This window comes from Haematobia irritans, chromosome 3, assembly GCF_050003625.1.
Source record: "Haematobia irritans isolate KBUSLIRL chromosome 3, ASM5000362v1, whole genome shotgun sequence".
Taxonomy (NCBI): Eukaryota; Metazoa; Arthropoda; class Insecta; order Diptera; family Muscidae; genus Haematobia; species Haematobia irritans.
The window spans coordinates 63985288-64057376 of record NC_134399.1 but is presented as its reverse complement, the minus strand read 5'-3'; the positions used below and the strand labels follow the sequence as shown (position 1 = coordinate 64057376).

Genomic DNA, 72089 nt, shown 5'->3' with positions numbered 1-72089 from the left:
TTCCGTTTGTAACATATCGAAATACTGGTCTCCTACCCAATAAATTATATATATTCTGGGTTGTAGTGAAATTCTGAGTTCATTCAGCGATGTCCGTCTGTAGAAATCACACTAACTTCCGAACGAAACAAGCTATCGACTTGAAATTTGGTATAGGTAGTTGTACTTGATGTAGGTCGGATGTTATTGCAAATGAGCCATATCGGACCACGAAACACAATGTTAGTAAATAAATATGATTTATCGGTCGATACATGACATTTGTGAAAATTTTAACAAGAAAAATTAACAAGGATATGGGCTAGATATCACCAAGAGAGGTAGTTGTTTGTGGGCTTTTAAACAATATATGGAGCAACATTAACACAAGCCGGAGCTCTATATAAATCTTAACCGATAGCTTCTGTGGTTCTATGAGTGTAAATCGGGGAAACATATATGTGGGAGTTATATCTAGATCGATTTAAACCAAATTTGAAAAAAAAATATTGACCTAATATGGAAGATTATGCAACGTAAATTTTAGGACAAGAAATTTACTAAATGTTAAGGACAAAATTATTTAAAATAATGACATTTTTATTAAAAGAGAGTTGTCTTGTAGGTCTTTGAAGTAAGGCAAATTTTCCTTAAAATAAAGAAAAAAATTTTGATTTAAAGACATCGTCTTTAACTCAACTGATATATTGAATTTTTAAATTTAAGATAAAAACGCTTCAAACATAGGCAAAGACTTATTTTAAGGGTTTGCATCTTAGGTTTAAAGTTTTTTTTTAGCATTAAGAAAACAGTTCTTACTTTGAAGTACCTGGCATAATTCGGATTTTGAAACTGGAATTTGTTTGTACATGAATACCTGTATTAATATATCGCAAATGTATCCAATTTTAATTTTATCGATCCTAGATTTAAGGCCAAGGAGGTCCGTAAAAATGTATTTATTTTAAAGGAGCCGCATCTTTGGCTCGGAATCAATACCAAAAACTTAAGCCTTTCACTACCGATGTCCTCCTAGAAGGAAATTCGAAAACGACACCAAACTCTATTTCCCCACTTAGTTTCGATTTATTTCTCGAAGCTAAAGAAAAGACTTTAATCTAAGTAAGCTATAAATATTTTCCATATTGGTGAGCACTAAAATGCATTTTTATAAACTTCTTTAACAATCAACACAAAATACGGAATTTTAAGTCCATTTTTCTACTGTATGTCTCTAGTAAATGGAATTCATATTCAAACTATAGTTGATATTTTCTCGGGGTCTTTTTTGTATTTTTTCTAATACTTCAAAAGATATTATAGATCAAATAGCGCTTATTTTCGTCAGGCCATTAAGTTACAATTCAAGAATCAAGTTTTCAGAACAAACTCATATAGCTCTTGAAGTAATTGAGGTAGGTCCTCAAAATTACAATTTTTGTTCTATATTATGTTAATACAAATAAACAAAAAGAAGAAAAATTAAAGCTTTTAACTATAGGTTTATTTCGGTAGTGAAAGGGTTAATGGAAAGGTCGAAATCATTGGATCCAAGTAAACTTTTTTTTTGAGTGTAGTTATAATTCTATAATGTGAATTCTACTCTCTGTGCAAAGTCCCACGTAAATCGGAGTAAATCATTGGTCTCTGTTGCCAAATGAGTGTAAATCGCGCAAAAGATATATATGGGAGCTTTATCTTGGCTGATATTTTGCAAGCTTTCTGAGACACCAAATATTTGGATGTACGGAATATAAAGAAGATCTGTTGATAAACACGCCAATTATGACAAGATCGGTCATAACTATATATGACAACTATATCTAAATTTTAACCGATTGTTTCCAAAATTCAATAGCGATTTTCTATGTACGAAATAAGACATTATGATAAATTTGAGGACAGTCGGACTTAAACTGCGAGTTATACTTTGTACACAAAAATATATAAATTGACAGACAGACGGACATCACTAAATCGACTCAGAATTTAATTCTATCCAAAATCCAAAGATTCCCACAAATTTACACGAAATGAGGAAACTACAAACAAAACAAAATTTAATGTTGTAGAAAGTCTTATTAGAAGTATATCCAAAAAGTATTAAAAGTGTCCAAAAAGGAAAGAAAGAATTGAGTTTCGTTGGGTATTTTAACTCAAAAGTACAAATTATGAATTCGGTTTTGCACGCTACTTAATACCTTGAGAAAATTATTTTTAATTTTCAATAATTTGTGCAAATAATCTATGTACATGGAACACTGTGCATTCATAAAGGTGGAATTCACAAATAATTGACAAATGACTTTTGGCACGATTTTCTTTCTTAAGCCGACATGCTTGAAAATAGTCTAAAAGATTTCTGGTTTGTTTACTAGGTTAGAAGGTTAAGTGGATGCAGAGCAACAGAAGAGTGCGTAGATGATATATGAAGTCAATTAATTTTATGGAATATTCTTCGAATATTGTTATCAATAACATGCATCATTATAATGTGGTAACTAAGCACATGCAATTTTCAAACAAGCAGAATTATTCAATAAAATGAAATGTGAAACCCGTGGCCGGTTTCCCATTTTCCGATTAGTACATGGCCAGAGGGGAAACCACCGATTAGTAAAAGCTTTGTATGGGGTCAACTGTTGAGATGGTAAATAAACATGAAGCCAGAAATGAACCGTGATTGATTGGATCTAAATAGATCTAAATAAAACAAGGCCGAATCTTATGTACCCTCCACCATGGATTGCGTAGAAACTTCTACGAAAGACTGTCATCCACAATCGAATTACTTGGGTTGTGGTATCTTAAATCGTTTTCTAAATTGTGAGTTAGTCCATACGTGCTATATATTAGACAAAAAAGTTATGTATAGTTAAGTCTACAAATAATTACGAATCGATATGGACTTTTTGCACGGTACGTAGAGAGCCAGAATTGAAATATAGGGGTCACTTATATGGGGGCTATATAAAATTATGAACTTGATATGGACAAATTTTTGTGTGATTGGAAATCGATTTATCTGAGGGATATATATAACTATAGACCGATATGGACCTAGTTAGGCATGATTGTTAACGCCCATATACTAGCACAATGTACCAAATTTCAACTCACTCGGATGAAATTTGCTCCTCCAAGAGGCTGCAAAACCAAATCTCGGGATCGGTTTATATGGGGCTATATATGATTATGGACTGATATGGACCACTTTTGTCATGGTTGTTAAATATCATATACGATCACCACGTACCAAATTTCAAGCAGATCGGATGACTTTTGCTTCTCCAAAAGGCAACCGAATGGGAAGAATTTTGCTCTTCCAAGGGGCTCTGGAGGTAAAATATGGGGATCGGTTTATATGGGGTCTATATTATGGACCGATACCGACCAATGGGAGTTTGAGGCCATATATTAACACCACGTACCAAATTTCAACTGAATCAGATGAATTTTGGTCTTCCAAGAGGCTCCGGAGTTCAAATCTGGTAATCGGTTTATATGGGGGCTATATATAATTATGGACCGATGTGGACCAATTTTTGCATGGTTGTTAGAGACCAAATACTAACACCATGTACCAAATTTCAGCCGGATCGGATGAAATTTGCTTCTCTTTGAGGCCTCGCAAGCCAAATCGGGGGATCGGTTTATATGGGGGCTATATATAATTATGGACCGATGTGGACCAATTTTTGCATGGTTGTTAGAGACCATATACTAATACCATGTACCAAATTTCAGCCGGATCGGATGAAATTTGCTTCTCTTAGAGGCCTCGCAAGCCAAATTTGGGGGTCCGTTTTTATGAGGGCTATACGTAAAAGTGGACCGATATGGTCCATTTGCAATACCATCCGACCTACATCAATAACAACTACTTGTGCCAAGTTTCAAGTCAATAGCTTGTTTCGTTCGGAAGTTAGCGTGATTTCAACAGACGGACGGACGGATATGCTCAGATCGACTCAGAATTTCACCACGACCCAGAATATATATACTTTATGGGGTCTTAGAGCAATATTTCGATGTGTTACAAACGGAATGACAAAGTTAATATACCCCCCCCCCCCCAATCCTATGGTGGAGGGTATAAAAATGTAAGCAAATTGGATGGAAATTGCAGCATTCAAGTCATTAAAGGAGCCACCGTGGTGCAATGGTTAGCATACCCGCCTTGCACACACAAGGTCGTGGGTTCGATTCCTGCTTCGACCGAACACCAAAAAGTTTTTCAGCGGTGGATTATCCCACCTCAGTAATGCTGGTGACATTTCTGAGGGTTTCAAAGCTTCTCTAAATGGTTTCACTGCAATGTGGAACGCCGTTCGGACTCGGCTATAAAAAAGAGGTCCCTTGTCATTGAGCTTAACGTGGAATCGGGCAGCACTCAGTGATAAGAGAGAAGTTCACCAATGTGGTATCACAATGGACTGAATAGTCTAAGTGAGCCAGATACATCGGGCTGCCACCTAACCTAACCTAACCTAACCTAACCTAACCTAACCTAACCTAACCTAAAGTCATTAAAACAGTCAAAGAGATCAGTCTTTATGGGGGCTATATCCAAGGTTAGGTTAGGTTATGGAGGATGATGAAAAGAGGATGAAAAGGGCTGGCTGCCACTTAGACCATGTTGATCCATTGTGTTTCTTCATAATTGTTCTTCTTCGTCCCCATCAATCATTTGTGCTTGCAGGCGAGTTCCAAAGAATGGTTGACTAGGTCTTCCATCCCGAAGCCTTGATGAAGGCAAGTATATCCTTCATGTTGCAGTTGAGTACATCCGTTATATCCTGAAAGAAAAAGGAGCCCAGTATCTTCTTTCTTATAAAGGATAATGCTGGGTCGCCATAAAGTCCGTCCAAATATCTCGCCCAACTGAAGCAACGAGTTCCGTGTGTCTGCTTACCGCGTTTTCGAGCGAGTCCAGGCTCTTCAGTCTCATGTGTATAATCTGTGCTGTTCTTCTGATATGCAGATCCTGCGGGGTGACTCCCATCAGTACCTCTAGTGCTGCTATGGCCGTTGTTCTCATTGCACCAGTCATGCATATAAGGTCCGTACTGTTTATTGCGTCAAACTTCTGTATGTGATTCTGATGGTTCGTAATCGTCCACCAGACGTGGCATCCATAGGTAGCCACAGGTCTCACAACTGACGTGAACAGCCAGTGAAAGAGGGAGGACTTCATTCCCCAACGTCCCCCATCCAACCTTTGACATGCATACAGTGCCTCGTAGGTCTTCTTCAGTCTAACTGCCGTATTTTCCAGCAAGTTTAGTCTGGAGTCTACGACAACTCCTAAGTACTTACCCGATTTTGAAATACTCAATCTCGTCCCTTGAAATTGTGGGTCCTTATAACTGGTCGTTTTCCTCCCCCTAGAGAAGAGCACTAGCTCCATTTTCCTTGGGTTAACACCCAATCCGCACCGCCTTTCCCAGTCGGATAAAATTTGTAGGGCCTCACTCATTATATCATTATATATATTTGCCTGATGCCATTATGACAATTTCATCCGCATACGCCACTATGCCACTATTTCATCCGCATACGCCACTCCCTTTATTGTGCAGAACAGTCAGAATCTCATCTACTACGAGTAGCCAGAGTAAAGGCGATATAACCCCACCCTGAGGAAGTCCCCTTGTCGTAGTTGCGTTCCTTGTAGCATTCGTCAATTTCGATTCTATATTCCTGTGCATTAACATTCCCTCGGTCCAGTCTTTTATATATTCACCTATACCAATTCCCCTCAATGCAAGTAGTATCACTTCAATCTTCGTATTATTACGTATAAGCTTTTTCAATGTCAAGAAAAGCCGCCAGTGTTTGTTCCCTATATGCTACCAAACATTGACCGATATCTACCAAATTTAGCATATCTCTTTATGGACCTCTAAATTTCCAGTCCGAGGCAAATACGATACGAATTGCGGCTTTTGTGCTCTCAAGAAGTCAAATCTGTAGATCGGACTAAATGGGGGCTAGCCGTGGGTTATGGACCTAAAACATATAGATTTCCAATTTCAAACAAATCGTATAAAAATTTCGGTTTCAATGCCCCGCGAAAAGTCAAATCAGTGGATCGGTTTATATGGGGTCTATATCGAAACCTGAACTGATATAGCCCATTTTCGAACAAACAAAAGACAAAAGACGACCTAGATCGTCTAAGAATTTCCATTCCATTCAGTTTCATAATAGTACAGTGCTCGACATAAATTCAAAATATGTTTATTTACGGCAGAAGCTTAAATTGTTATAATAAAAATTGGTTTTGAATATAAAAGCTTGACTTATTCGGCACATATTCACTCAAAGAAAAATTGAATCTATGTGACACTAAAGCCAATTTATACTGTTTCAGTTCACGAAATGTTTAAGTTTTGAAAAATTTTCCTTGACTTTAATAATTTTTTGCGTTAAAGTAACTAAAAAAGGGGGCAAAATTATACACAAATAAAGCATACACACGCAAAAAAATAATTCTTTCCTCCCAAACGAAATTTTAGACAAACAAAGTTCGTTTCTTATTTGCTTTTCGCTGTAAGGAAGTGTATTTGGAAGAAAAGTATATACTTTTTGTGATAAACATTTATTCTTTTCCAGGGTGTAACAACAATTTCATAAAGACTAACTAAAAAAAAATTCTTGCTAATTGCATTTTCCCTCACATCTTTCTCACATCCACGAGTTTTTTTTTTGTTCTTAACACCTTTTCCTGTAATACCAACAATGTAGAAGAAATTATACGATTTTATAAATTTTTAAAATTTTTTTTACCTTTCGCCTGGACGGAGAATCGAACCGCGGACCATGCACTTTGTAAGCCAACACACTAACCACTGAGCTATGTACCTGTTATGGTCATCAATAGATAATTATCCATATAAGTTATATTTATATAGCATAGCTTGCGGCGCCCACGAACCGAATAAACAAAGTTTATTTAACAGAAACAAACATTTAGTTTGGCACCGTGGAGCAGTGGTTGCTACGTCTGACTCTCATGCCAAGGGTCGTGGGTTCGATCCCTGCTTTGACCAATGTTTTTTTTTTTGTTTTGTTTTTTTTTTTTTACATATGTTCGGAAGATTTCGAAAAAATTTTCAACATTACATTGTTTAAAATTTTCGAAGCAATTCAAAAAACTCTAACAAAAGAAAAACGTTTTCGGTACACGTTTTCCAAACGTTTTTTTTCTTTGCGTGCAGATTAACAAAATTCGTGTGTCCCACAAAATAGTTCAGAATTTTACCAATTATGTGCTCATCTTAAACTTCGTATGCCACTAAAGACATTTTTGCAATTTTGAACTCCAATCTTTTCCTACGAACGAAATTTTCTTTAACAAGTGAAAAAAAATTAATAATTATGTCTAATAAATTTTCTTGAATTTGTCAAAAAATATTTACTTATTTTTGTAAAATCGGCGCGACATCTGCGTTTATAATATAGTTTACTTAAAATTTTCTAAAATTAACCTAACTTTTCTAAAACGAATCAAAGTTTTGTTTCCAAGTGACTTCACTTTTTTCTGAGTGTTATTATGTCCATCGAATATTATGAAGCCAATCATACATCTCGAAACGGAAAGACGTATACTGATCCACCGAATAAATACTGCATGGCGCCGCCTGAACTTGAAATGATCACAAGATCAGTCAATAATTCGAAGACTCGACTTCCCAGCAAAAAAAAGCGTCGCCAAAAAAGTAATGAAAATGTTCTTTTTGGATCCGGAAGTGGTGCAAAATTGACGCAGAAGCGATGAATTTAACATGGGCTTGTCATAGGACGGAAGTCCTCCATTTCAACTGCCGGTGCACTGAATTTGCATCACTTCTTTACTTCAATGTTTTGGATGTAGATTAAAAATATATTTTTATATTTTGTCTTTTATATTTAGTCAAATAAATAATTTTTGTAATTTTTTATAATTTTTAATGGATTCTAACGATTGTCTGAAACGTTTGAACTCAAATATTTTTCAAAAATTCACAATTTTTTCATATTGGATTTATTATTTTTTTCGATAACATTTAAATAACTTGTACCATTTTATGAATTCTTAAACTGTTTTTAACCAATTTGAAACAAAAAAAGTTAAAATTACCCATTAAAAATATGAAAAAAAGCATGTTGTAAAAAAATTAATAAAAAGAACTTCCTGTGTAGTTAAAATAAAGAACAGCTTGTGCCTTTGGAAGAACTTCCAAATTTTTTTACTGGGATTATCATTACTGACATATCGATTTATCATTATTGACGGACTCGATTTACCATTACACACAGAAAAAATGTAAAGTACATTATGGGAAAAATTAACTATCTCGTGCGAAAATTGAATTAAATTGTATTCCAAATTAAATTAAATTAACGAAAATTTTTCGACATTTTTAGATTTTTAATTATGCATCTTTCTCTAAAAGAAAAAAATTAACTTAAAATATAGAAAAAAATCGTAGGCGCCAGATCATTCCCATTTTACCTACGCTGTAGTTCATTATTACCATTTTTGAGAAGTGTACGAAAAACTTCTTCTGTTTTAGTTAGAATTTAACTAATTTGTATGTCATTGAAATTTTATTGCCATTTAGTTCATACAATTTTTGAGACATACTTGGAATATAGAAAAAATTGTTGGGCTAGGGAAAATTTCTTACAAAATTTTATAAATAAACTAAAAAAAAATTTTTGTAAATATTAGATCATTTTAGCATCACAACAGTTTTTTTTCTGTGCAGATTCGGTTTACGATCGTTGATAAAGAAGTTTAGCCGTAATAATATGATCACTTCCTAGAGCAAACTAGTATTGGCAACCTGGAACATTTACATAATGTCCGAGAAAATACCATGGTTGCGACTAACATGTTACATGTTTATTGTCCAAGATGATCGTATTCCTTATCTAGGTGTATGGTGTAGCAGTATTCCAGCTGTTAGCCCATTGTAATGAGATATCAGTTGAACCCAATATAGGCTATTTTATTTGAAATCCTCTGCAACATCAATTTTGATATTATTCACAAGAAAAGACATATTTCTCGTGCTGTCATTTATGTTTCTAATTGGCCTTTTAAACTCGCTGTTTTATATATAGTAAATCACACGTTGAAGTGTTAAAATTTTGCATAATAGTTGGTATTCACACCAAACGTGGCGTTTTATTATTATTTTATTCTATAGTGAATTCATGAATAATTTATATTGTTACCAATGCAAACATGTATTTAACAATATAGATATTTGGTTTATTATCATAGGGCTTAATAACTTAGAGGCAAGGAAATTTGTATGCAATCTTTGAAAACTAAGCAAATCTGTGATGTGTTTTTTGTACCTTATACCTACCATTTTGTTTTTAGAGTATTACAACAAACAAGTATTAAATCGACCCCTAGAGCTTTTTACATAGCAGTTACGTCATCTCTTCATGATTATCCTTAACAATATATGTCCATCCGTCCATCTATACACATATTCACGCATAAAAGAATATTTCCAACCAAATGAAATGTTGAATGGACCCGCGGACCATATATTTTGTAAGCAAAGACACTATCCACTGTCCCATGTAGCTCTTATTGTCATTACTATACAATTATCGCTATAGCCATTAACGCACAAGCAGCACATACCGTCAAGCAATTATAACAGGTTGGCTGATAAGTCCCCGCTCTAACAAAGAAAAACACATTTTTTTTTTTGTCAAAATTCGTTTTTATACCCTCCATCATAGGATGGGGGTATATTAACTTTGTCATTCCGTTTGTAACACATCGAAATATTGCTCTAAGACCCCATAAAGTATATATATTCTGGGTCGTGGTGAAATTCTGAGTCGATCTAAGCATGTCCGTCCGTCCGTCCGTCTGTTGAAATCACGCTAACTTCCGAACGAAACAAGCTATCGACTTGAAACTTGGCACAAGTAGTTGTTATCGATGTAGGTCGGATGGTATTGAGAATGGGCCATATCGGTCCACTTTTACGTATAGCCCCCATATAAAGGGACCCTCAGATTTGGCTTGTGGAGCTTCTAACAGAAGCATATTTCATCCGATCCGGCTGAAATTTGGTATATGGTGTTGGTATATGGTCTCTAACAACCATGCAAAAATTGGTCCACATCGGTCCATAATTATATATAGCCCCCATATAAACCGATCCCCAGATTTGGCTTGCATAGCCTAAAAGAGAAGCAAATTTCATCCGATCCGGCTGAAATTTGGTACATGGTGTTGGTATATGGTCTCTAACAACCATGCAAAAATTGGTCCATACCGGTCCATAATTATATATAGCCCCCATATAAACCGATCCCCAGATTTGGCTTGCGGAGCCTCAAAGAGAAGCAAATTTCATCCGATCCGGCTGAAATTTGGTACATGATGTTGGTATATGGTCTCTAACAACCATGCAAAAATTGGTCCACATCGGTCCATAATTATATATAGACCCCATATAAACCGATCTCCAGATTTGGTTTGCGAAGCCTCAAAGAGAAGCAAATTGCATCCGATCCGGCGGAAATTTGGTACATGGTTTTGGTATATGGACTCTAACAACCGTGCAAAAATTGGTTCACATCGGTCCATAATTATATATAGCGCCCATATAAACCGATCCCCAGATTTGGGTTGCGGAGCCTCAAAGAGAAGCAAATTTCATCCGATCCGCCTGAAATTTGGTACATGATATTGGTATATGGTCTCTAACAACCATGCAAAAATTGGTCCACATCGGTTCATAATTATGTATAGCCCCCATATAAACCGATCCCCAGATTTGGCTTGCGAAGTCTCCAAGAGAAGCAAATTTCATCCAATCCGGTTGTAATTTGGAACATGGTGTTAGTATATGATCTTTAACAACCGTGCCAGAATTGGTCCATATCGGTCCATAATTATATATAGCCCCCATATAAAACGTTCTCCAGATTTGACCTCCGGAGCCTCTTGGAGGAGCAAAATTCATCCGATCCGGTTCAAATTAGGAACGTGGTGTTAGTATATGGTCTCTAACAACCATACCAAAATTGGTCCAATCACACAAAAATTGGTCCATATCGGTTCATAATCATGGTTGCCACTAGAGCCAAAAATAATCTACCAAAATTTTATTTCTATAGAAAATTTTGTCAAAATTTTATTTCTAGATAAAATTTTGTTAAATTTTTATTAAAATTTTCATCATTGTCAAAATTTTATTTCTATAGAAAATTTTGTCAAAATTTTATTTCTATAGAAAATTTTGTTCAAATTTTATTCGGTTCATAATCATGGTTGCCACTCGAGCCAAAAATAATTTACCAAGATTTTATTTCTATAGAAAATTTTGTCAAAAGTTTATTTCTATAGAAAATTTTGTTTAAATTTTATTTCCGTAGAAATTTTTGTCAAAATTTTCTTTCTATAGCAAATTTTGTCAAAATTTTTATTTCTATAGAAAATTTTGTGAAAATTTTATTTCTATAGAAAATTTTGTTAAAATTTTATTTCTGTAGAAAATTTTGTCAAAATTTTATGTCTACTTTGTCAAAGTGAATTATAACGTATTGGATCGATCTTTTTTGATTTAATATATACCACGTATGGACTTACATACAATTTAGAAGATGGTGTTAGGAAGTTTTAAGATACCTTGTCATCGGCAAGCGTTACCGCAACTTAAGTAATTCGATTCTGGATGGCAGTGTTTAGAAGAAGTTTCTACGCAATCCATGAAGGAGGGTACATAAGCTTCGGCCTGGCCGAACTTACGGCCGTATATACTTGTTATTATTCAACATAGTTCCCTTCAAGAGCGATACAACGATTATAACGACCTTCCAATTTTTTGATACCATTTTGGTAGTACTCCTTCGGTTTTGCCTCAAAATAGGCCTAAGTTTCGGCCATCACCTCTTCATTGCAGCCAAATTTTTTCCCTGCGAGCATCCTTTTGAGGTCTGAGAACAAGAAAAAGGCCAGATCTGGAGAATACGGTGGGTGGGGAAGCATGAATTTTTGCCATCGTTTCAAACGCTCCAATAACGCCATATAGTGACTATTATATGATGGTTGATGGTTTTTCCCTTCTCAAGATAATCGATAAAAATTATTCCATGCGCATCCCAAAAAAACAGAGGCCATTACTTTGCCATGGAAACAACAATGCCAGGAACCAACAAATAACAAGATATTACATATACGGGCAAGCCGAATCTTATGTATCCTTCACCATGATTGCGGAGACAGTTCTACTAAAGACTGTAATTCTTAGATTGTGGTAACACTTGCCGATGGTATCTTAAAACTCCAAAACATTGTCATCTGAATTGTAGATTACTCCATATGGAGTCTACGTTAGACAAAAGAAGAGATGTTAAATTCCTGTATAAGCAAATTCAGTTAATTAAGGACCGATACACGCAAAGAAAAAAAACGCTTGGGAAACGTGTACCGAAAACGTTTTTCTTTTGTTAGAGCTTTTTGAATTTCTTCGAAAATTTTAAATTTTTATCACCAAAAAAATTCATTTGTTACAAAATTGTTATTTTTTCAATAACCAACAATACAGTCCATTTCATTTATATCAAGCACTATTCTTTTCGGACTTTAAGTCATCAATAATACAATGTGTATTACAGTTTCTTAGTCAAAATTTAAATATTTAATTGATTATTTACAAATATTTTTATAGAAGATTTTTGTTAATAGTTTTCCTTCATATACACGCAAAAAAATAATTCTTTCCTCCCAAACGAAATTTTAGACAAACAAAGTTCGTTTCTCATTTGCTTTTCGCTGTAAGGAAGTGTATTTGGGAGAAAAGTATCTACTTTTTGTGATAAACGTTTATTTTTTCCAGGATGTAAAAACAATTTCATAAGGACAAACTCAAAAAAAAAATTCATTTCCCTCTAATTGCATTTTCCCTCACATCTTTCTCACATCCACGATGTTTTTTAGTTCTTAACACCTTTTCCTGTAATACCAACAATGTAGAAGAAATTATACGATTTTACAAATTTTAAAATTTTTTTTTTACCTTTCGCCTGGACGGAGAATCGAACCGCGGACCATGCACTTTGTAAGCCAACACACTAACCACTGAGCTATGTACCTGTTATGGTCATCAATAGATAAATATCCATATAAGTTATATTTATATAGCATAGCTTGCGGCGCCCACGAACAGAATAAACAAAGTTTATTTAACAGAAACAAACATTTAGTTTGGCACCGTGGTGCAGTGGTTGCTACGTCCGACTGGCATGCCAAGGGTCGTGGGTTCGATCCCTGCTTCGACCAAAGTTTTTTTTTTTTTTACATATATTCCAGATATGTTCGGAAGATTCCGAAAAAATGTTCAACATTACATTGTAGTATATTAAATTTTGAACTGTAAAATGTGTCTTATTAAAGACCTAAAGTCAGAAAAGAACAGTGTTTGATATAAACGAAATGGACCGTGTTGTTGTTTCAAAAATAACTTTTTTTATTGAAAAAATAAAAATTTTGTAACAAACGAATTTTTTTGGTGATAAAAGTTTAAAATTTTCGAAGCAATTCAAAAAACTCGAACAAAAGAAAAACGTTTTCGGTACACGTTTTCCAAACGTTTTTTTTCTTTGCGTGTAAATCAACCATTTTTGCATCAAATTTTTTACTTAAGAAATATATACTTTAGATATAAGGCTGAGCCAAATCTGTGCAATTTTTTAGTTCATAAGTTGAAATGTATTTCTTTTCTATTAAATAAAGTGTTATAGTAAAAATTTAATATAGTAGTAGTAATGTTGAACACCTTTTCGGGAACTTCCGAACATATCTGGAATATATGTAAAAAAAAAACAAAAAAAAACTTTTTGGTGTTCGGTCGAAGCAGGGATGGAACCCAGGACCCTTGGTATGCAAGGTGGACGTAGCAACCATTGCTACACGGTGCCCAACTAAACGTATATTTCTGTTAAATAAAGTTTGTTTAATCGACTCGTGTGCGCCGCAAGCTATGCTATATAAATATAACTTATATGGATAATTGTCTATTGATGACATTATTGATTTTTTGTTTTTTTTTTTTTTTTTTGAGTTAGTCTTTATGAAATTGTTTTTAAATCGTGGAAAAGAATAAACGTTTGTCACAAAAAGTATATACTTTTCTTCCAAATAAACTTCCTTAAAGCAAAAAGCAAATGAGAAACGAACTTTGTTTGTCTAAAATTTCGTTTGGGAGGAAAGAAATATTTTTTTGCGTGCATGAATTAATTTTGGATGTTGGTTTATATGGGGGTTTTATATACTTATAAATTTCAGCCGGATCGGATGAAATTTGCTTCTCTTAGAGCAATCGCAAGCCAAATTTGGGGGTCTGTTTATATGGGGGCTATACGTAAAAGTGGACCGATATGGACCAATTTTTTCACGGTTGTTAGAGACCATATACCAACGGCATGTAGCAAATTTCAGCCGGATCGGATGAAATTTGCTTCTCGTAGAGCGATCGCAAACCAAATTTGGGAGTCCGTTTATATGGGGGCTATACGTAAAAGTGGACCGATATGGACCAATTTTTGCATGGTTTTTAGAGACCATATAATAACACCATGTACCAAATTTCAGCCGGATCGGATGAAATTTGCTTCTCTTAGAGCAATAGCAAGCCAAATTTGGGGGTCTGTTTATATGGGGGCTATACGTAAAAGTGGACCGATATGGCCCATTTGCAATACCATCCGACCTACAGCAATAACAACTACTTGTGCCAAGTTTCAAGTCGATAGCTTGTTTCGTTCGGAAGTTAGCGTGATTTCAACAGACGGACATGCTCAGATTGACTCAGAATTTCACCACGACCCAGAATATATATACTTTATGAGGTCTTAGATCAATACTTCGATATGTTACAAACGGAATGACAAAGTTAATATACCCCCCATCCTATGGTGGATGGTATAATTACTTGATTAAATTAATTTTTTAATAAAATCAAATTTCACAAAAAATTACTTCAATTAAGTTTTTATTTGAATAAATTATTTTGTAATAGGTGTCGGCAATTCTTGTTATCAATTCAATGATTGAAGAAATTGCAATTAAAAATTAATTGGACCAAATAATTTCTCGATTAAAACCAAAAAAGTAATTTTGTTTGTGTGAGAATGAAGGTTCCATATCAAAAGCTAAAGTTTTGTATTAATGGTAGAGGATAAAAAAGCGTTCGCCCGGGCGATCTCTCGTCATCCCGCTTATGTTGTCTTTACTTCTCCTACAACATGAAAACTCCCACGCTTTTATTCATTTATGTGTACTCATTTCAACCATTAAAACCATAAATTTTAGTCATAAAACCTCAAATTATAATAAAAAAATATAATGACATAGGATTATCACAACTTCCTAGATTCCAACAAATACAAATAATGGAATTAGCTTCATATAAGCAAATAGGCCTAAGCCAATCCATTAAATAGATATCAGAGGCAATAAAACATCAACAAACTAAAAATAACCCACGCCTAACATATATTCAAAATAAAATCAACCCTGCCTGATTGGCAACTAAGCCGGAATTCGTCACTGGTTGATCAACCTAGTTTCATAAATTATAGCTGAAAGATATATTAAATAAAATTTGACCATTAATTAACGCGTTCCAATTTGTATGCAGGCCCTATTTGATATAGACACAAAGTTTAAATTTAAATTATTTATTACTACCAAAATTTGTTTTGTATTTGTTTTCGTTTTCGTCGAGACATGAGGGCACCTATTTGATGGCGGTTTTGCATTCGTAAAACATTGGTTGGACCACAACATTTGCGGAAGATAACATCAAAGAGGTGTTATTTGTCATGTATGGATGTATGTTTCAATGTACTCATCTTGGATGAAACATAGCAGACGAAGCTAATAATGATAATAATTTATGTATATTTAATAACCACATATACATACAAAACGTATACACTTAAGTGGGCTCATAAATCTCAGTATCGTAGGGTACACACAAAAAAACGCATTTATTTTATGAATGACGCTCACAGAAATGTTCAATGATAAAATTCATAAATTGTATGAACAAATTTCATAAATTTAACATATGTTGGTTTTGAATGCATGTATTATATTCGCGAATTAATTTGTAGTGCATGGAATTTTTATGTTTTTAGAAAATTACCTTTACTTTCATAATTTTACGCCAAAACTTGAAAAAGTCCGACATGAACTTCATACGGCACATTTTCACAATTTTGAACTCAATTTTTACCTTAAAATTACGAAATTATTGTTAACAAGCGAAAGAAAATTAATTATGTCTAATAAATTTTCTTGAAATTGTCGATAAATATATACTTATTTTTGTGAAATCGGCGCTTGTAAAGTTTTGTTAAAATTTTCTACAGCTAACTCACGGTTTTGTGTAGCACGTCTAAGAATATATGTAGACGACATTGTTTAGATTAAGCTTTAAAAATTATTTAAGAAGATGATTTTTTTTTTTTTTTTTTTTTTTATTTTCATTTTATTACGACTGAGTTTGACTCATCTAGTAATTTCTTGATAGCTTAATACAACAACTTATCACTAGAAAATGTAGCCTAGCTAAGTTGATTTATAGGAAAATAGTTCAATAACTACACGGTTGAGAAAGACTGTTTTTCATATGTTTGGCTATAAACATTATATGTTTGGAACACAAATTTTTAAACACAATATTATTGAGTGCAAGCATATAATGTTCATAAACTAGCATAACATGTTTGGGACATATATGTTAATATGTTAGAACATATTATGTTTGGGACATAAAATGTTTTTAAATATAATATGCTTGGATGCAAACATATATTAATTTAGAAATAGCCTATAAACATATATGTGTTTAGTAGCTTGGAGCGCTATTTAACAGGGAGCGATATTGAATTAAGTTGGTGGTTGTTGCTTGTTATTACAAAATTAACATTTTATTTTTCCTTGGGCAATTGATCAGCTACTTCTTTGATCCTTACAAACTGTGTGGTCCGCTGCTCGAATCCCCGTCCGGCAAAAGGTAAAATTAAAATAAAAAAAATCATACAATTGAATAATTTCTTCTACAATGTTTGTATTACAGAAAAAGGTGCTAAGAACTAAAAAATCTCGTGGAAGTGAGAAAGATGTGGGGGAATATACAATTGGGCAGAAACAAAATTTTGAGCATTCAGGTCGAAAACCTATGTTGTTAGCACCTATATTACCTAATTCATTATGATTGTAAATATATAAATAAATAAATAAAATTTTGAGCACAATATTGTTTGGGAGAATTTTTTTTAAGCATATAATATTTTTGGGTGCAAAATGCTTCCAAACATATTATATGTTCACATAATAACATATTGTTTTTTGGAAAACAACATTATTGAATTTGGATGCAAAAATACAAAATGTTTGGAAATTGACTACCCAAACATATATTGTTTAGACCAATATGCTTTCAAACATATTATATATTGGAAGAGATCAAACATATAAATGTTTGGGCAATAGCCAAAAATGTATATGCTTGAAGCAAAATATGTTTGGGAGTATATGTTACAGAAGCGATTTTTTGTGAGCGTGTACATCCTAGTTTCTGGTCTCATTATAGAGATGGAGTTAAATCCATCGGTACTGTCCTTCGCAGCCTTCTTGTGGATCGGTAGTTCCGGACAATGTTATTTAAGTCTTGGTTGACATGATCTTGTAATTTCTTTGCATGTTTCAGTGAGTTGAGGGTTATTTCTTCCTCAACAGTTCTAACCCCCAAGTCTCGGTGCAAGTCAGCGTTCCGTATGTACCAAGGAGCATTAGCAATGGTACGCAGTATTTGGTTTTGGGTTTTTTGAATCTTTACCAGTTCTTGTTTGGCAGTGCAGCCCCAAAGCTGGATACCGTAAGTCCATATTGGTTTAATTATTTGATTATATAGGAGCAGTTTGTTTTTGATGGATATTCTATTGTCTACTAGCATCCAGTACATTTCGGAGTATTTTATTTTCATTTCCTGATTCTTTTTCTTAACATGTTCCTTCCATTTGATTTTAGTGTCAAGAGTCATCCCCAAGTACTTCGCAGTGTTTGCGTAAGGTATTATTGAACCATTTAAATACAGTGGAACATAGGCAGTTTTTTTATTTGAAAAGTAAATATGTACAGACTTACTTTCATTTAAGTGCATTCTCCATATATTGACCCAGTTAGAAATGCTTGAAAGAACTATTTGCAGTTTATTCGTGGCTTCTGTTTCAGAACTAGCAGTAGTAATTATGGCAGTATCATCGGCGAAGGTAGCAATAGTCGCATCGGGTGTGTTAGGTATATCTCTAGTATACAGTAAATACAGTATTGGTCCAAGTACACTACCTTGAGGTACTCCAGCCCTAATTGGTTTCAGTTCCGAGTACACAGAAAAAAAGGTGTCTTGTTAATTTTAGGACCAGTTTAACTTCCACATAGTTCAAAAAATTTACTGTAATATAGTTCATTTTTCGTAACCACTGTGAAAATTAACTTAGCTAAAGGAAAACTTATAAAACTTCAGTAAATGTTTTTTAGTTCACTAACTACGAAATGGGACGGATTTTTCCTTAAATAAATTTCCAATACAATAGTTAATGCATCGTTGATTGTATTATAAAAAAACATAGGCAATATAAAAATCTTACTACGAAATGTGGACAATTTACTAAGAAAAATGTTTGTATGGAAAAAAATTTTTGTAGTAAAAATTAACTTAACCACAGTACCGATTCGTATGGCGGCTTCCTACAGCTTATTTCGGTTTTTACTATAAGTTGGAGTATATTTCCTCACATTGAAAATTTTAGATAAAGTAGAATAAAAAGTAGTTAATTTAATCCTTGACGGGTGTATATAATTTTTTATGGATTCCTCGTAAATTTTGAATATATTTTACCTAATCCTATAGATAGAATACCAACTAATCAATAAACGTGATACTGGAAATTGAAGTGAGAAGAAATTATGAAATTATTGCATCATCTTTTTTTTGTTTGTGTTTGTTATTGCGATGATGTTATGGAATGTGTGTTGTTGGTATCTTTTGTGGTGATAGTTGTTTTGTTGAAATAGCGAGATCAGAAAGGGATCATGTGTGTGTGGAGTTGTTTTTCTTTACGTATGTGTCCTTTATGACTATTTGTGTCTTTGAGTTTTATTGGTGCATTCAGTTCTGTTGATGCATTTATGAAGCGCACACGTGGTAAGCTTGCGTGCGGTATTTGTGTTTATTAATAAAAATACATTTATTTCGTAACATTTTAGAAACTGATAAGTGAATGGTGTGATGTAAGAGAAAACAAAAACACTTTATATTGATAAAAAAAAATAAATAACTCTAAAATAAATCACATATTAAGAAACTGTATATTTCTATTAATAATTTAAAATTAGTGCGGTTTTAAATTGGTTTACATAAAAATATTCATAATGAGTGGTAATAAAATGATCTATATTTACTCTACATCTGGATCACAGTACAATTTTTTGATTCTATATTTTTATGTTATAGCGAGTCCTTAAGGTGTGTACTAAGTTCGAGTTTAGGTGCTAAAATCAGAAATAAATCAGTAAGAAAAGTATAAAATTATACGCCTTCGATGCAAATTTAAATATAACTTGATGGAGAATAGCTCGAAACAAGTTTTTTATTAAGTTTATATTCTTTAAATGGATTACACGATTAAGAAAAGAAAATCGTTTTTAAGCTTATGTAGAACGCTTTTTTTTTAATTTAATATGATGAATCGTTTTCAAGTTATTCCTATATATATAGCGGAAGTGCCTTAATTTTGAACATAACCGTATATCTCAAAAAGTCGAGCTCTTAAAAAAACAAGTGTAAATTTGGATTCAGCGACCTCAAATTACTAAAAATTTGATATAAATTTTAAATGAACACAAAAACGGTTCAATTTTGTTCCCATGTATTTCTAAAGAAAACTAATCATGAAAAATTGGGATTTTAGCCACTAAACTCGAACTTAATATCCACCATAAATACTAAATGCTATATTGACAAGTGGAAATTATATCTAATTTTATAATATTTTTATTTCATTTATATTGAGAAGGATCTCAAAAATGTCCCATTTGTGCATGGATATGATTCCACTAATGTAGTAATTGGATGATTTTTTTTCAATGTGGTAAGTTTTTCGTCCATTTGTAATAAAGCCAAAATTTCTATTTATTAAAAATAATTTTCATTTGCAGGATGACAGCAAATCTAATGGTATTTTTTGGAATCTTCTTACTGTTTAATGCTAACTAAGCTGATATCCCTATTTGCTCTAAGAAAATTCTCTTGTAAGTTAAAGATCAAAATACCATAGAATTTGATATTTTTATATTTTATATACCTTTTTAACTTCAGAGGCTTATGACGCAAATCCACACAACAAAAACTAGCGAAATCGGTGAAATTGGACAAAAATGAAATGAAAATAGCAACTTATGGCATATATCTTTCATATGGATAAAAAATGCAAATTGATATTAATTAGTTTCATTCTACTAACATAGAATATTACTCTTTTGAAGAAGCAATTACTAACTACCGAAAAGTAACAGCATACAGCGTACGAATAAAAACATTTCTTTTATTGTATATCATAAGCCATAGTTTTATGTAATATAATAATAATTTTTTGAAATAAAATACTGGTAGTTATGAAAAATTGTCTTATATTGTACGAAAAATTTCTTAGTTGTATACAGGCTTGTTGTACCTTTAATTCCTAAATTTATTTACTTCTTTGAAAATTATACTGATAAATAGTTTATTTGAAACCAATTTCTAAATATAGGATTCCCAAAAACTTGTTCATTTTTCCGGATAGCAGGAATATTTTGAATGAGTGTAAGTACATTCTTCCCACAGCGAAGTATGAATGAACTAAAATACGATGCAATACATAAACTTATTTATAAGAAAATCATGAACTTATCTAGATGAAAAAAATCTTTGGCGCCAAATCATGGTCATTCTTACTATGGGTTAGTTCATTTTTCGTAAACAATAGTAAACTTTTTTTTCGGTGTACTTATTCTCTATTCGTACCCTGAAATGTCTATTGTCCAAGTACGATACCAGGATTTCGTAAAATTGTTTTGGCAGATCATTGTAGATTTTAGTTAAAAGGCCTTCATGCCATACTTTGTCAAATGCTTGTCCTACGTCTAGGAATACAGCAGAGCAAACTTGTTTGTTTTCAAATGCTCTTTCTGCACAGTCGACAATTCGATGAACTTGTTGTACTGTGGAGTGCTTGTTACGGAAACCGAATTGGTGATCCGGAATCAGTAACCTTCGATTCAACAATGGTTGCAGTCTTTTTAAAAAAAGTTTCTCAAATATCTGTGACATAGTAGGTAGCAGTGATATCGGTCTGTATGATGTTACTTCATGATCGGGCTTACCAGGCTTCTGTATTACTATAATTTCCGCAACCTTCCATTCTAAGGGAACATGCCTTAGACGAAAGCAAGCGTTAATTATATAAAGTAATTTTTTCGTTGCTATAGGGGGAAGCTTTTTAAAAATTTTACCAGTTAACAAGTCATACCCAGGTGCTTTTTTAGCACTAAGATCATTCGAAATAATATATTGCAGTTCTTTCAGCGAAGCAGGTTTGATTGCAAGATAATCTACTTTCTCAATTTTACTAATTTGTACATTGACAAATTTACTTTCAAGTGGTGGGCGAAAGATATATATATATATATATATATATATATATATATATATATATATATATATATATATATATATATATATATATATATATATAGATATATATATATATATATATATATATATATATATATATATATATATATATATATATATATATATATATATATATATATATATATATATATATATATATATATATATATATATATATATATATATATATATATATATATATACAATGTTTCAAGTCGATAACTTGTTTCGTTTGGAATTAACGGGATTTGTACAACGGACGGACGGACATCGCTAGATCGACTCAGAATTTCACCACGTCACATGATATATATACTTTATGGGGTCTGAGACCCTATCGTCGATTGCATAAAAATAGTCCACCGAACATTTGAACACAGGCATTTAACATTTTATCTGATAGCAAAATTAGATCCCGAAGTTTTAGAAATATAAGAATGAGGCACTACTTTAAAATAAAAACAATACTTTTAATTTTTTTCAATACTAACAGCTTAGTTTGTCAAATTTATTCCCATGACATTCTAAATACATGTACATGATACTTATATTTAATAATAACCTTTTAATAGTTAAAAAAAAAAAAAAAACAAAAATCAGTTAATTGCTGAAAGTAACAGTACAACTAATAAATATTATTGCATGTGAACACAATAGACCTATTAATAAAAAAATAATATAATCGCAATTAAACGTACGGTGTCATGTTTGCTGTCACTATTAAATGGTTTGTTTACAAACGTGCACTAATAGTAATGGCGCCTCATATAAAGTCCGCCACCGATTTCAATCGTTAGACTCTGCTCTAACAAAGATCGTTTCTAGAAATCGAGGACACAGAAAATTTCTTAGCCCGTTTCAGACTTATTATATCATTCCGAAGAACATTAGAAGATTTAATTTTTTATGCAAACACTGAAATTCCATAGAAGAAACATTTATAAAATTTATTAAAAATGATTTAAAAGTTGATCCTCTTGTTTCTACGCCAATTTCGGCTGTGCTTTCGCTGACGTTGACGTGTGAAGCGTGTGTATTTAAAACAGATATTCATATTATCAATGTTGCTGACACTCCCAAAATACGGAAAAAAGTGAATGTCTTGGGGAGTGCATTTTAGTTAAGTTTATATTTGTTGGTCGCATATTTAAATATATTTATGCTTGATTTATATTCATAAATATTGGCTGAAGACGACTAAACTATATATACATATGGGTGTAACGAAAATAGATTAAAACTATTTCTCGTGCGTAAGAGTAAAAGTCAACTTTTCGAACTTTTGGCTTTTATTAAATTTGTAGAGTTTTCGACATTTTCAAAATTTTTTTATAACCTTCACCACTACTGTGATGCAGGGTATAATAAGTTTGTGCATTTGCATGTAACGCCACGAAGGACCAGTTTGAGATTCATCGTTTAGTATACCGATCGTCTTAGAATTAAGTTCTGAGTCGATTTAGCGGTGGCCGTCTGTTTGTTCATTGTTTTTTGTAAAATTTGGCATAGGGTCTTACTTCGTCTCAAAGACAATCGCTATTGATTACACCCTAAACCACGTAGTGGTCAGGGTATAATAAGTTTGATCTGCCAAAAAATATGCCTACCAGAAATATTGATTTTAGACCCCATAAAATATATACCGATCGACTCAGAATCACCTCCTGAGTCGATCTAGCGCTTGGTGTACGTCCGTCCGTCTGTCCATGTATTTGTTGTTCACAGGATTCCGGTCGCAGTTATTAGCCGATTTTGATGAAGTTTAGTACAGGGAGTTTTTTTGGGCACAAGGACGAACGCTATTGAATTTGGAATAAATCGGATCAAATTTATATGTAGCTCCCATATATATGTATCTCCCGATTTCGAAAAATGGGGTCACGTTGCGCTTATTTTCAAACGGATCGTCACCAAATTTGGCAAAAGGTAATCGTTTTAATCGCCCTTCAAGTCTGCAAACTTTCATCCAAATCGGTTCAGATTTAGATATAGCTCTCATATATATCGCCCGTATCGCCCGATTTTCCCAAATTTAACCACAAAACCCTTATTTATCAACCGACCTTACTCAAAATTGGCTAAATATAATCTTCTATATCACCAACAATATGTGCACAAAATCATCGAAATCGGTTCAGATTTAGCTATAGCTCCCATATATATGTACCGCCCGATTTAGACAAATTATGTCATAAAATCCTTATTTATCAACCGATCGTACTCAAAGTTGGCTAAATGTAATCTTCTATAGCACTAACTATATGTGCAGAAAATCATCGAAATCGGTTCAGATCTTTCTATAGCTCCAATATCTATGTACCGCCCGATTTTCCCAAATTTGGACATAAAACCCTTATTTATCAACCGATCTTACTCAGAGTTGGCCAAATGTAATCTTCCATAGTACTAACTATATGTGCAACAAATCATCGAAATCGGTTCAGATTGAGATATAGCTCCCATATATATGTATAGCCCGATTTTCCCAAATTTGGCCATAGAACCCTTATTTATTATTCGACTTTACTCAAAGTTGGCTAGATCCAGTCCTCTATAGTACTAACGGTATGTGCAAAATTTCATCGAAATCGGTTCAGATTGAGTTATAGCTCCCATATATATGTATAGCCCGATTTTCCCAAATTTGGCCATAGAACCCTTATTTATTATCCGACCTTACTCATAGTACTAACGGTATGTGCAAAATTTCATCGAAATCGGTTAAGATGTAGATATAGCTCCCATATATGTATCGCCCGATTTTGAAATATTTTGCCCCTAATAACCTTATGTTTGACCATAGAGGCCTCATTTCTTAACTGATCTTGCTCAAATTTTGCACAAGGTAAACTTTTGTGGTATTAATCAAACCCCCCAAAATATTATGCAAATTGGTTCAGATTTACATATAGCTTCCATATATATGCATCGCTCGATTTTCCCAAATTTGACCATAATACTTTTATTTATTAACCAATGTTACTCAAATTTCAAATTTTGATGTACTAGCTGATCGTATTTATACGTACTTGTAGCTCTTACATAAGAATATTGCTCAATTTTTACAAATTTGGATTTATTACCCACACTAATTAAGTGATTTTCTCTTTTCTAATAATGTGCTCAATATTAGTGGCATACTAACTCCGTGGGTGCAATATCAACTACTGCCAGTGTTGCTAGAAGTAGGGGAATTTCCCTATATGTAGGTTTTTTCTAATAGTTAGCGCCTTGTAGGGACGTAGGGCCACAATGTAGGGATATTTTCACTCAACACAATTTGTAATAATTTTTACATTTTGGTGGCTCTAGAGGAGGGAATTAGAAGCCGGCAAAGCTTGATCTTTAACAAAATGTGGTAACAACAGTTAAATTTTTTTCAAAATATTATTTCTATAAAAAATGTTTTCAAAATGTTATTTCTATGGAATTTTTTTCTCAAAATATTACTTCTAAAGAATTTATTATCACAATTTTATTTCTATAGAAAAATTTCTCAAAAAAAATTTTTATAGAAACTTTTTCTATGAGCTATAGTCAGATTGAAACAAAGTCCCTTAATTTTCTTCAATATGCCACCGCGGTTTATCTCCCAGAGCTATATCAATGTTACCCCACAATGGTACCCCGCCCGACTTTCTACATTACTTACTTGTTTTGTTTTAGATTTAGATATAGTTCTCATATATAGTTACCACCGATATGGTCATAATTGGTGTGTTTATCTCACGATTTCGTACATCCGAGTATTTTGGAAGATTCGGAAAACGTGCAAAATATGATCGGAATCGGTTAAATTTAGATATAGCTCCCATCCATATATATATATATATATATATATATATATATATATATATATATATATATATATATATATATATATATATATATATATATATATATATATATATATATATATATATATATATATATATATATATAGATGGACTTAGATGTCCCCAGAAGCCAGAGTTTTACCCCAATTTGCTTAAAATTTTGCACAAGAAGAACATTTAGTACTATAGTCAAGTGCGCCAAATTTTATTGAAATCGGTTCAGATGTAGATATAGCTCCCATATATATCTATCGCCCGATATGGACTAATACGGTCCCAGAAGCCAGAGTTTTATCCCAATTTGGTTGAAATTTTGCACTAGGAGTACAATTAGTAGTGTAGTCAAGTGTGCCAAATTTTATTGAAATCGGTTCAGATTTGGATATAGCTCCCATATATAGCTTTCGGCCGATTTACACACATATGACCACAGAGGCCAATTTTTTGCTCCGATTTAGTTGAAATTTTGCACAGGGAGTAGAATTTGCATTGTAGCTATGCGTGCCAAATTGGGTTAAAATCGGTTCAGATTTAGATATAGATATATATGTTTTTCCTATTTCGACAAAAATGGTCAAAATACCAACATTTTCCTTGTAAAATCGCACTGCTTAGTCGATAAGTTGTAAAAATTACTCTAATTTCCCTAAACTTCTAATACATATATTTCGAGCGATAAATCATAAACAAACTTTTGCGAAGTTTCCTTAAAATTGCTTCAGATTTAAATGTTTCCCATATTTTTATACCCTTCACCACTACTGTGGTACAGGGTATAATAAGTTTGTACATTTGTATGTAACGCCAAGAAGGAAAAGTCTGAGACCCATCTTTTAGTATACCGATCGTCTTAGAATCAAATTCTGAGTCGATTGAGCGATGTCCGTCTGTCTGTCTGTCCGTCTGTTGATGGATTTTTGTGTGCAAAGTACAGCTCGCAGTTTTAGTCCGATTGTCCTAAAATTTGGTATAGGGTCCTGTTTCGGCTCAAAGACGATCCCTATTGATTTTGGAAAAAATCGGTTTAGATTTAGATATAGCTGCCATATATATTTTTCACCGATCTGGTCATAATTGGCGTGTATATCAACCGATCTTCCTCAAATTCCGAACATCCGAATATTTTATGAGTCTCGAAAAACTTGCAAAATATCATCCAAATCGGTTCAGATTTAGATATAGCTCCCATATATAGCTTTCGCCCGATTTACACTCATTTGTCCACAGAGGCCAATTTTTTGCTCCGATTTAGTTGAAATTTTGCACAGGGAGTAGAATTAGCATTACAGCTATGCGTGTCAAATTTGGTGGAAATCGGTTCAGATTTAGATATAGCTCCCATATATAGCTTTAGCCCGATTTACACTCATATGACCACAGAGGCCAATCTTTTTCTCCGATTTAATTGAAATTTTACACAGGGAGTAGAATTAGCATTGTAGCTATGCGTGCCAAATTTGGTTGAAATCGGTTCAGATTTAGATATAGCTCCCATATATAGCTTTCGTCCGATTTACACTCAAATGATCACAGAGGCCAATTTTTTGCTCCGAGTTAGTTTAAATTTTGCACAGGGAGTAGAATTAGCATTGTTGCTATGCGAGCCAAATTTGGTTGAAATCGGTTCAGACTTAGATATATCTCCCATGTATAGCTTCCGCCCGATTTACACACATATGACCACAGAGGCTAATTTTTTGCTCCGATTTAGTTGAAATTTTGCACAGGGAGTAGAATTAGCATTGTAGCTATGCGTGCCAAATTTGGTTGAAATCGGTTCAGATTTAGATATAGCTCCCATATATAGCTTTCGCCCGATTTACACTCATATGACCACAGAGGCTAATTTTTTGCTCCGATTTAGTTGACATTTTGCACAGGGAGTAGAATTAGCATTGTTGCTATGCGTGCCATATCAGGTTGAAATCGGCTCAGATTTAGATATAGCTCCCATATATATATTTTTCTGATTTCGACAAAAATGGTCAAAATACCAACATTTTCCTTGTAAAATTGCCATTGCTTAGTCAAAAAGTTGTAAAAATTACTTTAATTTTCCTAAACTTCTAATACATATATATCGGGCGATAAATCATAAATAAACTTTTGCGAAGTTTCCTTAAAATTGCTTCAGATTTAAATGTTTCCCATATTTTTTTACTAACATTGTGTTCCACCCTACACCGAAAGAATTTTCTTCGTAAAAAGAACGAAAAATTTCGTTAAAAGTACGAAATTTGTCATTGTTTTACAACCAAAGAAACTTTTCATTAAAAGTACGAAATATTTCGTACTTTTTACGAAGAAAAATTCTTCCAAAATTTTCGTAGTTTGTAAGAAAAAAATTCGTACTTTTTATGAAGAATCTTCGTACTTTTTATGAAAAATCTTCGTACTGTTTATGAAACAATTTCGTTCTTTTTATGAAAGTGTTTCGTACTTTTTATGAAAAATTTTCGTAGTTTTTATGAAAAATTTTCGTACTTTTTATGAAAAAATTTCGTACTTCTTTCTGAAAAATGTTCGAACTTTTAGAAAAAAAAATTATAGTCGAAAGTGCATTTGGTTGTAGTTGCAAGTGTGAAAAATGACATCACTACTTTACATCTTAAGTTTTTGAATAATTTTTAGTTTTATTGCTTCACTTTTATTCATAGCGCCCTATCACCCAAATGAGAAGTAGCATAGACTTGCATAAAAAATAGAATAAAGGAATACACTCAAGCACATTATAAAACAATTTAATGCCGCGAACGGAAATTTTACAACTTCAATGAAACTTCTTCGTTATTTCAAAGAAAATGTTTCGTACTTTTTATGAAGAAATTTTAACGCAGAATGTTTCGTAAAATATTCGTAAAAACTTCTTCACAAAATTCATGAAATGTGAAGAAAGTTTCGTTAAAAGTACGAACTTTTTACGAAGAAAAGTTAATGTAGAATGTTTCGTAGGAGTTTCGTATATTCGTAAAATGTTCTTCGTAAAATTTACGAAAATGAATGAAAATTTCGTTATTTTAATGAAGAATTCAGGAAGAATAGTTAATGAAGAATTCTTCGTAAAATTAACGAAGAGAATTCTTTCGGTGTAGTGCATTAGCCAACTTAAATTTTGAGTCTATAGATTTTGTAGAAGTCTATCAAATTCTGTCCAGATCGAGTGATATTTAAATGTATGTATTTGGGACAAACCTTTATATATAGCCCCAACACATTTGACGGATGTGATATGGTATCGAAAATTTAGATCTACAAAGTGGTGCAGGGTATAATATAGTCGGCCCCGCCCGACTTTAGACTTTCCTTACTTGTTTTACTTACATTGTGTTCCACCCTAGTGCATTAGCCGACTTAAATTTTGAGTCTATAGATTTTGTAGAAGTCTATCAAATTCTTCCAGATCGAGTGATATTTAAATGTATGTAGACTTTCCTTACTTGTTTTGAAGACGTTTAGTGGGGAAAAAATGCATTTAGCTTTTAGCTTTTTTTCTGGGTTTTTTCATGACCCTTTTAGCTATTTTTGGCTATTTTTATTTTCAACATATTTCTATTGAAATATGGATAAAACGGCGTTTTTATCTAAGCCTTGCTGCAAGAATAAGGTTTTCCACATATTTCAAAGCTCAGTTGAAACATTAATAATGATTCCAGCCATTATGCGGACATTTTTGCAGCAAATACAACTTGTTGTAAAGTTTTTTCCTCATATTCATAAAAGCTATCGTAAAATTGAAATCTACTATTACCATACAAATTTGTTATATAAACTGTCAGTAAATTATTAGGAATATTAGCATTTGACTCGTTTATCCTTTTTATGTTATTATAATATTCTAAAGTAATTACGATATTACTAAATGAAAGTAGTAGATGTGAATTGCTTTGTGCACTGAAAAAATATTGTCGTGAGGCCAAAGATTTCATCTCCTTAAAATACGAACGCGCATTTTGGTTCTAATAGCATTTGTGAATTTCTCTTATATATATACTGTTTTCCTTGTCCAAAAGCCGATAAAGTCGTTTTGTCCTTATAGTTAAGTGATTCAACTTAAAAATTTGTATCTTTTCATGAAAGAATGCTAAGGTCAATTCTAAAACATTCTAAAATTAATGAAGTACAATGTTGAAAAAGACGGTTTTTCATATGTTTGGCCATAAACATTATATGTTTGAAACACAAATTTTTAAACACAATATTTTTGAGTGCAAGCATATAATGTTCATAAACTAGCATAACATGTTTGGGACATATATGTTAATATGTTAGAACATATTATGTTTGGGACATAAAATGTTTGTAAATATAATATGCTTGAATGCAAACATATATTAATTTAGAAATAGCCTATAAACATATATGTGTTTAGTAGCTTGGAGCGCTATTTAACAGGGGGCGATATTGAATTAAGTTGGTGGTTGTTGCTTGTTATTACAAAATTAACATTTTATTTTTCCTTGGGCAATTGATCAGCTACTTCTTTGATCCTTACAAACTATGTGGTCCGCTGTTCGAATCCCCGTCCGGCAAAAGGTAAAATTAAAATAAAAAAATTATAAAATTGAATAATTTCTTCTACAATGTTTGTATTACAGAAAAAGGTGCTAAGAACTAAAAAATCTCGTGGAAGTGAGAAAGATGTCGGGGAATATACAATTGGGCAGAAACAAAATTTTGAGCATTCAGGTCGAAAACCTATGTTGTTAGCACCTATATTACCTGTTTATTTTCATAATTCATTATGATTGTAAATATATAAATAAATAAATAAAATTTTGAGCACAATATTGTTTGGGAGAATTTTTTTTAAGCATATAATATTTTTGGGTGCAATATGCTTCCAAACATATTATATGTTCACATAATAACATATTGTTTTTTAGAAGACAACATTATTGAATTTGGATGCAAAAATACAAAATGTTTGGAACTTAGACTACCCAAACATATATTGTTTAGACCAATATGCTTTCAAACATATTATATATTGGAAGAGATCAAACATATAAATGTTTGGGCAATACCCAAAAATGTATATGCTTGAAGCAAAATATGTTTGGGAGTATATGATACAGAAGCGATTTTTTGTGAGGGTGTAGTCTTTAAACGTGAGGAGTTTTTGTATCTTGACCACAAACCAAAATAGCGTTCAAAAATAGAAGATGTTTTTCAACACTTTATTTTAAAAACGTATACATACAATAATTTCTACTTGAAGTCGAGTCTGAATATGGATATATAAGTTGGCACGTTTTTAAAGCACTTTGATAGCTCATGAAGAAAAGGAAAATGTTTTTACTGGAAAGTGTAAACTGTAGGTATTTTCTACAATTTAAATAAAAGTAATGTATTTTCTACAATTTAAATAAAAGTAATTTCTCACAATTTCAAAACCAAACTAAAATTTTATTAAAAAAAAAATGACAAATCGTTTTTTTACCAAATCCAAAGCATGCTTACATAATTAAATATTTTAAAATAACAAGTAAATAAAATAGAGGCGTTGGAAAGGTAGCTCCCACAAAACGAAAGACTTCCAGTAAAAATTTGTGATAGTAATCAAAATGTATCGATTAAGCAAACATAACTAATATGTCTTAGATATTGTTACAGTCTCACAGAAGTGGAATTAAAATGAAAATAATATGAATTTTAAGTGAAGTAAAGCCTTTAAGTTTGTCAAATTTCAATCAAACAAGTAACGAAAGTCTAAAGTCGGGCGGGGCCGACTATATTATACCCTGCACCACTTTGTAGATCTAAATTTTCGATACCATATCACATCCGTCAAATGTGTTGGGGGCTATATATAAAGGTTTGTCCCAAATACATACATTTAAATATCACTCGATCTGGAAGAATTTGATAGACTTCTACAAAATCTATAGACTCAAAATTTAAGTCGGCTAATGCACTAGGGTGGAACACAATGTTAGTAAAAAATTATACCCTGTACCACAGTAGTGGTGAAGGGTATAAATATGGGAAACGTTTAAATCTGAAGCAATTTTAAGGAAACTTCGAAAAAGTTTATTTATGGTTTATCGCTCGATATATATGTATTAGAAGTTTAGGAAAATTAGAGTCATTTTTACAACTTTTCTACTAAGCAGTGGCGATTTTACAAGGAAAATGTTGGTATTTTGACCATTTTTGTCGAAATCAGAAAAACATATATGGGAGCTATATCTAAATCTGAACCGATTTCAATCAAATTTGGCACGCATAGCTACAATGCTAATTCTACTCCCTGTACAAAATTTCAACTAAATCGGAGTTAAAAATTGGCCTCTGTGGTCATATGAGTGTAAATCGGGCGAAAGCTTTATATGGGAGATATATCCAAATCTGAACCGATTTCAAACAAATTTGGCACGCATAGTTACAACGCTAATTCTACTCCCTATGCAAAATTTCAACTAAATCGGAGCAAAAAATTGGCCTCTGTGGGCAAATGAGTGTAAATCGGCTGAAAGCTATATATGGGAGCTATATCTAAATCTGAACCGATTTTGCTGATATTTTGCAAGTTTTTCGAGACTCATAAAATATTCGAATGTACGGAATTTAAGGAAGATCGGTTGATATACACGCCAATTATGACCAGATCGGTGAAAAATATATATGGCAGCTATATCTAAATCTGAACCGATTTTTTCCAAAATCAATAGGGATCGTCTTTGAGCCGAAACAGGACCCTATACCAAATTTTAGGACAATCGGACTAAAACTGCGAGCTGTACTTTGCACACAAAAATACATCAACAGACAGACACACAGACAGACAGACAGACGGACAGACAGACGGACAGACATACAGACAGACAGACGGACATCGCTAAATCGACTCAGAATTTAATTCTAAGCCGATCCGTATATTAAAAGGTTGGTCTATGATTACTCTTTCTTGGCGTTACATACAAATGCACAAACTTATTATACCCTGTACCACAGTAGTGGTGAAGGGTATAAAAATGTGACTTTTGATATAAAAAAATAGATTTTTTAAGCTATTTTTTTATATATTTTTTTTAGCTTTTTTAGCTATTTTTTGATAAATCTAGCGGTTTTTGGTGAAACAATTCTGGCAACGCTGAATGGGGGGTATATTAACTTTGTCATTCCTTCTGTAACACATCGAAATATTACTCTAAGACCCCATAAAGTGTATATATATTCTGGGTCGTGGTGAAATTCTGAGTCGATCTAGCCATGTCCGTCCGTCTATTGAAATCACGCTAACTTCTGAACGAAATAAGCTATCGACTTGAAACTTGGCACAAGTAGTTGTTATTGATGTATATCGGTATTGCTAAAAGGCCATATCGGACCAATTCTACGTATGGCCCCTATATAAAGTGATCTCCAGATTTGGCTTGCGTGACCTCTTAGAGAAGCAAATTTCATCCGATGCAGTTGAAGTTTTATATTTTGTGATAGTATATGGACACTAACAATCACGCAAATATTCCATATCGGTCCATAATTATATATAGCCCTCATATAAACCTATCCCGGGAATTGACCGCCGGAGCCTCTTGGAGGAGCAAATTTCATCCGATTCAGTTGAAATTTTGTAGGTTGAGAGTCTGAAGACAGGTTGGTCTGTAGATAAAAATCCCCTACTTCATTTTTCGATATTGTAATCGGAGACGGGGACATTCCATTTCTCAAATAAAAGAGCTGAATCTAAACTTCTCTGATTTACTTGAAATTTAAAGAAAACGTAAGAGAAGGCGATGACATTAATATACGAGTAGTGTACAATGTTTTTTCGATACTAGGTACTTGATTTTTTGACACGGGGGATGCTCCTTCTTTTCAGGCTTTAACAACTTAAATTTACATTTATTGACATAGAATAGAAATGGTGCTTCATTTTTCGGTATATGTTCGCAAAGGTATCTACCCCATTCCCGACGTATTAAAAAATGTTGTCAGGAAGAAGAAAAAGTAACTCATTTTTTGTACCCCTATCTTTAACCCTAGACAGCTTATCTGCGTCTGAGAGACGTAGGCGTTTTTGTTTTGGTTTTCCGATCTCCCTCATTTAAATGAGCACCGACAAAACAGTCCTTCAATCTTAAATAATGGATTCGTCTAAATTTATGCGCAATGGTAACCGTTTCGGGACATCTGAACGTTACCCATCAAAAACCATTGGGGTCTACGTAGAAACTCATTCAACAAAAAAATCTTGGCGGCAGATACAGGAGGAAAAGAAGTTTTCGATTATTTTCCCATACACCCTGGCGCACAGCCAGCGCAAAATAGATTCGGAAGATAACTCGAAAGATACATTGCGATTTGAAGGGAACAACAAAATCGGATTAGTCTTACAAAAATGTGTATATCTTAAATGTATTTTTTATGCCTTTATATTATTAAACAATAAATTATTAAAAATAAATAGATTTTTTTGCATAATTTTGCATGCTATTCGTGGTTTAAATAGGGTACCGATAGCAATATTATAGGTTGCCCTGATAATTCAAAAGGCAGTTACTTCAGACAAATAGTTGGCTGTGATAACAAACAAATACAATTATATTGGTTGTGATTGCCAATTCTACTGTCAATTGGTTGAGGCAACAAATTCTATCGGTTAGATTCCGGTAGTAGATGGAACCAAATAAATTGGTGGGCAAAAAAATTGGTTGTCACAACAAATTTGTTTTCTGTGTGTAGGTTGCAAATTTTGTTTATTCGTTTTTTTCTGACTTTTGATTCATGTGCAATTAAAATCCTTTAAAAATGTATTAACTACAACTTAAACTTTCAAATTCAGACTCAATTTCAAGTAGAAATTATGCAATGTTTCATGTACAAATCGTCATTAAAATAAAGAGTTGAAAAATATCTCCTATTTTTAAACGCTTTTTTTGCTTTGTTGACAAGATGCCAAAAGACAACAAATTTAAAGACAATTTCATTAATTTTGAAGAATTTTTCACAATTATTAAAGACAATTTGACTGTAGTCAAAAAATTTTCTGTCATTTTAAGATACCCATTTTTAATTTGAATCACTTAATTATAAGGAAAAAACATCTTTATAGAAAAGTTTATTGTAATTTTGACTAGAAAAAAAAAACTTGATATCAGAGAAATTCGTCTTCTATGCTAAGCAAAAAACGTATTCGTATTTTATGGACATGAAATCTTTGGCCTCACGACAATAGGCCAAAGAGGCTCAATAATTCAAATCTGAGGATAGATTTATATGGGAGTTATGTATAATTATGATCCAATTTTTGCATAATTATCATAAAGCATATATTAATATCACGTATTAAATCTAAAAGTCTAATGAGACCGAATCAGAGGCTTCGGAAATTAAATTTGGTTATCGGTTTATATGAGGGCTACACATAATTATGTAACTATGGACCAAGTTTTGCATGATCGATAGGCTCCAGAAGGCAAATCTGAGACTGGCAACACAATCCGGTGTACACCATCAATAGTAAATAATTGTCCCAAGTTGTAAGCCGATACTTTCGTTCGTATCTCAGACACAGAGAATGAAGCCGCCGAGTCGCGCCGCCGATTTCAGTCGCCGCCGACCATTTTTTGCCAGTCGACGCCGCCGCCGAATATGTCGACTCATCTCGACTCAAATTTAGCCGCCAATTAATCAAAAATATCAATTTATATCAGAAAAATTTCTATATAATTGTCTTATATTTACCAAAATTTTGAACGCAACCAATCATTTTTAAGCTGCTATAATAATTTTGGAAAAATTTAGCTCAGAAAATTTGAACGAAAAGTAAATTTGTTTGTAATATTGGTTGTACAACTAATCTCATTACCATTCGAAAAAGTACAAATTGATTTTATAATGGATAATTGTCCGCAGCCGAATGGACAAATTTATATCGACTTAGCCGTCAAGCCGCCGCCGCCGGAGGCAAAAATTTAGTGTCAGCCGCCGCCGACAAAAATGGATCGGCTTCATTCTCTGCTCAGACAATGTTAGTTTACCCCTCCTTTGGTAAAGGTTATAAAAACAACAAACATTTTTATACCCTCCACCATAGGATGGGGGGTATATTAACTTTGTCATTCCGTTTGTAACACATCGAAATATTGCTCTAAGACCCCATAAAGTATATATATTCTGGGTCGTGGTGAAATTCTGAGTCGATCTGAGCATGTCCGTCCGTCCGTCTGTTGAAACAAGCTATCGACTTGAAACAAGCTATCGACTTGAAACTTGGCACAAGTAGTTGTTATTGATGTAGGTCGGATGGTATTGCAAATGGGCCATATCGGTCCACTTTTACGTACACTGAAAAAAATATTGTCGTGAGGTCAAAGATTTCATTTCTTTAAAATACGAATGCAAATTTTGCTTAGCATAGAAGACGCATTTCTCTAGTATAAAGTTTTTTTCCTTGACCAAAGGCCGATAAACTTTTCAATGAAGTCGTATTGTCCTTATAATTAAGTGATTTGATTTAAAAATGGATATCATAACATGAAAACATGGGCTAAGGTCAACTTGACTTTAATAATTTAGAAAAAATCTTTAAATTTAATGAAATTGACTTTAAATTTGTTGTCTTTTTGCATCTTGACTACAAAGCAAAAAATCGTTCAAATATAGGACATGTTTTTCAACACTTTATTTTAAAGACGTTTTTTACTTGAAGCACAGCATAATTTCTACTAGAAGTCGAGTCTTAATTTGGAAAATAAAGTCGTCTTTAACTTGTTTTTAAAGGACTTTGATAGCATATGAAGGAAAAAAGCTGAAAAAGCGAAAAATAAAAATTTGCTTCCTATAAGCAAGTATACAAAACCCGATTTTAAAAGAGAATTGTGTCTTAAAAGTATCCTTACTTGTATTCTCCGCTTCTTTGGCTCGGAATCAATAGCAAATTTTTTAAAGTAAAGACAAAATGTTTGGAACCGGGTATGCTTTTTTTCAGTGTATAGCCCCCATATAAACGGACCACCAAATTTGGCTTGCGATTGCTCTAAGAGAAGCAAATTTCATCCGATCCAGCTGAACTTTTGTACATGGTGTTAGTATATGGTTTCTAACAACCATGCAGAAATTGGTCCATATCGGTCCATAATTACATATAGCCCCCATATAAACCGATCCCCTGTTTTGGCTTGCGGAGCCTCTAAGAAAACCAAATTTCATCCGATCCGGCTGAAATTTGGTACATGGTGCTAGTATATGGTCTCTAACAACCATGCAAAAATTGGTCCACATCGGTCCATAATTATATATAGCCCCCATATAAACCGATCCCCCGATTTGGCTTGCGGAGCCTCTAAGAGAAGCAAAATTCATCCGAGCCGGCTGAAATTTGGTACATGGTGTTGGTATATGTTCTATAATGACCATGCAAAAATTGGTCCACATCGGCCCATAATTATATATAGCCCCCATATAAACCGATCCCCCGATTTGGCTTGCGGAGCCTCTAAGAAAACCAAATTTCATCCGATCCGGCTGAAATTTGGTACATGGTGCTAGTATATGGTCTCTAACAACCATGCAAAAATTGGTCCACATCGGTCCATAATTATATATAGCCCCATATAAACCGATCCCCCGATTTGGCTTGCGGAGCCTCTAAGAAAACCAAATTTCATCCGATCCGGCTGAAATTTGGTACATGGTGCTAGTATATGGTCTCTAACAACCATGCAAAAATTGGTCCACATCGGTCCATAATTATATATAGCCCCCATATAAACCGATCCCCCGATTTGGCTTGCGGAGCCTCTAAGAGAAGCAAAATTCATCCGAGCCGGCTGAAATTTGGTACATGGTGTTGGTATATGTTCTATAATGACCATGCAAAAATTGGTCCACATCGGCCCATAATTATATATAGCCCCCATATAAACCGATCCCCAGATTTGACCTCAGGAGCCTCTTAGAGGAGCAAAAGTCATCCGATCCGATTGAAATTTGGTACGTTGTGTTAGTATATTGTCTCTAACAACCATGCCAAAATTGGTCCATATCGGTCCATAATTATATATAGCCCCCATATAAGCCGATGTCCAGATTTGACCTCCGGAGCCTCTTAAAGGAGCAAAATTCATCCGATCCGGTTGAAATTTGGTACGTGGTTTTAGTATATGGTCTCTAACAACCATGCAAGAATAGGTCCATATCGGTCCATAATTATACATACCCGATCATCAATCACACAAAAATTGGTCCATATCGGTTCATAGTCATGGTTGTCACTCGAGCCAAAAATAATCTACAAAAATTTTATTTTTATAGAAAACATTGTCAAAATGTTATTTCTATAGAAAATTTTGTCAAAATTTTATTTCTATAGAAAATTTTTTCCAAATTTTATTTCTATAGAAAATTTTGTCAAAATTTTATTTCTATAGAAAATTTTTTCCAAATTTTATTTCTATAGAAAATTTTTTCCAAATTTTACTTCTATAGAAAATGTTGTCAAAATTTTATTTCTATAGAAACTTTAAACTTAATTATATACGTATTTAATCGGCCTTTTTAGTTTAATATATACCACGTATGGACTATGTGGTATATATTACGGTGTTAGGAAGTTTTAAGGTACCTTGCCATCGGCAAGTGTTACCGCAACCCAAGTAATTCGATTGTGGATGACAGTCTTCAGTAGAAGTTTCTACGGAATTCATGGTGGAGGGTACATAAGCTTCGGCCTGGCCGAACTTACGGCCGTATATACTTGTTTTCATTAAACTTAAGACACGAATATTGCATCCCTCCGTTTAAACACGCTTCGCACATAGGCTAAGACTTATATTTTTGGAATTAATAAAATTTTTTTTCTCTGAAGTATTTTTTATAACTTGAATTTTTAAACTGGCATTTCTTTATACGCGAATAGTTTTATTGATACATCACAAAAAAGAATGAAAAGTCGATAAATGAGATCTGTATCATAATCTTTATTTTAAGGAAGCCGTATCTTTGGCTCGACATCAATACGAAAATCCTTAAAGGTGGGTCAAAATAATAAATTGACCCGCGGTTAACTCTTGAGTAATTATTGTGAAACGCGAATAATTTTTTTTTAATTTTTTATGAACTAGCTGGGCCCATCATTCGAATAATAGATTGATAGTTTATTGTTTTTTATACCCTCCACCATAGGATGGGGGTATATTAACTTTGTCATTCCGTTTGTAACACATCGAAATATTGCTCTAAGACCCCATAAAGTATATATATTCTGGGTCGTGGTGAAATTCTGAGTCGATCTAAGCATGTCCGTCCGTCCGTCCGTCTGTCCGTCTGTCCGGCTGTCCGTCCGTCTGTGGAAATCACGCTAACTTCCGAACGAAACAAGCTATCGACTTGAAACTTGGCACAAGTAGTTGTTATTGATGTAGGTCGGATGGTATTGAAAATGGGCCATATCGGACCACGTTTACGTATAGCCCCCATATAAACCGATCCCCAAATTTGGCTTGGGGAGCCTCCCGGAGCAGCAAAATTCATCCGATCCGGTTGAAATTTGGTACGTGGTCTTAGTATACGGTCTCTAACAACCATGCAAAAATTGGTCCATATCGGTCCATAATTATATATAGCCCCCATATAAACCGATCCCCAGATTTGACCTCCGGAGCCTCTTGGAGGGACAAAATTCATCCGATCCGATTGATATTTGGTACCTGATGTTAGTATATGGTCTCTAACAACCATGCAAAAATTGGTCCATATCGGTCCATAATTATATATAGCCCCCATATAAACCGATCCCCAGATTTGACCTCCGGAGACTTTTGGAGGGGCAAAATTCATCCGATCGGGTCGAAATTTGGTACCTGATGTTAGTATACGGCCCCTAACAACCATGCAAAAATTGGTCGATATCGGTCCATAATTATATATAGCTCCCATATAAACCGATCCCCAGATTTGACCACCGGAGCCTCTTGGAGGAGCAAAATTCATCCGATCCGGTTGAAATTTAGTACGTGGTCTTAGTATACGGTTTTTAACAACCATTCAAAAATTGGTCCATATCGGTCCATAATTATATATAGCCCCCATATAAACCGATCCCCAGATTTGAACTCCGGAGCCTCTTGGAAGAGCAAAATTCATCCGATCCAGTTGAAATTTGGTACATGGTGTTAGTATATGGTCTCTAACAACCATGCAAAAATTGGTCCATATCGGTCCATAATTATATATAGTTCCCATATAAACCGTCCCCAGATTTGACGTCCGGAACCTCTTGGAGGAGCAAAAGTCATCCGATACGGTTGAAATTTGGTACATTTTATCAATATATGGCCTCTAACAGCCATGTAAAAATTGGTCCATATCGGTCTTTAGTTATATATAGCCGATGACTTATTACACAAAAATTGGTCCATATCGCCAAAAATAATCTACCAAAACTTTATTTCCATAGAAAATTTTGTCAAATTTTATTACTATAGAAAGTTTTGTCAAAATTTCATTTCTATAGAAAGTTTTGTCAAAAGTTTATTTCTATACAAATGTTTGTCAAAATTTTATTTCCATAGAAAATTTTGTCAAAATTTTATTTCTATAGAAAATTTTGTAATCTACCTAAACTTTATTTCCATAGAAAATTTTGTCAAATTGTATTACTATAGAAAGTTTTGTTAAAATTTCATTTCTATAGAAAGTTTTGTCAAAAGTTTATTTCTATAGAAATGTTTGTCAAAATTTTATTTCTATAGAAAATTTTGTAAAAAATTTATTTCTGTAGAAAATTTTGTCAACATTTTATTTCTATACAAAATTTTGTCAAAATTTTATTTCTATACAATATTTTGTCAACATTTTATTTCTATAGAAATTTTTGTCAAAATTGTATTGCTATAGAAAATTTTGTCAACATTTTACTTCCATAGAAAATTTTGTCAACATTTTATTTCTATAGAAAATTTTGTCAAGTTTTTATTTCTATAGAAAATTTTGTCAAATTTTTATTTCTATAGAAAATTTTGTCAAAATTTTATTTCTATAGAACATTTTGTCAAGGTTTCATTTCTATAGAAAATTTTGTCAAAATTTTATTTCTATAGAAAATTTTGTCAAACTAGATTATATACGTATTTAATCGGCCTTTTTTTTCGTTTAATATATACCCCGTATGGGCTAACTTACAATTTAGAAGACAGTGTTAAAAAGTTTTACGATACCTTGCCATCGGCAAGTGTTATCGCAACCCAAGTAATTCCATTGTGGATGACAGCCTTTAGTAGAAGTTCCTACGCAATCCATGGTGGAGGGTACATAAGATTCGGCCTGGCCGAACTTACGGCCGTATATACTTGTTTTCTTTGGTATGATTTTATGATATATATTATGACAATAAAAATATAATTATAAATAATGTATTTCAATAAAGAAACAATAGAATAAATGAATTAGATATTTCAAATTAGAATTACACGCGTTACAGATAGTTTGATTTAATTGATATAAACGACAATTACAAATTTAGAAAAGTACCATCACGTGTCACCATGTTACTTTTCGGTGGACGAAAAACAAAAATCATATAAATAGTGGGAATATCGGATATTTTAAACATAGAGTGATTAACCGGTGATTGTAGAAAAATGTTATCCGTTTGGGAGTATTCGCAACTTACCATTATCTTCCTATATTTAATAACAATAGTGGTGGCAATAGGAGATACTTACGAATTTGTCTATTACAGTGAGGATATGTTTGAAGACTGCCCAGGAGAGAAAGGGATGCATGACCTATACGATTTAAGTGAGTTTCACGTGGAAAACTTTGATGGATTTATTAGAGTTTCAGGTAACCTGACAAACAAAGTTAAAGATGTTGATCCTACAGATCGTTTTCAAGTAAGTTGAAAAACATGGAAATACTGAAAAGATAATTCCCCTGATTACCATAAAAATTTAGTCAATAACTGAAGTATACAAATTTGGTCGTGGCAAATGGCAACCTACACCATTATCTCTAGTTGTGAATGACATATGTAAAGAAATGGTTGATCATAAGTCATTCATGTATTCGAAGTGGTATATTCATGTTCCCCCAGAAGATCTGAAGTGTTTCAGCGAATACGGAGTAAGTAAACTATACTATTATTGCATTAGTTTTTTATTACGAAAATATATTGGTGACAAAGGGAAGGTGGCTGTGATATCAAAGAGATCAGACCGATTCAAGATCAGAACATAGTGTGAAGCAAAAATATTTTGAAATGAAAACTGCATAGTTATTTTTGCATAGGCTAGTCCACAAAATTTTGGGGAAGAAATTTTAAAATTTTTGTCATCGAAACTATTTTTTATTGCTTGTGCTCAAAATTATTTTCAAACGAATCTTCACATTTTTTTATAATTTTTTGTTGTCATATTTTAATATTTCTTTTTATTTTACTAAATACTTCAATATTTAAAACACAAGTATATACAGCAGTAAGTTCGGCCGGGCCGAATCTTAAATACCCACCACCATGAATCAAATATACTAGTTTCCTTTGAAAATTTCAAGGGGATTTGATGAAAGATATTTTCCCAAGCAGATCAGTTCAGCCAGTACGCTTCCCGAAGATGAATGTAAAGATTTTACCTTTGAAGACTAGATAAGATTCTGGATTTTATAAATCCATTTTTTGTTTGAGTTTTAGAGGAATCATAAACATCTCATGTAAGTGTGCAAGAAAATAATGAAATAACGCCTTGATTTGAAATCTAAAATCTGTAGAGTTTTATCCCAATTATTTAAATGGTTACGAGAAGTAAAATCTGGAAATTTTTGCATTCAGTTTCAAGCAATTTTCATGATCAGTGCACCTTCTCTTCCCTCAAGATCTGAAATCGGTCTATAGTTTGTTGGGTGAACCACTCTCAAGCATTGAAGCTAGATCAACCTTGAAATCGGTCTATATGGAGGCCTCACCAAATGGACCAATAAAAACTAAATCATATACACTTTTTTGTGGGTCAAGAATGACAGTATAGATTCAATTTGTTTCAAATCGGATAAAAACTACAAGGGGCCTATATCAAAAACTGTACCGATACACAATATAATCGGCACACCTCTTTATGGTCCTAGAATACCTCTAGATTTCCAATTTCTGCCAAATTAGAAAAAAATACGGATTCTAGAAGACCAAGAAGTAAAATAGGGAGACCATTTTCGGCACACCTCTTTATGGTCCTAGAATACCTCTGGATTTCCAATTTCAGACAAATTGGATAAAAACTATGGATACTAGAAGCCCAAGAAATAAAGTCGATAGATATATGGGGGCTCTATCAAAACATGGACGGGTACTCATCATTTTCGGCACACTTCTTTATGGTACTAGAATACTTCTAGATTTTCAATTTCAGGCAAATTGGATAAAAACTACGGTTTCTACATATGATCACCTCAAATATGTTTTAAGAGCAAAATGTTATTTTTGGGTGGTGACCATGTAACATCGTTTTCGCAACGATGTTATTTTCTCGGAAATCATGTATCTAATTTCGGCAAGCAGGTTTTATTTGACGAGAAAATAACAGTTTAGTGACAAACATGTTACATGGTCACCATACAAAAATAACAATTTGCTCTTGAAACATGTTTGAGGTGATCATATTCCTGCTCTGCGTGTATAAGCCGAAGACCCCAAATCGGGCGATCGGTTTATATCGGAGCTATATCAAAACCTGTACCGATATAGACTATCTTCGAACGTGGCCAGCGTGCAGACAAAAGACGATTCTGTGCCAAATTTCAGGACGATAGCTGCATTATTGAAGACAGTAGAGTGATTACAACAGGCAGACAGATGGACATGGGTATAAAAAATTTACAATTTTTTTTTAAATATCAATAAATCTTATGAGAAGATATTGCAAAATCAAAAATCGAGAAATTCATATATTACAAATTTGATATTTTAAAAAATTCGATAAAAATTTAAAATTTTTTAAATCAAAATTTCTTTGATATCCAAGTGACCAGACCAGACCTCTTATTCCAGAGAAGGAATATGATCACCTCAAACATGTTTCAAGAACACCATGTTAGTTTTTCACGGCGACTATGTAACATTTTTGTCGCAAAAATATTCTTTTTTCGACAAACATAACATGCTTTCCGCAATCAGATATATAATTTACGAGAAAATAACATGGTTTCGAAAAAAGTAACATTATGCTCTTGAAACATGGTTGGTTTGATCATATTCCTTCTCTGTGTGTATCAGCACACAGTGTGAAGCAAATATATTTTGAAATGACAAAAAAATGTGTTAGCCAAATGACACAAAATTTAACATCTTTAGATGGACCCCATTTGGAATTCTGTCATTATAAAATAAATTTTCGCATTTCTATAATTTTTTAATCTATTTTATTTTATTTCTATTTCTTCGCATTTCTCGATATAAAAAACAAGTAAGGAAAGTCTAAAGTCGGGCGGGGCCGACTATATTATACCCTCCACCACTTTGTAGATCTAAATTTTCGATACCATATCACATCCGTCAAATGTGTTGAGGGCTATATATAAAGGTTTGTCCCAAATACATACATTTAAATATCACTCGATCTGGACAGAATTTGATAGACTTCAACAAACTCTATAGACCCAAAATTTACACAATTTTAGTAAAAACCAGTAAGGAAAGTCTAAAGTCGGGCGGGGCCGACTATATTATACCCTGCACCACTTTGTAGATCTAAATTTTCGATACCATATCACATCCGTCAAATGTGTTGGGGGCTATATATAAAGGTTTGTCCCAAATACATACATTTAAATATCACTCGATCTGGACAGAATTTGATAGACTTCTACAAAATCTATAGACTCAAAATTTAAGTCGGTTAATGCACTAGGGTTGAACACAATGTTAGTAAAAAAATATGGGAAACGTTTAAATCTGAAGCAATTTTAAGGAAACTTCGAAAAAGTTTATTTATGATTTATCGCTCGATATATATGTATTAGAAGTTTAGGAAAATTAGAGTCATTTTTACAACTTTTCGACTAAGCAGTGGCGATTTTACAAGGAAAATTTTGGTATTTTGACCATTTTTGTCGAAATCAGAAAAACATATATATGGGAGCTATATGTAAATCTAAACCGATTTCAACCAAATTTGGCACGCATAGCTACAATGCTAATTCTACTCCCTGTGCAAAATTTCAACTAAATCGGAGTTAAAAATTGGCCTCTGTGGTCATATGAGTGTAAATCGGGCGAAAGCTATATATGGGAGATATATCTAAATCTGAACCGATTTCAACCAAATTTGGCACGCATAGCTACAATGCTAATTCTACACCCTGTGAAAAATTTCAACTAAATCGGAGCAAAAAATTGGCCTCTGTGGTCATATGAGTGTAAATCGGGCGAAAGCTATATATGGGAGATATATCCAAATCTGAACCGATTTCAACCAAATTTGGCACGCATAGTTTCAATGCTAATTCTACTCCCTGTGCAAAATTTCAACTAAATCGGAGTTAAAAATTGGCCTCTGTGGTCATATGAGTGTAAATCGGGCGAAAGCTATATATGGGAGATATATCCAAATCTGAACCGATTTCAACCAAATTTGGCACGCATAGTTACAATGCTAATTCTACTCCCTGTGCAAAATTTCAACCAAATCGGAGTTAAAAATTGGCCTCTTTGGGCCAATGAGTGTAAATCGGGCGAAAGCTATATATGAGAGCTATATCTAAATCTGAACCGATTTGGCTGGTATTTTGCAAGTTTTTCGAGACCCATAAAATATTCGGATGTACGGAATTTGAGGAAGATCGGTTGATATACACGCCAATTATGACCAGATCGGCGAAAAATATATATGGCAGCTATATCTAAATCTGAACCGATTTTTTCCAAAATCAATAGGGATCGTCTTTGAGCCGAAACAGGAGCACTAATTGTTCTTCTTGTCCAAAATTTTAAGCAAATTAGGGCAAAACTCTGGCTTCTGGGGCCATATAAGTCCATATCGGGCGAAATATATATATGGGAGCTATATATAAATCTGAACCGATTTCTTCCAAAATCAATAGGGTTCTATTCTGAGCCAAAACACGTACTTGTTCCAAATTTGAAGTCGATTGGACTAAAACTGTCCTAGACCTATACTTTGATTACAAAAATATGTTCACGGACAGACGGACATGGGTATATCTACTCAAGAGCCCACCCTGAGCATTTTTGCCAAAGACACCATGTGTCTATCTCGTCTCCTTTTGGGTGTTGCAAACATATGCACTAACTTATAATACCGTGTTCCACAGTGTGGCGAAGGGTATAAAAACATTTCGGAAATATCATTAAATCTTATGAGAAGATTATGTAAAAAACATCGATAAAATTTGATCTTAAAAAGATTGAAATTTTAACACATTTGCCCCACCCATTTATAGAGTATTGTGTTAATACAACGAATTTCTTTGCGAAAATTTCGATCATATGAATAATGACACAGCAGTTCATATGACTTATATTGAAAAATTTTCGAAAGGGTTAATATAGGTAACCCAGTTTAGTTCATCCAATTTTTGAACATAAGGGAAATTTCAGTGGACTAAAAAACAAAAATGCAAAATTTATTTATTTAGAAAGTTTTTGACCGATGCCTCTCCAATATTGTGTCGAAACATTGATTACAAAAGTTGGCTCACTTAATATGAAATAGCCAATTTACCACTAGCTGTCCTTACTCACATAATCATGTTTTAATTTGTCCTAACGGTTTCTCTTTTCAGCATACCTACCATTTTGAACCATTTAATGTTGAATCAGTTCTTGATTTCTCAGTGAATATGGAAGGACGCTATAAAATTGAAATCTTCATAACAATTATTCCATCAAACAATGAAAATCCTATTCGAAAATTTTGTTGTATAATCTATGGTGAATTAATTAAAAAGCAATAATACCAAAGTAATAATAAAAGAATATGTACTAATCAATATAACTAAAATTCTTATACATGTGTGTGTGTGGAATCTTATGTTAAATTGTACGAAATTTTTTGGAAAATATTTAAAATCACATTATTATTCCCGGTGTTATTGTACCCAAAAGTATTTCGAACATCTTTTGTAAGCAAATGAATATCAGGCATTTGCATCTAGGTTAGGTTCGGTTATAGAGGATGACACCAATCCGTGGGAAGGAATTTGTTTATTTTGATTCGTCATAGTTGTTTCTCTCTTCTTTATCATTTGACTTCCTCCGCCAGGAATGATCCTATCATCTATGCGTTTTTAAACTATGTTTAAGGTAATGGGAGGAGCCTGTCGTTACCTCTGGATCCAGATACTATCTACAAATATCGCCAGTGTGTATGTTCCAAATGTGATATTTGTTGTTAGGATGCCTATTAATGGTCTCAAATCCTCTCTGTGTGTCGCCATTAGAAATACAGAGTTATTACTACTCTTCCAACATCAATTAATTTGCTCACATCAAGAGGAAGCCCAGCGTCCTTTCATTATACTTGACATTGATTCTGTAAATATTAAAAGATAGTGAGGGGAAAACATCCGTAGCGTAAGCTCTCTACGACATCGGCTGACTACCTTTGACGTTATGTTTGGATTACCCAAGGCCTGTCTGACTGTCGATGAAGAACCCGATATCGCTTCGGAATATCGGCCTCACAAACAGGAGTTCTGCAGATTTTACAATGGCAAATGCCTCCGCGTGCTTCATCCGCTGTCCATCTTATAACAAGTTGGCTGATAAGTCCCCGGTCTGACACATAGATGGCGTCGCAAGTATTAAATGCATATTATTTTTATATAGTACCAACCTTCAAATGATTCGTGTCAAAATTTGACGTCTGTAAGTCAATTAGTTTGTGAGATAGAGCGTCTTTTGACAAGCAACTTTTGTAATTGTGAAAAAATGGAAAAAAAGGGAATTTCGTGTTTTGATAAAATACTGTTTTCTGAAGGGAAAAAATACGGTGGAAGCAAAAACTTGGCATGATAATGAGTTTCCGGACTCTGCCCCAGGGAAATCAACAATAATTGATTGGTATGCAAAATTCAAGCGTGGTGAAATGGGCACGGAGGACGGTGAACGCAGTGGACGCCCGAAAGAGGTGGTTACCGACGAAAACATCAAAAAAATCCACAAAATGATTTTGAATGACCGTAAAATGAAGTTGATCGAGATAACAGAGGCCTTAAAGATATCAAAGGAACGTGTTGGTCATATCATTCATCAATATTTGGATATGCGGAAGTTCTGTGCAAAATGGGTGCCGCGCGAGCTCACATTTGACCAAAAACAACAACGTGTTGATGATTCTGAGCGGTGTTTGCAGCTGTTAACTCGTAATACACCCGAGTTTTTCCGTCGATATGTGACAATGGATGAAACATGGCTCCATCACTACACTCCTGAGTCCAATCGACAGTCGGCTGAGTGGACAACGACCGGTGAACCGTCTCCGAAGCGTGGAAAGACTCAAAAGTCCGCTGGCAAAGTAATGGCCTCTGTTTTTTGGGATGTGCATGGAATAATTTTTATAGATTATCTTGAGAAGGGAAAAACCATCAACAGTGACTATTATATGGCGTTATTGGAGCGCTTGAAGGTCGAAATCGCGTCAAAGCGGACCCATATTAAGAAGAAAAAAGTATTCTCCAGATCTGGCCCCCAGCGACTTTTTCTTGTTCTCAGACCTCAAAAGGATGCTCGCAGGGAAAAAATTTGGCTGCAATAAAGAGGTGATCGCCGAAATTGAGGCCTATTTTGAGGCAAAACCGAAGGAGTACTACCAAAATGGTATCAAAAAATTGGAAGGTCGTTATAATCGCTGTATCGCTCTTGAAGGGAACTTTGTTGAATAATAAAAACGAATTTTGACAAAAAAAAATGTGTTTTTCTTTGTTAGAGCGGGGACTTATCAGCCAAACTGTTATGACTCCCTAATTCCAAACTCGTCGCAGTAAATACCACTGCCTTCAACCATTTCCGATCCATCCGCATAAATGTTCAGATCTACAAAATGTATGCGACTTTCTTCCCAAACCTCTATACTGGGTGTAATGGATTTAAACTTGCCCTCATATACATGCTGAGTCGCCATATAAACTGTCTTCTTATCTTGCCCCACCGAATCAACGAATTATGTGTGTGTACGATTTCTGTCATGAGCAGAGAAGATATATGCTAGAAAATGCATTTTGCATATGCATTCTGCATATTTGGCACGTTAACGCATATTTTGCACTTTCTTGCTTATAAAAGCATATATTTGGGTTTTTCCAAAAATAAAAGGAAGCATGTCCAAATTTTCTACAAAAATTTTACTAATATTTAAAACAAAAAAATCTGGCAACAATTTTTAATACTCAGGCTGTTTGGTTTCTGATCTCGCTTAAATAAAGCAAAATTTTTCTAGTCTGACGAACGTAATTGTAAAATTTAAAACTCGAGGATTAGAGCTTAAAGAATCTATTGATATTGTAGAGGAAATTCGAGCTTCTATATCTTCTTTGCAAAACAAAGATTACTCTTTAAAACTCAATGCCATTCTCCGAAGAAATAAGGTGTTCGAACCTCTTAAAGAAATTAATCAAATTTTACGTTTTGGTATAGATTCCAAGGATCCATATGTCAAGAACCGTTCGCCAACAGAGCTGACAATTTTTTCATACTGCCCCGTATCGTCTGCAGACGTTGAAAGAAGTTTTTCAGCATATGGAAGTACATATATTGACAGAAAAAAGGGAAAAAATCTTTTAACAACTTGAAACACCATCTAATAATTTGCTGTAATAGTAGAAACGATGACAATTTGAATTAAATAAAAAAATTCTATATTACACGAATTTGAAAAACTTTTATTTAGCTTTTTTAACGCATATTTTTCAATTTTAAGGGCATATTCAAAGCGCTTATTTTGGCTTTTTTCGTGCTTGAAAATATCTTCTTTGGTCATGAGTATCACCTCAGATGTTTTCTTAATATGCAGATCAAGGGGGCAGACCCCCATCAGTACACCCTCAAAAAAATCACTTCTCTAACATATGTTCCAAACATCTTTTGCAGGAAGCACATATATTATTGGATATTGCCGAAACATTATTATGTTTGTTTTTTGTGAACATATTATATGTTTGGAAGCATTTTGAGCCCAAAAATATTATATGCTTGGAAGAATTTTCTCCCCAAGACATAATTTTCACTTCCACGAAATTTTTTAGTTCTTGGCACCTTTTTCTGTAATACAAATAATGTTGAAGAACTTATTCAATTTTATGATTTTTTTACATTTTTTCGCCTGGAAGGAGAATCGGACCGGGAACCATGCAATTTGTAAGCCAACACACTACCACTGGGCTACGTAACTGTTATAGTCACCAATAGACAATTATCGTTATAAGTTACATTTATATAGCATAGTTTGCAGCGCCCACGAGCCGATGCAAACAAAACCGTATTCAACAGAAACTTATATATGTTGGCCACGTGGAGCAGTGGTTAGCATGACTGACTTGCATGCAAGGGGTCCTGGGTTCAATCCCTGCTCCGACCGAACACCAAAAAAATTTTTTTTTGTATTTAAAGGGTGATTCTTTTGAGGTTAGGATTTTCATGCATTAGTATTTGACAGACCACGTGGGATTTCAGACATGGTGTCAAAGAGAAAGATGCTCAGTATGCTTTGACATTTCATCATGAATAGACTTACGATCTGCCACAACGTCGAATTTTCAGTGAATGGGCCCTAGAAAAGTTGGCAGAAAATCCGCTTTTTTATCGACAAATTTTGTTCAGCGATGAGGCTCATTTCTGGTTGAATGGCTACGTAAATAAGCAAAATTGCCGCATTTGGAGTGAAGAGCAACCAGAAGCCGTTCAAGAACTGCCCATGCATCCCGAAAAATGCACTGTTTGGTGTGGTTTGTACGCTGGTGGAATCATTGGACCGTATTTTTTCAAAGATGCTGTTGGACGCAACGTTACGGTGAATGGCGATCGCTATCGTTCGATGCTAACAAACTTTTTGTTGCCAAAAATGGAAGAACTGAACTTGGTTGACATGTGGTTTCAACAAGATGGCGCTACATGCCACACAGCTCGCGATTCTATGGCCATTTTGAGGGAAAACTTCGGAGAACAATTCATCTCAAGAAATGGACCGGTAAGTTGGCCACCAAGATCATGCGATTTGACGCCTTTAGACTATTTTTTGTGGGGCTACGTCAAGTCTAAAGTCTACAGAAATAAGCCAGCAACTATTCCAGCTTTGGAAGACAACATTTCCGAAGAAATTCGGGCTATTCCGGCCGAAATGCTCGAAAAAGTTGCCCAAAATTGGACTTTCCGAATGGACCACCTAAGACGCAGCCGCGGTCAACATTTAAATGAAATTATCTTCAAAAAGTAAATGTCATGGGCCAATCTAACGTTTCAAATAAAGAACCGATGAGATTTTGCAAATTTTATGCGTTTTTTTTTAAAAAAAAAGTTATCAAACTCTTAACAAATCACCCTTTATATTTATATATTTTATATATTATAATAATATATTTTATAATTTTACAATATACACATAAATTTATTTAGGCGTGAACTATTTTTACTAGCATTTAGCACCATTTTAAATGCATTTAAATTTTCTCGTATTTTGGAATACAAATAAATATGAATAGTTATTAACGAATAATTTTGTACTTAATTTAATTTTTACTTTTAGGGCCGGAATTAAGTTGGCATTATCGCTCTAAACTTGCCATGTTTTCACGTTTTATTTTCTTTAATAATTCATTTTACAGCAAATAAACTTTTTCAATTGTTGCTTTGGATCGAGTTTTGCCGCTAAAAGGAAAAATAATTTTAGCGGCAAAAACTCGAACTTAATGCCCGCTTTTATTTTTGAAAGTGTACGTCAACTCATCTTGGACTACTTATTAATAAAGAGGAACTAAACTTATTTTTTACCCTTCACCACTACTGTGGTACAGGGTATAATAAGTTTGTGCATTTGTATGTAACGCCAAGAAGTAAAAGTCTGAGACCCATCGTTTAGTATACCGATCGAATTAGAATTAAATTCTGAGTCGATTTAGCGATGTCTGTCTGTCTGTCCGTCCATCTGTCTGTATTTTGTGTGCAAAGTACAGCTCGCAGTTTATGTCCGATCGTTCTCAAATTTGGCACAGAGTTTTACATTGGGTCAAAGACAATCGCTATTGACTTAAAAAAAATGGTTCAGATTTAGATATAGCTGTCATATATATCTCTCAAAGATATAATCATATTTGACGTACTTATGGACATATTGTCCTAAAATTTCATACAGTTAAATGTTTTGGGCTCTCGTAAAATGTGCGAAATATCAGCGAAATCGGTTCAGATTAGATATATATCTTTCGTCCAATTTCCACTTATATGGCCTCAAAAGCCAGAGTTTTGCACTGATTTACTTAAAATTTTGCACAAGGAGTACATTTAATAGCATTTTTGGTTGAAATCGGTTCAGATTTAGATATAGCTCCCATATATATCTTTTGGCCGATTTACACTCATATGATAACGGAGGCCAAAATTATTCTCCCATTTACGTGCAATTTTACAGAGATAGCAGAATTATTATTCTAACTATGCATGTCAAATTTCGTTGAATCGGTTCAGACTTAGATATAGTTCCCATATATATGTCCGCCAGAGTTGGGGAAATATGGTAGAATGTCTCATATTTTAGACCCATTCTAAATGGGAGTTTCCTCCAATAGACTCGATAGTTTCTATAGAGAATATATGATATTTAATATGCTATTTATGTGTATAAATTGAATCTAATTTGGATCAAATCTGTTCTACATACACTGAAAATATATTGTCGTGAGGTCAAAGATTTCATGTGTTTAAAATACGAATGCTAATTTTGCTTAGCATAGAAGACGCATTTCTCTAATATAAAGTTTTTTTCCTTTTCAATGAAGTCGTATTGTCCTTATAATTAAGTGATTTCACTTAAAAATGGGTATCATAACATGAAAGAAAAAAATGTTTGGTCTAAGGTCAACTTGACTTTAATAATACAGAAAAATTCTTTAAATTTAATGAAATTGTCTTTAAATTTGTTGGCTTTTTGCATCTTGACTACAAAGCAAAAAATCGTTCAAATATAGGACATGTTTTTCAGCACTTTATTTTAAAGACGTTTTTTACTTGAAACATAGCATAATTTCTACGGAATGTCGAGTCTCAATTTAGAAAATAAAGTTGTCGTTAACTCGTTTTTAAAGGACTTTGATAGCATATGAAGAAAAAAAGATAAAAAAGCGAAAAATTAAAATTTGCTTCCTAGAAGCTAGTACACAAAACACAAATTTAAAAGAGAATTGTGTCTTAAAAGTATCCTTACTTGTATTCTCCGCTTCTTTGGATCGGAATCAATACCAAAATTTTTAAAGTAAAGACAAAATCTTTGGAACCGGACATGCATTTTTTTTCAATGTAGTATTGAAGGGTATAATATAGTCGGCCCCGTCCGACTTTAGACTTTACTTAGTCGTTTTTATATTCTTTCCACTATTTTTTTTTTTAATTTCCTTTCTTGCTAAATATGTGGACTTACTCGTTTTACGTTCCAATTTTTGTTTTGACGAACCAACAAAAAAAATTGTGTCCATAATGCCAAAATGAGAAACAAAACACATGTCCACACATACTTAAATTGCTGCTCTCAAGGCAAAAACACATTATTTTTAATGTCTATTCTTCTGGTTCCGAATGTCATTCTCTTTACTCCGAATACGCAATTTAATGTTCAAATTAAATAATAATTAGACTTAAACATATACAATTTTTGGCGAAGTCTTATTAATATGCCAAGCGCATAGCCAAAACAAATGAACACGTAAAACAGTTTTCCGAAACACATACAAGCAGTTTCAAAAATTGCTCTCTTTTGATTCTCTCGCTGTGTTATGTTGATATCTTTCGTCAACCCTCCCGGGTTCTTTTTCTATACACTCTCTGTCTCTGTCACTCCCTGAATAACATATCACAACATATATATGTTTACTCGATATGTAAATTTATATATGTTTACATTCACACATATTATTTTTATGAAACATTCTTGTCTAATATATTAACATGTGTGTCCCAAACATTTAATGCTGGTTTAGGAACATTACATTTTTGCACTTAAATATATTGTGTTTAAAAATTGTGCCCGAAACACATTTTGTTTATATGAAAAACATATTTTTCTAACAGTGTACTCCCAGAGCTGCAGTGACCGTTGTTCTCATTGCACCAGTCTTATAAATAAGAAGCTCCTGTTTATTCTGTTGAATTTCAGTATATATTCCGATGGTTATTAATGGTGCGCCATACGTGGCATCATAGATAGCTACTTGTCTCATAACTGCTGTAAACGGGCATTGAAAAAGGAGGGGGCACCACTCCCCAACTTTCCCCAATCAGCTTTTGGCACGCATACAGTGTATGCGTAGGTCTTCTGTAATCTAGAGTGTAAGACTACTCCCAAGTACTTAGTCGATTTTGAGACACTCAATCTCGTACCCGATGGGTTTTTCTTCCCCTAGTGAAGAGCACTACTTCCGTTTGCTTTGTTGATACCCAATACTAGAGGTCTGCATCGAATAACTTTTCACTACATGTATGCAATTCGCTGTCGAATATAGTACATACACCGTCTTTCTCTCAGAGCGTAAGTAGTGAAGTGAAGAGAACACTTGCTTGTCAAATATCACCAAATACTTATCCGAAACAATATGTGTTCCGAAAAAAAGGAACAATAAAAATGTAAGTACTTGAGCAAAAGTACAACATGGATTCTCTTCACTTCACGTGGTACCACAAGTATTTCTCAGTTATGTGCGAAGCAAACTTTCCATTATTATTAATCATAGATATGTATGTATTTCACATATTTCATATATTTATGTATGTCACACACTTTGCTGTTCTTTATAACAATCCAAAACATATATTATGGAGAGTAACTGTTTTTTTGTATTTCTGAAACTGCACGTGGTACATGGAGTACTCTATGAAGTTTTGTTCTCGCAACATACTCGACGTGATCACTTTGAGTACACTTCAATAAGAGAGAAAGAGGAATATGTGTTTGTTGGTAGTGAAGACATCAGAGTAGCAACAAGAAGTTACTCGTGGCTTTTGGTGTTCATCAAAATATTTACCAATAGTTTTGCGACTCTCTCAAATAGATGTACTCATGTAGCAAGTACTCTGCATGTACAAATGGAATTGTGCAGACCTCTACCCAATACCCATATATGAGAAACAGTTTGTGTCTTGAGTCTTTCGTTTTCCTAAATCTGAACCAATTTTTACCAAAATCAATTGTCTTTGAACCAATGTAAAACTCTGTGCCAAATTTGAGGACGATCTGACTTAAACTGCGAGCTGTACTTTGTACACAAAATACAGACAGACGGACGGACAGACAGACATCGCTAAATCGACTCAGAATTTAGTTCTAATTCGATCGGTATACTAAACGATGGGTCTCAGACTTTTACTTCTTGGCGTTACATACAAATGCACAAACTTATTATACCCTGTACGACAGTAGTGGTGAAGGGTATAATTACAAAGGAACCTTCAGAAAAAAATAAGTTTAGTTCCTCTTTATTAATAAGTAGTCCAAGATGAGTTGACGTACACTTTGAAAAATAAAAGCGGGCATTAACTTCGAGTTTTTGCCGCTAAAATTATTTTTCCTTTTAGCGGCAAAACTCGATCCAAAGCAACAATTGAAAAAGTTTATTTGCTTTAAAATGAATTATTAAAGAAAATAAAACGAGAAAACATGGCACGTTTAGAGCGATAATGCCAACTTAATTCCGGCCCTAAAGGTAAAAATGAAATTAAGTACAAAATTATTCGTTAATAACTATTCATATTTATTTGTATTCCAAAATACGAGAAATTTTAAATGCATTTAAAATGGTGTTAAATGCTAGTAAAAAATAGTTCACGCTTAAATAAATTTATGTGTATATTGTAAAATTATATAATGTATAACTATAATATATAAAATATATAAATATGAATACAAAAAAAAAAAAGTTTTTGGTGTTCGGTCGGAGCAGGGATTGAACCCAGGACCCTTTGCATGCAAGGCGATCATGTTAACCACTGCTCCACGTGGCCAACAAATATATGTTTCTGTTGAATACGGTTTTGTTTGCATCGGCTCGTGGGCGCTGCAAACTATGCTATATAAATGTAACTTATAACGATAATTGTCTATTGGTAACTATAACAGTTACGTAGCCCAGTGGTAGAGTGTTGGCTTACAAATTGCATGGTTCCCAGTTCGGTTCTACGTCCAGGCGAAAGGTAAAATTTAAAAAAAATTATAAAATTGAATAATTTCTTCAACATTATTTGTATTACAGAAAAAGGTGCCTAGAACTAAAAAATTTCGTGGAAGTGAAAATTATGTGAGGGAATGAGCACAATCTTCTTGGGGAGAAAATTCTTCCAAGCATATAATATTTTTGGGCTCAAAATTTTCCAAATTTTCCAATTTACCAAAATTTTCCTTCTTGGTGGGTTCACTGTTTTTAAGTGCATTGAACACTTAAAAACAGTGGACAATATTTAAGGGACTTCTATTTTATAGCTGAGTCCGAACGGCATTCCATATTGCAGTGAAACCACTTTAAGCCGCTTTGAAATACTCAGAAATGTCATTAGCATTACTGAGAGGGGACAATCCACATCCTTTTGGTGTTTGGTCGAAACTTGGTTTAAACGCACGACCCCGTGTATCCAAGGCGGGAATGCTAATCATTGCACAAACACTGAAAAAAATATTGTTGTGAGGCCAAAGAGTTCATGTCCTTAAATTTTGAATGCGAATTTTGTTTAGTATAGAAGTCGCATTTCTCTGATATAAAGTTTTTTTCGTTGTACAAAAGTCGATAAACTTTTCAATGAAGTCGTTTTTTCCTTATAGTTAAGTGATTCGACTTAAAATTGAGTGTCCTAACATGAAAGAAAATTTTGTTTTACTAAGGCCAGTTTGGCTTCAATACTTTTGAAAAAAAATCTTCAAAATTAATGAAATCATCTTAACTTTTGTTGATATTTTGCATCTTGGCTACAAAGCTAAAAACGTTTAAAAAGTGAAGATGTTTTTTAACACTCTAATTTATATACGTTTTTTACTTGAAACATTGCATAGTTTATACTTGAAGTCGAATCTGATTATGACAATTTAAATTGTCGTTAAAACCTTTCAAATGGACTTTCATAGCTCATGAAGATAAAAGCTGAAGAAAAAATAAATTAAAATGTGTTTCCTAGAATCAAGTACGCAAAACTAAAATTTAAAAGAAAATTGCGTGTGTCCTTAATTCAATTCTTCGCTTGTTTGGCTCGAAATCAATACCACAATCATCAGTGTAAAGACAACATCTTTGGAACAGGGCCTGCTTTTTTTCAGTGAAAGCGGTCATGCTAACCATAACTCCCTACAACAAATTTTATTTAAATTAAAAAATCTATCAAATGGACAGTTTTCAAAAAGTAAAATTGGCAATTGGAAGGCTATGCACACAAACTTCACCTTCATGCAGACACAACTCTAAATATCAAATTTCTACATAACAGATATAGTGTGTAGCTGCCAGAGAGAATTAAAAGACAAGAGGACGAAACTGTGAAGCGAAACTGCGTCAATAGGTGGTAGTCATGAGGAAAATTTCTCTAATATCATGCAGTTTTTGTCGGCGCTTTCCTCAAATATCATACAGTTTGCGTCGGCGTCACCCAGTTCAGTTCTCTGCCAGCTTTACGAAACGTAAGGAAAATGGGATTTAGAACCTACTTTGTAATAACAAATGTTCTTTTATATAAATCTTTTCATTCTATTAAACTTTTTGGCAGACAATTTGAAATTATGCCTTTAAAAACAATTTATCAAAACAGCGCTTCGGCCGCAACGTCGGTAATACCAACTCTGCAGGCATTGTGCGACATCTATACTGTTGACATTTGTTGTTTTTATAGAAGAGAAATTTTCTTGTGTTTTTATTCTCTCTGTAGCTGCTTCGAAGAGTATAGCCAGAATTTTTTTTTGCTTTTGTCCCCAAATTGGGATTATTTTGTTCCCAAAAATTACAAACTTCCACTATCTTCATCATTTCTATGTTTTCTTTTTGTATACCCTCCACCATAGGATTGGGAGTATATTAACTTTGTCAATCCGTTTGTAACACATCGAAATATTGCTCTAAGACCCCATAAAGTATATATATTCTGGGTCGTGGTGAAATTCGGAGTCGATCTAAGCATGTCCGTCCGTCGGTCTGTTGAAATCACTCTAAGTTCCGAACGAAAAAAGCTATCGACTTTAAACTTGGCACAAGTAGTTGGCTAATAAGATGTAGGTCGGATGGTATTGAAAATGGACCATATCGGACCACATTTACGTATAGCCCCCATATAAACCGACGCTCAGATTTGGCTTGCGGAGCCTCTTGGAGGAGCAAAATTCATCCAATCCGGTTGAAATTTGGTACATGGTGTTTGTATATGGTCTCTCACAATCATGCGAAAATTGGTCCAAACCGGTCCATAATTATAAAGGGTGATTCTTTTGAGGTTAGGATTTTCATGCATTAGTATTTGACAGATCACGTGGGATTTAAGACATGGTGTCAAAGAGAAAGATGCTCAGTATGCTTTGACATTTCATCATGAATAGACTTACGATCTGCCACAACGTCGAATTTTCAGTGAATGGGCCCTAGAAAAGTTGGCAGAAAATCCGCTTTTTTATCGACAAATTTTGTTCAGCGATGAGGCTCATTTCTGGTTGAATGGCTACGTAAATAAGCAAAATTGCCGCATTTGGAGTGAAGAGCAACCAGAAGCCGTTCAAGAACTGCCCATGCATCCCGAAAAATGCACTGTTTGGTGTGGTTTGTACGCTGGTGGAATCATTGGACCGTATTTTTTCAAAGATGCTGTTGGACGCAACGTTACGGTGAATGGCGATCGCTATCGTTCGATGCTAACAAACTTTTTGTTGCCAAAAATGGAAGAACTGAACTTGGTTGACATGTGGTTTCAACAAGATGGCGCTACATGCCACACAGCTCGCGATTCTATGGCCATTTTGAGGGAAAACTTCGGAGAACAATTCATCTCAAGAAATGGACCGGTAAGTTGGCCACCAAGATCATGCGATTTGACGCCTTTAGACTATTTTTTGTGGGGCTACGTCAAGTCTAAAGTCTACAGAAATAAGCCAGCAACTATTCCAGCTTTGGAAGACAACATTTCCGAAGAAATTCGGGCTATTCCGGCCGAAATGCTCGAAAAAGTTGCCCAAAATTGGACTTTCCGAATGGGCCACCTAAGACGCAGCCGCGGTCAACATTTAAATGAAATTATCTTCAAAAAGTAAATGTCATGGACCAATCTAACGTTTCAAATAAAGAACCGATGAGATTTTGCAAATTTTATGCGTTTTTTTTTAAAAAAAAGTTATCAAGCTCTTAACAAATCACCCTTTATATAGCCCCCATATAAACCGACGCTCAGATTTGGCTTGCGAATCCTCTAAGAGAAGCAATTTTTATCCGATCCGGCTGAAATTTGTTACATGGTGATAGTATATGGTCTTTAACAAACATGCAAAAACTGATCCACATCGGTCCATAATTATATATATAGCCCCCATATAAATCGATCCCCAGATTTGGCTTGCGGAGCCTCTAAGAGAAGCAAATTCTATCCGATCCGACTGAAATTTGGTACATGGTGCTAGTTATGGTCTGTAACACACATGCAAAAATTGGTCCACATCGGTCCATAATTATATATAGCCCCCATATAAACCGATCCCAAGATTTGACCTCCGGAGCCCCTTGGAAGGGCAAAATTCACCCGATCCGTTTGAAATTTGGTACGTGGTGTAAGTACATGGTCTCTAAAAACCATGCAAAAATTTGTCCACATCGCTCCATAATTATATATAGTGGGAAAGATGTGAGGGAAAATGCAATTAGCCAGAAAAGATTGTTTTTAGTTAGTCTCTATATAAGGGAGCCACCGTGGTGCAATGGTTAGCATGCCCGCCTTGCATACACAAGGTCGTGGGTTCGATTCCTGCTACGACCGAACACCAAAAAGTTTTTCAGCGATGGATTATCCCACCTCAGTAATGCTGGTGACATTTCTGAGGGTTTCAAAGCTTCTCTAAGTGGCTGCACTGGAATGTGGAACGCCGTTCGGACTCGGCTATAAAAAGGAGGTCCCTTGTCATTGAGCTTAACATGGAATCGGGCAGCACTCAGTGATAAGAGAGAAGTTCACCACTGTGGTATCACAATGGACTGATTAGTCTAATTGAGCCTGATACATCCGGCTGCCACATAACCTAACCTAACCTAACCTAGTCTCTATAAATTTGTTTTTACATCCTGGAAAAGAGTAAACGTTTATCACTAAAAGTATACACTTTTTTTTCTAATAAACTTCCTTAAAGCCAAAAGCAAATGAGAAACGAACTTTGTTTGTCTAAAATTTCATTTGGGAGGAAAGAATTATTTTTTTACGTGTATCTCCATTTTCAGGAAACTACGTTAGCTAACGAACTGCACTATGGACATATTAAGAAAGCAATTTACTTTATATTGCACTGAAAGAAGAGTTTTCTTTTCTGAAGAACGAAATTTTAGTCAAGCAAAGTTTCGGGTTTATTTACTCTAAAGGAATATACTTTATAAGAAAGGGGAATTTCGTTTGTCTATAAATGGAGGTTAAAGCCTAAAGGAACTAAATAAAAAATGGGTCCACGGGGTCACTACATGAATACTGCATGAATTGGTTGCAATAACGTAAACGAATGATCATAAACTAGTTTGTTTATTCGTTTACGGTATTGCAACCGATGCATGCAGTGTGGATGCACTGCCTACTTTATTGTATACCAAAAAGCGCAACTAAACTCTTACTGATGAAATATTTTTTGGTGGGTTGTTACTTTGTAATACATGACGACATTTTTTCAGATTGAGACCCCATATAAAATAGCGCCATGCTGATTAACTTTCATGAACGGATGTTGTTGATCCGCGAAAGTCGTTTACCATTTATTCTATTAACATTTGGTTTTACTGAATGCGCACACAGTTTAATTTATTGGGCGAAGAAAGTTAATCCAGTGAGTGGATTCAAATTACGAATAAACAAATTTAAATATGTATTTTGACTATGGTATTAATTGGTCCATTTGTTAATAAATAAACTTTATTAACTTTAGATTGGTTTGATCAAAGTGTGTGCATTCAAAAACTCCACCTATGATTATTGCCCCCAATATTTCATTTCAATAGTCTAAAGACAATAGCACGAACAATAAGATATTTAATCCGAGTCACAATTTTGGAGATAGTTTGATGCTCTTTTGATTTTATTTATTATCAAATATGGAATATTGTCTTTATTTCTCAAAAAGACTACACCCATACTCATCTACCTTTCGATCAGAGAAGTGAAACAAGTTTTAAGCCTTTTGTTGATCAATGCACGTTCCAATTTCTAGCAGTAGGTAATGGACCAAGAAACAGGAGGAGACAAATAAATTTTGCATTAGCATTTGTATTAGCATTACTTATTGTTTGATTTTTTTTGGGACTCTGACAAAAATTTACTTAAACTATAACAAATGTTTTGTATACAAACAAAAATAGCGCCATTGATTTTATGAGATTTTGGACATAAAATCTCACAACTCTGAAAATTATGAAATGTTTTCTTGAATCTATGGCTCTAAATGGCTAAAAACAATAGAGGATGATGTTGAATCAACATAGCATCTATTTTTATTTTCAACTATAAATTAATCCGAAGTGGACACCATCGACATCAGTTTCAACGCTTACTTCCTACTGTAAACTACCAACTCATCTTAAGTGTAAACCAAAGACTCAAAATGGTTAGTTGACAATGAACAAGAAAAAAAAAAGAAAACAAACATATATAAATAAAAGTGAAATTAGCAAGGAGTGTGAATTTTCAAAAAAAAAAAAAAATTAATTAAATTCAAAAATAGTTAACACTTATTGTGAATGAATTAATTGAAATATGCCTAAAAGTATACTTACACTTTTTTAATATTCCCCCTATCTCTTTTTCACAGAAATTCTTCATTGCTTTTGCTCTTTTGGCCGTAGCCACCGCTGATGTTAGCCATCTGTCCAAGAAATATTTGCCAGCTACCCAAAACAGTGTAGAGACAAGCTATTCTGCTTCGGCTTCAGCTCCAGCACCAGCAGCAACATCCACTGCTCCAGCACCTGCTCCTGCTGCCACTTATAGTGCTCCTGCTGTTCAACAAACCTACTCTGCTCCAGCCGTTCAACAGACATATACAGCTCCCGCCGTTGTACACCAGGAATACAGTGCTCCCCTTGCTGCTCCAGTCAGTGAATACTTGCCTCCTGTTCAACAGACTTTCACTGCTCCAGCTGTTCATCAGACAATCTCTGCCCCAGCATTCCATCACAGCTATGCCGCCCCATCTGTGAATTATGCTCCTTCCGTCGGTTACTCTGCTCCTGCTGTTAGCTACACCGCTCCTTCTGTTAGCTATACAGCTCCTGCTGTGCACCAATCTTTTGCCGCTCCAGCTGTTACCTACTCTGCTCCTGCTTTCCAACAAACTTATGCCGCTCCTGCAGTCAGCTACTCAGCACCAGCCATCCAACAGACTTACTCCGCCCCCACCTTCCAGTCATCATTTGCTGCTCCAGCTGTACAAACCTCATTCTCTGCCCCCTCAGTTCAAACTTCATTCTCTGCTCCAGCTGTTGAGGCTTCATACTCCGTCCCAGCTACCCAAACCTCATATTCCGTCCCATCATTCCAACCATCCTATTCAGCCCCAGCTGTCAGTGTTTCCAATGGTAACTTGGGTACTCAGTATGCTGCCAACGGTGGTTATGTTTACAAGAAGAAGTAAATCGTTAGAAACTGTATGAATTTTTATTTTTAAGTAAATAAATTGTTGTTTAGAAAATTTAAAAAAAATCATTCCATACATCATTTAAGCTATTACCCAGCAAAAACTAGGTAACCACATCTCATTACAATTGACATTACCAGGAGTAAAGCTGTCATTACACGTTGCATTACATTGCGGCGAGTTATAATGACTAACTTGTAATGACAAAAATAAATACTTCTCGGTAATTTTCGAATTGTTATTCTCAAATTTTTAGGCAGTTGTAGTTAACGAATTAATAAAATAGAATAAATGATGGTACCATTAGGTATAATTATTCACATAATCGAGCACTTACATAAAATATCAAAAAGAATATGTAATGTAACGGTAATTCTGAAAATTGTTCCGTTAAGAAATTTTTATCACAAATATTTCATAATAATTGTGTTTAATGACATTGTCATATTATGTTTTAAATAAATGCTTTCTTATACCTCATTCACACTACACTTCCAAAATGCGCTTAAACTAAATTTCAAATGCCATTTGCCTTATAAAAAAGAGACTTAAAATCCACTTTTAGTAGATTTTGAACCTTATGTGAATTGGTAATTGGATATATTATAACGTAATTCACGAATCCAATTCCCTTAAACAACCTACATTTATTTCTATTTTAAGTGTGAAATTAATTTGCATCTTATTTAGATTATTTATTAGATTTTTTGTTTATTTATACAATATTCGTTTCTATTCAAGTAGTTCTTCTATTACAGCATCACTCGCCATATTTTGATTCATTGTAATCGGCGATAGAAATCAATATTTTCGAGATTTGGTTGCCTGAGGCAATAAGTGGCTATTTTGCAAGGTTTGGTGTATCTACGAATAAGTCATTACATATTAGCTGATTATATGCTTGCAATGCACTACTTATTTTATGGCCGAAAGTATGCCTGGGGAGAAGTACTTTCCTTCTAGGACATGCGTATGTAAATGTAATCCGAAGCGATGCCAATTAATAAGTGGTTATTAATTTTTAAATAGGCTTACCTACAAGATTACCGGGTAATGAGAGTTTTTGCTGGGTAGGATATGGCTGACTATAGAAAAGAGGCCCTTGAAATGAAGCTTGGCACAAAATTGTGCAGCACACATTAGATTTCAGTTTATATGTTAACTACAAAAATCCATTTTAACTCTCCTAACTTTGGATTTTATGGTAAGATGACCAGTTAATATTACATAGACATAGATCCCTCAAAAATCTTTTGAGGGAATACGGAGGAATTTTCTTATATAGTCGCAGTCTTCCATTTTCAGCTTACACTGATTAAAATTTGGACTTCTGCACTCCCCTACAAGCCAAAGATGTATCTTCTTTAAAATAATGGAATTTTTAAGATATAGGAATGCAAGGTACATTATAAGGAGGAATATTGCTACAAAAGTAGTTTAATCTGAAGGATAAAAGGTAGCATAAATTTAGCATCTGTTGATAATATGACACTAAAACTCTAAACAAAATTCTAGACCCAATTAGCGATACAACGCTGAGAGCTCTTCTTTTTACTGGGAAATTGGTGATCGACACTGATCTAGGAGTAAATCCTAGTAAATAGAACAACATCTCCACAGTCCATTGATGAGTGTGTAGTAAGCTATTTATAGTCTATATTAATTAGACATAAAAAATATACAGTGAAAAAAGTCCTTAGTTAAACTAACGCTAAATTTAAATTATTTTTATTTTTCGTGAATTGTAGTTAAGAAGTACACCACGACGTTAAATTTTCCTGGTTTTAACATCGTCTTGTGGAAATTTCAAAATGTGTATTATTTAGGTAGCTCATTTTTCCAATAAAACAGTTTACTTTTTTCTCCTTACGTAATTAAAAAATTATTTGATTTCACTTTCACGGTTCCAAAGATTTTGTCTTCACTTTAAAAATTTTTGTTATTGATTCCGAGCCAAAGAAGCGGGGAATACAATTAAGGAACTTTTAAGACACAATTCTCTTTTAAAGTTAGGTTTTGTGTACTTGCTTCTAGGAAGCAAATTTTAATTTTAAGATTCTGTTTGTAACACATCGAAATATCGATTCCGACTATATAGAGTATATTTATTCTTGATCAAGGAGAAATTCTAAGACGATATAACGATGTCCGTCTGTCTGTCTGGATGTCTGTTGTAATCACGCTACAGCCTTCAATAATAAAGCTATCTTGCTTAATTTTTGCACAAACTCGTTTTTTGTCTCCAAGCAGGCCAAGTTCGAAGATGGGCTATATCGGTTCATGTTTTGGTATAGCCCCCGTATAAACCGACTCTCCGATTTGGGGTCTTGGGCTTCTAGAAACGGTATTTTCTATCCGATTTGCCTTAAATTGGAAACCTAGAGGTATTTTAGGACCATAAATAAGTGTGCCGAAAATGATGCCTATCGGTCCATGTTTTGGTATAGCCCCCATATACACCGAGCTCCCGATTTTACTTCTTGAGCTTCTAACAAGTATATACAGCAGTAAGTTAGGCCGGACCGAATCTTAAATACCCACCATCATGAATCAAATATAAGGGTTTCCTTTGAATTTTCAGGGGGGTTTGATGACAGATCAAGCAGAACAGTTCAACCAGTACACTTCCCGAAGATAAATTTAAAGATTTTACCTATGAAGATTATATCAGATTCTGGATTTGTAAGAACTGTTTTTGTTTGAGTTTTAGAGGAATCATTAACATCTCTTGTGAATGTGCAAGAAAATTATAAAATAACGTCTTGATTTGAAATCTTAAATCTGTAGATTTTCACCCGAGAAGTAAAGTCTGGAAATTTTAGATTCAGTTTCAAGCAATTTTCATGATCAGTGCGCCTTCTATACCTCCAAGAAGTGGCCTTATGGAGACCTTACCAAATGGACCGATAAAAACTAAATCCGACACCCGTTTTTATGAGCCTAAAATACCAGAATATTTACAATTTCAGGCAAATCAGATAAAAACTACGGTTTCTAGAAACCCAAGGAGTTAAATCGGGAGATCGGTCTATATGGGGGCTATACCAAAACATGGACCGATACTCACCATTTTTGGCACACCTCTTTATGGTCCTAAAATACCTCTAGATTTCTAATTTCAGGCAAATTGGATAAAAAATACGATTTCTATAAGCCCAAGACCCCAAATCGGGAGGTCGGTTTATATGGGGACTATATCAAAACCTGGATATAGCCCATCTTCGAACTTGACCTGCCTGCAGATAAAAGACGAGTTTGTGCAAAATTTCAGCACGATTGCTTCATTATTGAAGACTGTAGCGTGATTACAACAGACAGACAGACAGACGGACATGGTTATATCGTCTTAGAATTTCTCCCTGATCAAGAATATATATATATACTTTATATGGTCGGAAATCGATATTTCGTTGTGTTACAAACGGAATGACAAACTTATTATACCTCCATCACCATTCTATGGTGGTGGGTATAAAAACCGTAGTTTTTATTCAATTTGATTGAAATTTGAAATCTAGAGGTTTTTGAGGACCATAAATAGGTGTTCCGAATAAATTGTGTATCGGTATAGATTTTTATATATTCCCCTTATAAAGCCGCCCTCCGATTTTGGGTCTACATTCTGTAGGTTTTTCAGAACCACAACTAGGTGTGCTGAATTTTGTATATCGGTGCATATTTTTGGCATAGCACCCATATAGACTGATTTGCTGATTTAACTCCTTGGGCTTATATAAACCGCAGTTTTTATCCGATTTGCCTGAAATTTTAACGGATTTATTTTTATCGCTCCATTTGTTAAGGCCCAATATAGACCGATTTCACTTCTTGAGGACATAGCACTGATCATGAAAGTTGCTTGAAACTGAAAGTAAAATTTCCAAATCTATAGATTTTAGATTTCAAATCAAGGCGTTATTTAAGCATTTCTATATATTCTATACATTTTCAAGTAAACCGCTATATATTATCCAGTAACACGTTACGACGAAGAGCTTTCAAAGGTAACTGTTGTATTTGATTCATGGTGTTGGGTATTGAAGATTCGGACTGGCCGAACTTACTGCTGTATATATATAGTGATGTAATTACCAATTAGGGGGTGGACCTTAGACTAAGTTTAGCGAATAGAAACTATGTGAGTATGAGTAAGACTGTTACATATTAATGCTCTTAATGCCATATTTTTTCTTTTAGATATATTCAGTGTTGCCAGATAGGACAAAATTATTCAAAGTATAAATGTTTTAACTCAACTTGATTAAAAAATCGTTTTAAAAAATACAAAACTCAACAAAATTTAAATTCAGTATATACATTCAGTAATGCTGGTGACATTTCTGAGAGTTTCAAAGCTTCTCTAAGTGGTTTCACTGCAATGTGAAACGCCGTTCGGACTCGGCTATAAATAGGAGGTCCCTTGTCATTGAGCTTAACATAGAATCGGGCAGCACTCATTGTGATACCACTGTGGTATCACAATGGCCTGAATAGTCTAAGTGAGCCTGATACATCGGGCTACCGCTATACCTAACCTTGGCAAACCAGTCAACTACAACAATGGCTGTGAGGTTCGCAATTACAATTTGTCGGAACCCCTTTTTCGATAAGTCATTTCCTAAAGCTTACATAGATTTATATTCTGATGGTTCAGATTTGGCTTCTACTAAAGACAAACAACTGGACCATAATACCAATGTAGTGTTTTTTATACTGAGATATTAGCAATGTCGGTGGTTAATTGGCTACTGATGTAATCTTCCAAGAAATTTTGGTAGTGTTGCCAGGGAAACAAAGATAAGCACAAATGTTCCCTACAATATTTCTCGTTAAATTTAAATGTAAATTACTAGAAGAGAAGTTTTAATATCATAATAATATTGAAATGCAATATATATTACGTAAAATTAAATGTATACTTTGAATTCAGTCATTTAAAAAATGCATGAATCTCAAAATTGATAAAGCTCCTCAGGGGAAATAAGTATTTTAGATACGGTACCTCGGATTTGAAACCAACAAAGTCTCTATTGATGGTGTGTTGCATGTACTGCGACATTATGTTTGGCAAAGGACATGGTTTAGGTTATCCTTATGAGATTCGGAACCAAATTTGTTTTATAAACATTCTGATGGTTCCTTCAGATCAGATGACGAATTTACATGAATCCGAAGACGTCTTTCTAGAAAATAGATAAATTGAGCACAAAGCAACTTGCAAATTAGCAATATTTTAGACCATTCTTCACTGGGAAGTATTTTTATACCCTCCACATAGCATGGGCGATATATTAACTTTGTCATTCCGTTTGTAACACATCGAAATATTGCTCTTAGACCCCATAAAGCATATATATTCTGGGTCGTGGTGAAATTCTGAGTCGATCTAAGCATGTCCGTCCGTCCATCCGTCTGTTGAAATCACGCTAACTTCCGAACGAAACAAGCAATCCACTTGAAACTTGGCACAAGTTGTTATTATTGATGTAGGTCGGATGGTGTTGCAAATGGGCCATATCGGACAACTTTTACGTATAGCCTCCATATAAACGGACCCCCCAAATTTGGCTTGCAGACCCTCTAAGAGAAGCAAATTTCATCCGATCCGGCTGAAATTTGGTACATGGTGTTTGTATATGGTCTCTAACAACCACGCAGAGATTGGTCCACATCGGTCCATAATTATATACAGCCCCTATATAAACCGATCCCCCGATTTGACTTACGGAGCCTCTAAAAGAAGCAAAATTCATCCGATCCGGCTGAAATTTGGTACATGGTGTTAGTATATGGTCTCTAACAACCATGCCAAAATTGGTCCATATCGGTCCATAATTATATATAGCCCCCATATAAACCGATCCCCCGATTTGACTTGCGGAGCCTCTAAAAGAAACAAATTTCATCCGAACCGGCTGAAATTTGGTACGTGGTGTTAGTATATGGTCTCTAATAACCATGCAAAAAGTGGTCCGCATCGGTCCATAATTATATATAGCCCCATATAAACCGATCCCCAGATTTCACCTCCGGAGCCACTTGGAAGAGCAAAATTCACCCGATCCGGTTGAAATTTGGTACGTGGTGTTAGTATATGGTCTCTTGGTCCATAGCGGTCTTAATTATATATAACCCCCATTTAAACCGATCCCCAGATTTGACCTGCGGAGCTCTTGGAGGAGCAAAATTCATCCGATCCGGTTGAAATTAGGTATGTGGTGAAATTTGGTACATTGTTATTACAATAGAAAATTTTGTGAAAATGCTATTACTACACAAAATTTTGTCAAGATTTTATTTCTATAGAAAATTTTGTCAAAATTTTATTTCTATAGAAAATTTGTCAAAATTTTATTGCTATAGAAAATTTTGTCAAAATTGTATTTCTATAGAAAATGTTGTCAAGCTGATATATACGTATTTAAGCGGCCTTTTTTTTGTTTAATATATACCCCGTATGGACTAACTTACAATTGAAAAGACGGTATTAAGAAGTTTTAAGATACCTTGCCATCGGCAAGTGTTACCGCAACCTAAGTAATTCCATTGTGGATGACAGTTTTTAGTACCAGTTTCTATGCAATCCATGGTGAAAGGTACATAAGATTCGGCCTGGCCGAACTTACGCCGGTATATACTTGTTAATTTTGTCTTCTTTCTCAGTTGGTATTTGTAATAACCAAACATTATAAAAGATGAGACATTGACAACTTCGAAATTAAGCACTGACGACTGAAAACGCTAGCACAAAGTGGCATGACCATTTTTCCTTTCCCAGCCAGAGCCGCCAAAACGAGACAATGGTTGAAAATTGTCTTAAGGGAAAAAAATCCCTACATTTTGGTATGTTTTGAAAAGTCTGCCCCTACAGACGCAAAATACTAGATAAAAAACCTACATGTAGGGAATTTTCCTTACTTTTGGCAACACTGCTTTGTGAGAAATTCGTATTTACAGTGTGGTTAGTTGTTCTTATTTTGAATTTGCGGCGTACTAAGCAGAAAATTATGAAATCATGGACACTTTCTCATAAAAAAAAAAAATTGTCTACAATCAATTAATTTTTATGATCTGCAATATAACATAGTTAAATTAGGTTTGAATAACATTCACCACTTGGGTATACATAAGAGTATATTTTGAAATGCACAGTAAATCGAAATGAAACAGATACTACACTTATAGAAAAAGCTTCGTAATATTAACTCAATTTGTCGTTTAAATTGAGCTAATGAAACAATTTCATAAAAATAATGAATTTTTTCGTTACTGTAATGAATTCATACTATTAATGAACAATTTCATTGTCGCATTGAAAGTTTTTCATTATGCCAATGCAAAAATTTCGTTGGTTCAATTTTAATTAAATTTTCTTTGTGTGTATTAATTTAAGCTTTATATAAACGATTTTGTTTTTAGTTCGATTAAAGTTTGGTATTTTCGTGGTTTATGTCTTGAATGTGTTTAGCTTTGGTGAAATAACATCAACGAAACACCCTGTGAGTTAAAAGCTTTCCAATTCCACATGGTCGATTGTGTAGAAATATATCAAAAATATACATGTTCATAAATACCATTTGATACAGATGATTAGCTCCTAAATGGCTTTAGACAAAAATTGAGGAATAATAAAGCCGCTAAAATTGTTCTGGATGAAGCCTCCTGCGGTGCATACTGCAGTAGAGAAATGAATCAACTAGCACTAAATGATAAATTCTACACTAAAAAAAAATATTTACGTGATATAAAAGATTAAGCAACCTAAATTTAAGGATGCGCAATTTACAAAATATTACGGACAAATTTCTTTAAAATAATGATAGATTAGAATCTTTACTTCAAAAAATGTGTTCATTAATTTTAGGATACAAATTTTGTAAATTTGCGTCCCTCCTCTAAGGTCACATGTCTTTGAACCAGGGCTGCGGAGTCGGAGTCTGTAGATTTTGCTGTAGTCGGAGTCGTTGAAATTTTACTCGACTCCGACTCCGGCGAAACAAAATTTGAAAAACACTTCATATCTTTGTAATTAAGGAAATATTTCGACTGAATTTTTTGCAAGCATGTCGAGTTCGAAGATGGATCATACCGGAAAATTTTATGATATAGCACCTACATATAAACCCAACGTTCGAATTGTTTTAAGAAATTTTTCCAGTCTAAAATTTTCATAACATTTGTCACAAATTTTGAATTTAGAGTTATTTGAGATCCATAAATAAATGCGGAAATTTCCCGTCGGACCAGATTTTGAGATAGCCCTACATAATTACTTGAGAAATCGCCATAGACTCCCGATGTCCTTGGAACCTGTAACAACCTCTGCCAACGTGCCATCTGGGCCGGTCTTTTGGGAGAAAGTTTGTTTCATCAAAGCCACTCGAAATTATTTATATCAAATTAATGGCCTCTAATGTCCATAACTGATAGACCATTTATAAATCGATGTTTCACCATTTTACTTCTATAGAAACAATATTCGTAACTGTCCAGCTATTCCTGTCATCTGTTGTTTTTTGTGGATTTTTATTATACCCTCCACCATAAGATGGGGGTATATTAACTTTGTCATTCCGTTTGTAACACATCGAAATATTGCTCTAATACCCCATAAAGTATATATATTCTGGGTCGTGGTGAAATTCTGAGTTGATCTGAACATGTCCGTCCGTCCGTCCGTCCGTCCGTCTGTTGAAATCACGCTAACTTCCGAACGAAACAAGCTATCGATTTGAAACTTGGCACAAGTAGTTGTTATTGATGTAGGTCGGATTGTATTGCAAATGAGCCATATCGGTCCACTTTTACGTATAGCCCCCATATAAACGGACCCCCAAATTTGGCTTGCAGACCCTCTAAGAGGAGCAAATTTCATCTGATCCGGTTGACATTTGGTGCATGGTGTTAGTATATAGTCTCTAACAACCATGCAAAAATTGGTCCACATCGGTCCATAATTATATATAGCCCCCATATAAACCGATCCCGAGATTTGGTTTTGGAGCCTCTTGGAGGAGTAAATTTCCTCCGAGTCAGTTGAAATTTGGTACATTGTGCTAGTATATGGCCGTTAACAACCATGCCTAACTAGGTCCATATCGGTCTATAGTTATATATAGCCCTCAGATAAATCGATCTCCAATCACACAAAAATTGGTCCATATCAAGTTCATAATTGTATATAGCCCCCATATAAGCGAGCCCGATATTTCAATTCTGGCTCCCTATGTACCGTGCAAAAGTCCATATCGATTGGTAATTATTTGTAGACTTACATACCTTTTTGTCTAATATATACCACGTGTGGACTAACACACAATCTAGAAAACGATGTTAAGAAGTTACCACAACCCAAGTAATTCGATTGTGTATAACAGTATTTCGTAGAAGTTTCTACGCAATCCATGGTGGAGGGTACATAAGATTCGGCCTGGCCGAACTTACGGCCGTTTATACTTGTTTTTTATATAGATTTATTTTTTATAAAATACCTATATAGACCAATACCAGGGTTT

At 34.1% G+C, this 72089-nt stretch overlaps 2 protein-coding genes and 1 long non-coding RNA gene across 3 annotated transcripts; all 3 read left to right on the top strand.

The window, feature by feature from the left end:
• Positions 1–20093: 20093 nt before the first annotated feature.
• On the top strand, positions 20094–20700 carry LOC142231731 (uncharacterized). The gene is made up of 3 exons (XR_012720887.1): positions 20094–20169; positions 20237–20329; positions 20397–20700. It is a non-coding gene; the product is annotated as an uncharacterized LOC142231731 (long non-coding RNA).
• Positions 20701–41165: 20465 nt separating this feature from the next.
• On the top strand, positions 41166–46533 carry LOC142228994 (uncharacterized). Its single transcript, XM_075299523.1, has 3 exons — positions 41166–41430; positions 41492–41659; positions 46328–46533. Exons 1-3 carry the CDS (start codon positions 41176–41178, stop codon positions 46496–46498), a joined length of 594 nt encoding a protein of 197 aa, XP_075155638.1. The 5' UTR covers positions 41166–41175; the 3' UTR covers positions 46499–46533.
• A 14958-nt stretch (positions 46534–61491) lies between these two features.
• On the top strand, positions 61492–63054 carry LOC142228993 (uncharacterized). The gene is made up of 2 exons (XM_075299522.1): positions 61492–61545; positions 61750–63054. The coding sequence occupies exons 1-2, from the start codon at positions 61543–61545 to the stop codon at positions 62569–62571; spliced, it is 825 nt and encodes a 274-aa protein (XP_075155637.1). The 5' UTR covers positions 61492–61542; the 3' UTR covers positions 62572–63054.
• Positions 63055–72089: the final 9035 nt, after the last annotated feature.

What these genes read in the sequence shown, in the direction of transcription:
- LOC142228994 (XM_075299523.1), top strand. Translation starts at nt 41,176, where the DNA reads ATGTTATCCGTTTGGGAGTATTCGCAACTTACCATTATCTTCCTATAT. An exon ending in ATCCTACAGATCGTTTTCAA is followed by an intron (nt 41,431 to 41,491) that starts GTAAGTTGAAAA and finishes ATAAAAATTTAG; the next exon opens with TCAATAACTGAAGTATACAA. An exon ending in AGTGTTTCAGCGAATACGGA is followed by an intron (nt 41,660 to 46,327) that starts GTAAGTAAACTA and finishes TTCTCTTTTCAG; the next exon opens with CATACCTACCATTTTGAACC.